At 45.3% G+C, this 69830-nt stretch overlaps 6 protein-coding genes and 1 pseudogene across 11 annotated transcripts; 4 read left to right on the top strand and 3 right to left on the bottom strand.

The window, feature by feature from the left end:
• Nucleotides 1-11519: 11519 nt before the first annotated feature.
• Nucleotides 11520-16271, top strand: LOC136550261 (uncharacterized). Of its 2 annotated transcripts, none has more exons than XM_066541769.1 (3): nt 11520-11725; nt 12995-13071; nt 13443-16271. In XM_066541769.1, the coding sequence occupies exon 3, from the start codon at nt 13517-13519 to the stop codon at nt 15854-15856; it is 2340 nt and encodes a 779-aa protein (XP_066397866.1). In that variant the 5' UTR covers nt 11520-11725; nt 12995-13071; nt 13443-13516; the 3' UTR covers nt 15857-16271. The 2 variants fall into 2 exon arrangements, with proteins under 2 accessions (XP_066397866.1, XP_066397874.1); XM_066541777.1 differs by having other exon boundaries at nt 13384-16271.
• Nucleotides 16272-16334: 63 nt separating this feature from the next.
• LOC136550273 (remorin-like) lies at nt 16335-19126 on the bottom strand. 4 transcript variants are annotated; one of them, XM_066541795.1, is made up of 6 exons: nt 18863-19126; nt 18490-18569; nt 17513-17758; nt 17078-17405; nt 16958-17006; nt 16335-16735 (listed from the first exon to the last, which is right to left on the bottom strand). In XM_066541795.1, exons 1-6 carry the CDS (start codon nt 18886-18888, stop codon nt 16544-16546), a joined length of 921 nt encoding a protein of 306 aa, XP_066397892.1. In that variant the 5' UTR covers nt 18889-19126; the 3' UTR covers nt 16335-16543. The 4 variants fall into 4 exon arrangements, with proteins under 4 accessions (XP_066397892.1, XP_066397883.1, XP_066397909.1 ...); XM_066541786.1 differs by having other exon boundaries at nt 16341-16735; nt 16925-17006; nt 18863-19111; XM_066541812.1 differs by having other exon boundaries at nt 16343-16735; nt 16925-17006; nt 18854-19108.
• Nucleotides 19127-20033: 907 nt separating this feature from the next.
• On the top strand, nt 20034-23024 carry LOC136504276 (pentatricopeptide repeat-containing protein At3g29290-like). The gene is made up of 2 exons (XM_066499146.1): nt 20034-21799; nt 22672-23024. The coding sequence occupies exons 1-2, from the start codon at nt 20219-20221 to the stop codon at nt 22834-22836; spliced, it is 1746 nt and encodes a 581-aa protein (XP_066355243.1). The 5' UTR covers nt 20034-20218; the 3' UTR covers nt 22837-23024.
• Nucleotides 23025-24549: 1525 nt separating this feature from the next.
• On the top strand, nt 24550-28917 carry LOC136550247 (heparanase-like protein 2). Of its 2 annotated transcripts, none has more exons than XM_066541758.1 (10): nt 24550-24886; nt 25197-25446; nt 25534-25570; nt 25729-25909; nt 26361-26509; nt 26686-26919; nt 27640-27829; nt 27930-28055; nt 28144-28243; nt 28481-28917. In XM_066541758.1, exons 2-10 carry the CDS (start codon nt 25216-25218, stop codon nt 28868-28870), a joined length of 1638 nt encoding a protein of 545 aa, XP_066397855.1. In that variant the 5' UTR covers nt 24550-24886; nt 25197-25215; the 3' UTR covers nt 28871-28917. The 2 variants fall into 2 exon arrangements, with proteins under 2 accessions (XP_066397855.1, XP_066397847.1); XM_066541750.1 differs by having other exon boundaries at nt 24551-24902.
• Nucleotides 28918-29609: 692 nt separating this feature from the next.
• LOC136550237 (probable galacturonosyltransferase 14) lies at nt 29610-35585 on the bottom strand. Its single transcript, XM_066541740.1, has 6 exons — nt 34927-35585; nt 33315-33373; nt 33050-33205; nt 31640-32227; nt 30818-31120; nt 29610-30461 (listed from the first exon to the last, which is right to left on the bottom strand). The coding sequence occupies exons 1-6, from the start codon at nt 35201-35203 to the stop codon at nt 30162-30164; spliced, it is 1683 nt and encodes a 560-aa protein (XP_066397837.1). The 5' UTR covers nt 35204-35585; the 3' UTR covers nt 29610-30161.
• Nucleotides 35586-39904: 4319 nt separating this feature from the next.
• Nucleotides 39905-46940, bottom strand: LOC136504268 (probable leucine-rich repeat receptor-like protein kinase At1g35710). Its single transcript, XM_066499134.1, has 11 exons — nt 46429-46940; nt 45316-45463; nt 44705-44776; nt 41756-41827; nt 41438-41509; nt 41208-41351; nt 40987-41067; nt 40825-40896; nt 40642-40713; nt 40467-40538; nt 39905-40365 (listed from the first exon to the last, which is right to left on the bottom strand). Exons 1-11 carry the CDS (start codon nt 46523-46525, stop codon nt 40275-40277), a joined length of 993 nt encoding a protein of 330 aa, XP_066355231.1. The 5' UTR covers nt 46526-46940; the 3' UTR covers nt 39905-40274.
• Nucleotides 42456-44684, top strand: LOC136510758 (G-type lectin S-receptor-like serine/threonine-protein kinase SD3-1; annotated as a pseudogene).
• Nucleotides 46941-69830: the final 22890 nt, after the last annotated feature.

Raw genomic sequence — 69830 nt, 5'->3', positions numbered from 1 at the left:
CCAGCAAATCTCCTCAAGATCATTCGTGCCTTAACCACGTACTATGCATGATCAAGATCAAAATAGAATAGCCGATAAAACGTGAACCATCGCTCAAAGTAAGAAATATCATGTTGTAATAAAGCAAACGATGGACTAAAAGGATATAAGGTCGATCTAGATCGATCTCAACCGGGCAGGTTGATGTTGCTACAAGCTAATAACGATAAACACATTAGCAATATCGACAACTTAATTAATCTACCCAAAGGTTGCCACTCTTAGGTAGAGCCGATAACTTGACCTTAATCTAATTCAAGCAGTGGAGGTCGACCGAATCGATGTAGCCATACTTGAACTAGACAAGAGTCGTCGATAACTAGCTTATACCAGAGTCGCAGTAGAGGTCGACCGGATCGATGCAGCCGTACGAATAGAAGTATAAGCCATGACGGTACTTATAGACAAGCCGAAGGTCGGCCGGACCGATGCAGCCCTGCTTGCTAAAGAATTCGCCGAGATCTACTCTACTCCTACTCCTCAGGGGTGGCCGGAGCCAAAAAAGTAAGTAACTTGTATTTAATTGATTGTGTGTCCTTTATAATAGCTAGGTCCAATATTTATACCCGAAACCTACGTATGAATCCTATTTAATCATGACTCATTACAATCTTTGGCATAAGAGAAAACATTCCTAATTTAAGATAATTTGGACCCTAATCTTTTCCTTTTTGTAGAGTCCAATATTTTTTTTCCTAACGCCAACTGCAGCTTTTATCGTTATCTGCTGGCGCTATCTAAAGAGAGCTAATTCTAGTACTGCATTCGAATCAGCTGATACCGACCTTTATGCAATCGATTCCTCGATGACACGATCTTGGGAGCTTTCGAGTTCCTACAATTCTTCTTCCCAAATTTTGGTGTAAATAGATAGCAAAAGATATTATGGTAAGAATACATGATCACTATGCCCCTGCCGACTTCATGGTTCTAGACATGGGTAAAGAAGAAGATGATACACCCATCATTCTTGGAAGACCGTTCCTCAACACCACCAACGCGATCATCTATGTTGGATCTGGACAAGTCCACTTTCAATTCCCTAAAGAAAAGGTACACTATTATTTTAATAGTTATGCTATTTATGAGCAGTACAAGAAGTCCCGCTCTAGGAGGAGACATCGATCATCCCGAAACCAGAAGAATCAATCTCCAAAGAATGAATGGGAGGAAGATAAGGAACCTGAAGGAGTTATAAAAGATGAACCCGCTCTACTAAAATCAAGTCCACAGACCAAGCAGGTGTGGAAGGAGAAGGTAACATGGTCACAAGAGGCGCAATCATCAGTCTCCATCTTCGGGACCAGATGATGCACCCAAAAAAGTGAAGGACTCTTCTCCAGCCAAGTCCTGTTCGAAGGACTTAAAAATCTAAACCCTGGTCATGAGGTAACATCGGTAGTTATCCATATTTACTTTTAGCATTGCATGAATTATTTTTCACTTTAGCATATTTACTTTTCTACATTAGCATTGCATTTAGAAAAGAAAAATAAAAAGTTTCATTATTGCATTATATCATTGCATCATAAAGCCTAAAACACCATGTGAATAAATCTACAGTGTGTAAAAGCCCATATGAATATTTACCGTGGTGGCATAAAAATAAAAAAACATGCATATATACTTCTTTCTGCATTATATAAAAAAATCCAAAAATATATTGATAGACATCCTGCTAGAACTTTCTCAATTAGGAAATATGTCTAACCTCCAAGGACAACAAATCTCCGAATGGTTGATTGTTAACCCCTTATCTTAATTCATGCCACGAGTTTTTGGTGTTCTTGTTGGAGTATTTTGCAGGATGATCAAGAGTAAAGCCAACCATCCAAAGTATATTTTCCCAAGCCGCTACTACAGCCGCTACATGAGGAAAACAACTTCTAGAAGGATGAGAGAGATTTTAAGAAAGACCATGACAACATCCAGCTTGGGGGAGGACCATCCCCCATGTATCTAGCTAAGTATTTCTTTCCTTTTTTGGTTTTACTATCTCTGAGTTTTCTATATATTTGCTAGAATCATAACAAGAAGCATAACAAACAAAAACAAAATAAAAAAATTATCTTAGCTATATATATAATAGTAAGGTGTGATCTTAAGAATAAAAAAATAAAATAAAAGTGTGTGTCTAGTTTTCTATTTTAAGAATTAAATAAAAGGACTCTAAGGATAATCTCTTGAGATGGAAATGATGACTAGTTACTCTGTCATGATTCCTTTTAAGTACCTAATTTTTAGTCTTGAATTCTCCTGAGTTTTGGATATGACTATTTTGATATAAGAATTTACTCTGAACTTGAAACTCATGGGTAGCATATGCTTGATCTAAGTCTAGGTAATTGACAAATATGATATAAGAAGGCCTGAGTTGCTGTTTATCTTGTTCCTAATGATTCTAGAGTTCTAGAGATTTATCTTTTGAAAAATATAAAAATACTACATGATGAGTTCGTTGTAGGACAAAGCTTGAATTCCTACCAGAGCCATATATGATACTTAGATTAGAAAAACTTTCACTCATATATGCTGCTTGTTTTGTATTGAGTTTAGTCAAGCTTTGTTGATGTCTTATGAGAGGTTTGTCATGCTCTTAAAATTAAGATCACATACACACCATCCAAATATGCACTACTCCTACACTGGGGGTAGGTGCAACAACATTTCATTTCATTTAGATCCACCTAAAAATGTTTTACTCCTACACTGGGAGTAAACACAAAAAATATTCTTCATAGATATCTACCAAATAAATGCTCCAAGTTCTTCTTGCTATCTCTCAAAAGTTTTTGTTGTGGAAAAGAAGCATGGGGCTATACAAAAGTTATTCATAAAAAAAGAAAGAGATAAGAAAAAATGGACAAATGTCTGAGATATTGAAAACAATGGGTACTCAGATGCCCGCCTAAAAAGAGAAGATGAATAAGATAGCCCCTATTTTCTTGCAAAGTTGTTTCCAAGTTTTAAAAGAGAGATATGCTTTTAAGGAGTATAGTAGAATTTGGTTGGCCACCATATTGTTCGGTATCAGTATTAGGGATACTCGAAGAGGGGATCTGAGGACCGTGGACGATGACTCGCCTAGATAATCAAGGACATGTTTTAGTCTCGACCGACCCTAAAGGGACGGTCTCTGTCTCACCCAACCCCTTGGGCACGAGCCTCATGTCACCCGACCCCAAGGGTATGGGCTCCGTCTTGCTTGACCCCTTGGGCACGAGCCCTGTGTCACCCTACCTCAAGGGTACGGGAGCCATCTCGCCCGACCCTAAGGGCATGGGCTTTGACTCACTCGACGGAGAACCATACCGCATCCAACCACTACGGGTCAGAAGGTACGACCCTAGGGTCAAACTTCTAACACCGGGCAAGAAGTAGGCACATCTCATCATGACCCATAGCCATGTTAGACCACGCCTGAGGGTTCACATAGCCAACAGTGATGGGTGCGTGGTCGCTATGCTGCCTACCCCCCGTACGGCCACTGACCAACACGTCGGTTCGCCACATCATCCACCAGGATGGGATGGGACACCACGACTAGCTGATGACGTCAAGGCATGACACTAGTGGTGAACAGGAGCCCGACGTTGAGTCATCCCTATCACCATCTACAACATCAGCGGGACCCACATGAAGGAGAAGAAGGACCTAGTAGCCTAGAGGCTTTCTTCTCCCTAGCTTTTCTCTTTCTTCCTCTCTGTAACCTATGCCTTCCCCTTCACCTATAAAAGGGGAAGTAGGATGCACCAAGAAGGGGCAAAGGCACGAGCACATGGAGAACGAGCACACAGCTGAACAAACTCTTAGCACTCTTCAATCCTTCCACTAGAGACTTGGGACCTTCTCTCTCTCACCTATTTGTAACCCCTACTATAAACTAGTGCCGGTAACACCAGCAGTAGCACACTAGACATAGGGATATTTCACCCGAACTAGTATAAATCCTTGTGTCCTCCAAGCACACTATCCGAGCTAGACATATAGATACAAATTTACTAGCTAGTGATCTAAAACACCGACACATATATATCTACCATATACATCCATACACATACATATCTTGATTTGATTGTATGACTCAACTCTCTTTGGATCCAAGGTTTGACTTTATAATATATGTATTGCAAGTATGCTCTTTTATGTTTTCTCCCTACCTATGAACCCTACATAAGCTTTAGATGTAGGAAGAGAAAGGCATGACACCACTATTGTCTTGGTGAGAATCCATAAATACCACATATATTGAGAGACTTAAGAGTTTCATACAATATAAAGCTCTGAGTTTTATTTTGAGAATCTATAAAAACTCTAGAGTAATGGTTGAACAAAGAACTTAAGACATAGTGCTTGACTTGATTGTTCTGTCTTTCAATTGCTTAAGATCGAAGTAAAGGCTGAGAAGCCCCATGGTTGAAGGTAATATGGGTAAGTTTGAAGTCAGATCGATTTATACTAATACCAGAGGAGAATTCTTGTTTGAATGCATGTGTACTTTTGAGGAGTTGTTTCAATGTTTTCAAAATCCTTAAACTCCATATTTAGTTATTAAGTTTAGTTTTGCTAAGGGACTAGCAAAAGGTAAGCTTGGAGGAGTTGTTGATGGTAGTTAACAACTAATATAAACCATCAATTAAGCATGTATAAGGGCATAAATATAATCACCAATGAAGGTTTAGGGATTTAAACTAATAAATTCCATAAGTTTTGGTGAATCTGTGTTTTCAGCAGGGTTTAATCAGAAATTCGCCAAGGCAGACCTTATTGTCAAAGGAAAATATAGAGTTCTATTGCGGTACCTATGTGGGAAGACTCTAGAAGGGTCCAGAAGGCATGTCATCGAAGCGAAGGGCTAGCCCCTAATAGGTAGGGCCACCTGACCTCTTGGTGGGGTCGCTCGACCCCTGTGGGCTCCACCTGTCAGCTAGCTTCGTATGTCGGTCTCCCACCGCCTTTGAGGATGCATCTAGGCCATTGCTTAAGTCATTTTGATCTAAGGGCTCACATTGGACCCTTAAGGCTATATAATCCAGCCCCTACCTTTCCCCTAGGCATAACCTAGTCATCAAGTCATTTGAGAAGACAGAAACCATAATCTCCTCATAGCACCTCCTCCTTCGTAGCATAGCTAGTTAGGATAGATATAGAGGGAGGCACGTAGGACTTCGCTTGGATTCTTGATCTTGTCAAGAGCGTGGTTCGGTATAAACTTTGTACCTCTCTCTCTCTTGTTTCTCTATTATTTTTATATGCTAGTTATAATTGTTATGATAATCTCAGTGTTCATCTTATTCATGTTCTTCATTAGGATGTTCAATGTCTACTTTGATTATATATTTAGTATAGCTAGTTTATCATTGTGTTTATGCATAAGTTCATATAGCGCTCACTCTGATATACATAGTGTGGGTGGTCGACATTGTGTAAGCATGGTGCTTATACGTTGTTTACCTATGGATACACTCTATATTCTGGGTCATATGGTAGATGCGGATGTGACACTCCTGTTGAGTCCTTTGTAGTTGTAACACCCTCGGTGTTAGGCCCTAAACAAATTACTAAACCATGTCATTAGCATCATGTTTACGTGAAAATACATGTGATGGAATGAATAGATGAAGTATTGCAACCTAAAATGATCAATAAAAATGCTAAACGAGAAGCTATTCCATAATTCACATGTATATCAAGTAGGGTTAAAAACCAATTTTTATTAAGCAAAAATACTATAGAACATGTGTGTGATACTTAAATAAAGTTTAGAATATGAACTTTGTAGATGACAATGAAATACTTGCTGTGAAAAAATAACATTGCTAGTCAACATTTCTAATAGCCTAGAAATGCAACTTGGAATCAAGTTCAGCTCAGATAGAATATTTTCAAGTTTATAAACAGCAACACAATGCAATGTTTGGTAATTTATTTTGTTAAATCGAGTTAGGAAGTGGTGTTGTGTTTTAGCTCGAGTTGGTAGCCTGATAAGCCCTCTTGAGCATGGTGAAGGTGGTTTGATTCCTAGAACAACCATTTAGTTTTTATAGACGCTTTAAAATTCATGAACAACACGTTCTTAGGCTGGTTTGCGGGGTGAGCGCGATCACCACGCCTGGCCACACGGCGTCACACACTGGTCATGCGTGCGCATGCGTTGCCGCATGTGGCTGGTCATGGCTACTCTGGTTTGGCTATGGCCTGGCCGCCACTGGCCTCTGGGGGCGTGGAGCCCCTCCTACTGCTTATGCAGCCAATCGGTACTGCTGTCGGCCCCACCCCACGCCGCGACACAGCGTTGTCGGTGCCATTGCCTCATCTTCACATCCATGCTTCTCTCTGCACCTCTGGGCCGCCGCTGTCCTAGTTCAAGGCCGCCATTGCCGTGCGCATGTGGCCGGGCTCGCCGTCGCCTTGACATTTATGGCGCTACGCCACACAGGCCATACCGGTCGTGGATGCGTGCGCTTGTTCATAGCGTCTGTGCACGTGCCTCCACTATCACACCGACCACATCTTGCCAAGGCAAGCCTGAGCTAAGCCCACCTACTGTGCCCTGTCTCTCTGTCTTTCTCCCTCTGCTGCCGCCATCAAGCTGTGCCATCAAATTAAGCATCGAACGATCACCTCCATTCAATTTAGTGTGTCCACGGCTTCATCATCAAGTCCCCTCACCACCTGACCCCACCAAGCCTTGAATCGTGCATGGCCAAGCTCTAATTTGGAACTTTCCCTACCGCCGTACTGTTAAGGCCGCTCTCGGCCATGGCTGAGGGTAGCTCTCCATCACTTCACCCCAAGCCAATTCCTGTGCACTAGATTCTCCTTCATCCCCTCTTCGCCCTGTGCACCATAACCGAACCTCTACCGTCCCCCATCATTACTGACACGATCGTGCCACCGCGGTGCGCTGTTGCATGGCTCGGCCGCACATGGCCAGCCCTTCTCCATCATCCTCTGCTCCAACCGTCACCTCGGCCTGGTCCATGGTAGCCTCCTGATGCTCTCGTGCTAACCAATTAGGTCTATAGATATCCCAGCTCGCTGAAATAGTGGCGCCGCCATCGCGGATGGCCGCGCGCCGCTGCAGTCTTCCCTAGCAAGTCATGTTAGCCCACACTGCCGCTTAGCGTAGCCGCTTGGGTTGGAGATGGTGATTGACCCGTTAGGAGGGTCGACGTAGGTCCTAGGTGGCTGGCGTGGCCGCACTGTGTCACCGTCGCCGCACCACTGGACGCTGAGTCACCGGGGGTGTGCGCGGAGGAATTTTAGGAAAGCCAGAGGGTTAAGTGAGAAGGTTTGAGAGAGGGAGAAATAGCGTTAGGACTTAGTTGTAATTTGAGAGAAGTACGAGGTCTATTTTGCAAAAGCACCAGCGCACGTGGGATTCCCCACCGCGGGTCATCTCACACGCGGACTAGCATTGCGTGGGCCATGGAAGTGGGCCACTGCGCGCGCGCTGTGTCGCACGGGCCGCGCGGGAGATTTAGTTTTGATTTTCCTAAGGAATTAGAAATAATTTTCTAATTTAATTTCTGAGCTGATCTTTGGTAATTAATATAAAATCATGTAAGTGTCCAAAAATTGTAAAATAAATTTTATTAGGTTCCTAAAATTGTGCTCTATCTGTTGGTGTATTTAGTTCATATTTATATGTGTTGACATTAGGAGCTATTAAATCATTTGTAAATGCTTAATAATATTAAGTTAATTATTGTAGGAATTTTTGTGGTAAATTGGTGACAGCTTTTGTACTAAAATTTTTATAGTAGCTTCATTGTATTATTATGTGCTCACTGTAATTTTTGTAGTATTAGAATAGACTAAGCATTAGGGTAGTTAAATGCTCTTTGTTTCAATATACATTAAATCATTAGTAGAAATAAAGATATATCCTTCATTTATAAAGCTAGGTGTTTGTTAGTTGAACCCAACACTTTGTTTGGTAAAGATGATAGTTAGCTTAATATCTTAGTCATTAGAGCTAGCTTAGTAGCTTAGTATGCGTATTCTTAGTTTAAGAGTTGTTGCCTAAATACTAAGTGTTGCATCATTATCGCATGCATGTAGAGAATAATTTGGTAGAAATCGTGACCACCAGCGATCACGAGTTCGAGAAGATCGTCAAGGAGTATGAGGAGATTCTCATGTAGGAGAAGGTCCCGGAGACGCCACTGACTGACTCAGCTAACATCGCGTCGGCCTAAGGCAAGCCCCGATACATAACCTCTATTTTATAATTCACCGTATATATATATGTGTTGTGCATTTATATTACAAGAATTTTATGAAAACCACATACATAGATATACCTATCCTAAGAGTCTTACTAGTGCAAGTTCGAGTAGATGTTATGCTTAGATCATCGGTAGCGTGAGTAACCTACCGTTTCTCATAATAGAGGATTATTATTACTCTCATAATAAAAAGATGAAAGAAAAAATGGAGACAGGGCAGGGATATGGTATGGGTATTGTTAGGTGTAACAGGTTGTGTCCTATGGCCAATGGAGCTTAACTTGGTTACACTGTTTTCCCTGTTCGTATCGATTAAGGACCGTCCGTTGCTGTGGATGGTAGTCAAGTCACAAATTTATTATTCTGAGCACATACTTGCTTATGGGAGTGAGAATGCTCGTTACGCTCTTATTGTGGGTTTCAGCTCTTCCCGGACCGACTGATTGGAGACGAGGAAAGATAGAGGTCTAAGCACCATACTGAGACCGGGTCTCAAGTGTGGGGGCTTGGAGTCTAAGTTTGGACGGGGACCTAGACCCCTCGACAATAGTGAAATGGGTTGGTCTCGTTTGTACCTGGGGTATAAGTGAGGCATGTGTTTCGGGGTACCTAGCTGGGATACATTAGTTCACGAATCGTCATTTTCGTGAGACAGTATAACTTGGCTATGGTACAGCACCATAGTAAGAGCTGAAAGATTAAAGATAGTGAAATAGTTCTGATTGCTTAACCCTTCCTTAAAAGTAGAACATGTGCTTACCTAGAATGGTTAGCTAATGAAGTAATCATGACTGGTAATAAAACTTGACTCTAAGGATGAACTATTAGTAATGCTTTCCACAAACAAAAAGAAAACAACAAACCCATATTGCCTATCATATCCTTGAGAGTCGGGATACTATTCTCACTAGTCGAGTAAGTCTTGCGAGTATATTGTGTACTCAGGGTTATTTTACCCCTGTTGTAGGTGTAGCTTGAGGAGTAGCTCTTGTGTGGAGGATTCTTCTAGTGGGCACATACGGATCCTTGTATCATTTCCGCTAGATGTTTATTTTCATTCCGCTATTCAATTATCACACTTTGAACTCTGGTATTATAATAAATAATTTCCAAGAACTTTTATTGTATGAAATGAACTAAGTATTGTAAGCTCGTACTTATTATTGGATTCTGGATGTAAAACGTGGATCGTTTCGAGTTCTCTCTTAGGGTGTGCTCGACGGAACTGACTGATGTAGCTCACTTTCGAGGTGCTTAGTATCTAGTGGAAGACGAACGCCTCTAGTATCTAGTGGAAGACGAACGCCTCCGAAAGCGTGTTATTTCAGACGGTTCTACCACAGTAGTCCACTCCCCGAATATAGGTGCAAGTAGGGTCCGATTACGAAGGTAGAACGAGCTCTGCCCTCAATCTTTCTTAGTAATATCCCTTAGGTGTAGATATGATGATGATCTTAGCTATGATTACTAGGTGTAATTGCACTAATCAAATGTATGCTTTGACTTGTAATTAAGAATGACTTAGAAATTATATCTCTAATATTTTATCTGACCATGCTAATTCTATAGAAAGGAGTGCTCTGAGTGATTTATCATTGTCATTACTTATCATTTATACATCTATTATCTTATGACTTATCCCTGTTGTGAGTAGAATATTGGCTATGTTTTATTTCTCCTTCAATAGTATAAGTTATCAATACATATCCATGCTAGACCTTTCTTGTGGTAAAAATATAAATAACGATACCTGAAATACTCTCGGATAAAATGCTACAATGATATATTATCTGTGCGCTTGCAGATACTTTGTATTCATATATTTATATATATTCTCTCTAGTCACTTGCATTAATAAGAATTGCTTAGTGCAATTCTAGTAATACTATGTAGTACCAACACATATCTCTAGCATCATCACTAGGGATGACAACCTAGTAAAGCTAGGAGGTATAGGTTTATGATAGGTGGCTAAGTACTTAAAACAAATGACACGTTAATAAACACCAACAGAGCACCAGTCGTCGCTCGCCGTCCGATTTGGAGCGCCCATGACGCCCGTGCCCTAGCGCGCCCCATGTGGCTCCTCCATCCCTTCCCTCCAGCGGCGATGGCGACGGCGGTGGCGGCCGAGCTCGCGGAGATGACGGCGGCAGAGGTAGGCATCCTCCTCCTCATGTGCACGCCGTCTTCTTCTACAGTTCCGGTGCGGTGGCTAGGGTTCCGGCGAGCTCTCTCCCTCTTTCTTCTCCAACTCCGGCGGTATAGAAGGGCCCGGGCGGGGGGAGGTAGCTTGGCCAAGCGGTGGGGATGGTGGCCGGACGACTTAGGGGAGCTGGCGGTAGCAGGGGCGGTCGAGCCAAGTCGGGGAGGGGGAGGCTCGCCGGAGTCGAAGAAGATGGTGGAGGGCGAGTTCGCCGGAGCTAGAGAAGATGGCGGTGGTGTGGAGAGGGGAAGAGCCGACGAACCCTAGGGGCTACGGTGGGGCGGTGGCCGACGGCGAGAATGAGGACAAGCCGGAACGGCGGCGGGCAGCTGGAGGAGGAAAATGAATAGTGCAAAAAAAACAGGTGTGGGGCAGGGGCCAAAACACCTGATTGGCGGAAAATTGCCAAGGCAAATGCATCTAGGTCACCGGAGAGCCGCAACACATCCGCCTCCTTCTCCACTCCGACGGGTGCCGGAGCGTCGTTGGACTCGCTGCACATCCTCATCCTCCTCATCTACATCGAGTGTTGGAGGCGCCAGTGTCTCCCTGTTCCCATCCGCATGGCTGGCGCCCGGCAGTAGCAACTCCTCCACTCCACTCTGCCGGCAGCAGTGCTGGTGCCCAGTGCCTCCTCCTCAACGGGGACGGCTAGTTGCGGTGCTGGCATCTCCACTCGAATGGCCGACTGCGGGCTGCAACAGCCAACACTGACATCTCCACTGTCGTTAGGAAGATTGACAACAAAAAAAAAAGAGAGAAAAGAAAAAAAAAGGGCAGTATAGTCATTTGATTTTTTTTATTTATAATGTAAAGCTATTTTATCAAATATGATAATCAAAGCTGCTAGTAAAGCTAAAACACACCACACACACACAAATAACTGAAGCTGAGCTGTGAAAAAAAAGGCCTAAGCCGCAAGTCTGCACGGCAACATCCAGGCGTTACGAAACGAAGAATTTAACGCTGCCAAGACGCGGAAAGCCGAAACAAAAGAAACGGCCACCGCCGCACCCTTCGGTTTACGCCTTCTTCTTTGTTGCGCGCACGACTGCCCCTCCCCCTCCTCTCCCCCCTCCAGAGAAGAGAAGGTGGCGCTGCCGGCCAGCTGCCTACCTGCCCAGCGAACCGCGTCGCCTCCGTCACCGCTGTCCGCTACCTCTCCTCAACCGCGTCGCTGCTTCGTTTGCCTCTGCGGCCGCGAGGGCGGCAGGCTCCGCCGTGGGCCTCTGCCTTCCTCTAAAAGGTATGACCTCTGGTCTTGCTCGCTCCGGTCCGGTAGGCTTTGTGTGATCGCTTTTGATTCGCCTGGTTTCCCTGCGTTCCGCGATGTGGTTTGGTTGCTGGGGGTTCACTAGGACGCCGCTTCGGGTTGTTCTGTGTCTGTTCTTTGTTTGAAAAGAGTAAATTTGACTAAGAAAGATGAAGTTTTGATGTCAAATAATCTCGTCGCCATATATATTTTCATTTCAGTTTGTTTTCCTAGCAATTGCGCTGGCTGCTGGCACGATGCATAGGTCTTTCAGTCTTTGGTTAAATTTCTGTAACTTAACAACGATTCTGCTTGGTGTAATACGCGTTGAAAATTGGATTTGGTCTTTCTGAATTCGGTTCCTCCGGTTAGTGATTTCTTTTCCAAGGACGACAATTTCTTTTCAAGGACGACAAATTGCCATTGAAAGTGTGCCACATTTTAAGATTAATGCCGCTGGTCCCCTTGTTCGGGTGTTTTTCTTTTACGTATTTTCCGTGGGGACTTTGGTTGGTACTATCTCGCGCTTTTACTCATCATTCAAGTCCTTGCAATCTCGAGCTGGAAAGACAATGCTGGAGCAGTGTGGTCTAGACTCTAGACAGCTTGGCTAGGAAAAAATAGCTTTTCTTTAATGATAGGTTAATTGGATGACGTATTTGTGGAGGAGTGGGATCTTCGATATGATCTCTGCCCAATTCTGTTCGTGTTTGTACAGGTGGATTACCGTATATTTAGTTCAAACAGTTTTTTAGACCGATCTCTTCCTCTATTTTCATCTTGACTAGTAGTGGAGTGGCCAAATCTGCTCTTTCGTAGGACAACGATCCAAGTTACGATAAGATACATAATTCTTGAATTGGGCATCTTTTGTCGCTTGTGGCTCTTGTATTGTCCAATACGTATTTGGATTTGTTATAGTAATCAAGTATGACAGGGACAGTAATCAAGTATGACAGGGGCAGCTTGATTTAGAAATCCTAGTTTAGACACAGATAGTTGAATTCTTATTTGGTGTTCTGTCACATTCTGGCTGCTCCATTGCTTCTATCGAGAGGAACCTATCAGATCTTTATGTTCATCCCCTCCTCTATCTCCTCTTTCTATAGAAATTCTGTAAATATGGTTGGTGGTGGGCACTTTATTGGTTAAGCAAACTGGTCATGATGTGCACTTTATTTTTTAATATTGAATTTATGTGTGATGTGACTGATGACTAAGAAATATTGCTGTCTTGATGACTTTGTTTCCTTTCAAATCCAGGCCAATTTCTCAACATGGAATTTGAAAGCACTCTTTAACAATTGCTTATTGAACAGCACGGTACCTGGTTTTAGGAGGTATGCTTCTGATGATGTGCAAATATTTTTTTTCTAATTTATTGAATTAGGTTTATTTTTTTCTTAATTTTCATTCAAGGACTTCAGCTCTGCAGAAGTAAAGTATCATTTCAACTTGGCAGAAGTAGACTATTAAGGCAACTAAGATTTATTTTTGTTTGGTTGAATAGTTAGTTTTGTGGTGTGAATCCTCCACTTACTATTCAGTAATCTATTGAAGCATTAGCGACCTATTGATCTCGCTCAAGTTTGAGTGATTGTCAAAGATGGTTGGAACCAGTATAAATTCATCTTTTATTTTATTTTTTGTAGATTCTTAGTGTGTGGCTGTGCAAAGGTCTCGAAATAACAAATGCCCTTTGTTGCAACAGCTTAAAACCTATCGAGTTCAGAAGGAAGAAAATTCATCTGACACCAGCACCATCTCAGCTACTGAAAGACTTCAATGTCCAAAGATTTGGAAAAAGGTTCACCTAGTGGCACCACACCTACGACTTCAGTTTCATCTCTAGAGTCAAAAAAGCATGAGAAGACTGTACCAAATTATCTCAGAGCTACTAGAGGCTCGTGCCATGATTTTTGCAAGTATGGACACAAAAATCCTTCAGAAGAGGAGCCGGGTTTTTCTGGAGGAAGAAGAAAGAAACTTCCTGCTCATCTGAATAATTTGACACTACACAGATCAGCTATCTTGGATAGGTCCAAGGATGTCAAAAATAGGAGTGTATCACTAGCCAAGTCGAGCATATCTCTGGGTGAAGCTGAACGTTTTGCACCCAAGAAAGCATCAGCAAATCGAAAAGGTGTTACATCCAGTGAGCATATGGTTCCCAGGACAGCTACACCATCTCAACATAAATCTCTGAACTCTGATGGAAGAAAGATGCATTCAATTGTTGCACAGAAGGCTCCAACAAATCTAAGGCGTTCAAATGGAGTTCCAAAAATTGATAAAAAAGAAACAACGCCGGCCAAGGGGGCTATATTTCCTGCCAAATCAAAGTTTCCAGAGAAGACCTTGCTGGAGAAATCTAGAAATGTGGATAGAGTCACAATGGCTAATCAATCATGGCACAAGAGGCCAGCTTCTTCTACCACTAAGCTCAACATAGTTAAACAGGGGCCTCTTGCATCTCAGGCTTCTAGCAAGCATCTACTTTTAAAACATAAAAATACTCAGGAGGGACCTGTTGCAGCAAATATTACTAGAATGCATGCTAAATCTGGACAAAGTCCTAAAAGGTCAAGCAATTCAAATATAAATGGGAAGGAAGGCTCAGATATGCCCAGATCACCCCTCTCTTTGGAACCCAAGCTGACTGCTTCTGTGGAAGTACAAATAGATGATCCACAAATTGCAGGGTATTATATCGATTCAACATTGGCTGAACTCTCTTCAGCTATTACAGAATACGTAGACAATTCTCAACCAGCACCAGAAGAAACAAGTAAATCCATTTCAGAGGACGATGGGATGGGAATAACTGAAAAGAGCAAAGTATTAGTAGGTGAAGCCCTCCTGGAAAGCACCATTGCCCTTGAGCTGCAGCAATCATTATTAGATGAAAAGGAATTCAGTGCTATCCTAGGTGAATCTGATCTAGAACATAAACTACCAGAGCATAATATTGTTCATAATCAAGCTTCAAAGGATTATGACAGCCAAATAGATTATGCAACTCTTTGTCAATTACCAGAACAAGTAACAACTGTGGAAAATGCAGATGTGTATGACTTTATATCAACTCAAAGTAATTCAAAAATTGAGGATGATCAAGTTCAAGTTGAAGTCAATGCGTCTGTGGAGTCTCTGATCTCTGAAGGTAAGGAAGAAATGGAACTTCATGGAGATTTTGAAAGATCTCCAGGGCTACTGGTGGTTGACAAAAAACATAATGAGGAGCCTGAGTCTTGTCTTGATCTTTCTTCTGGAAATGCAGCAGAGAATGATACGGCTGGTGAAGTTTTTGACAGTAGGATGAACAACAGTGCTTCTCACTGCCAATCAATTTCAGAAACTTCATCAGATGGTGGACTTCTTGAAGAGCCTAAGTCCATGCTAATTGAACCAAGTGTTTTTGCTGGTGATGAGTTAGCAAGTATCAGTAATGAAAATACCTCTGAACAGGGCGGACTGAAATCAAGGATATTTATTACTCATCAGTCACCAGAAGAACTATCGGATAATGAATTTTATGAAGAGTATGATTTTGAATTAAGTGAATCAGATGAATCTGGTACAGAGGATGAGGAGACAACAATCAACAAAAATAGGGATGAATCTCTGAAGTCTGGTGGCCAAAGATCAAGAAGAACCTCAGCACTTGAATTGGATGATGCTAGTCTCACACCTTATAAATTGAAGTTTAAGAGGGGTAAAATTGTAGAACTCCCACCAGACATCATTGGCCCAAGGAGACTGAAATTTAGAAGAAAGTCTGCAAATGAAGCTTCAAATCGTGAAAGCCAACCAGCTAGAAGGATTTACAGAAGGAACAGCACCAGTAATGCTGTTCCTACTGATGTGGAATCTCCTGGTGTGAAACTGCGACATCAAGATGCACAGGAGAAGAAAGATGCACAAGGATTGTTCAATAATGTAATTGAAGAAACTGCAAGCAAGCTAGTTGAGTCCAGGAAAAGCAAGGTAAAAGCTTTAGTTGGTGCTTTTGAAACAGTGATTTCTCTCCAGGATGGCAAACCCACATCATCCACAGCACAAGCTGGTAATTCACAAGATTCAATTCCTGATGATGAGGGAAATGGACCTGAGGAAACTGGATAGAATTTGCAGGCCTCTGAAAGGTTTCAATCTTTGCACTCGTGTTTGGGTCTCCTCTTTTATTTGGTTCCAGAGTCGGATCTGATTGGAAGGATTTTGTTCAGTTTATACAACAAATTTTCTCCTGTAGAACGACGACAGTTGCGGAAAAAGGTTTACAGTCAGTATATAGTAATGTGTTCAACGGAAGGAGTGCTTTGAAGTCTACTTCACTGTAAATCAAATGAGACACTGTAAAACCAATTGTGCTTTTGTTCGGCTTGGGTTTCCTAAATGCAATATTCAAAGAGTTGGTTTTGCTGCACCTACCTCTGATTTGGTTTTCACCGTGGTGGTAGTATTGTTTGTATATCAAACACTCTGCTATGAGAATCCTAAATTCTGTTCTTTCTGATGAATATATGTACTCATTTCTCATTGTTCTTGGGGCAGTTCCTACTCCATGCTTCATCTTCAATGTTGATGCATGGCTTTTTTTATTTCTTAACTCCACATCCTTTAAATATGTTGATGTTGCTTTCAGTGGAATGCGTCAATATGTTGCGTGTTGGATACAACTCTACACTCATAACTTGTCAAAGCCAAATACATATATAGTACAATACAGCACGTCACTATTGTGTGCCTTTTCCAACTGTTCAAATCACACGTCTTTCATTTGGTTCCAAATTTCAGCGTATTAAACTATTCTCAAAAGCAAGCACATGTGTGGGAAGGCTTTCCTGTGGATCGTATCTTGCGCGCCTTCTCTTTGATCTTATTCTCATCGTTGTATTTTCGTTCCTCTGCCATTGACCTTGCTCCTCCAGCAATTTTGCTGATCCTTGTCATCTCCTGGTTGTATTCTTCTAGTGCTTTTGCTCTCTTTCTGTCCAGCTCAGTCTGCAAGTTAAGAAGCTCAGCTCAGGTCTCCTCAAACAATGTGGTTTAATCAATTATTTATCATGATGAATTCCTAGCATTATCATTTTTTGGGTTTGGGGCTTGTACCACAGATGCTTTCGACGAAGGAAATATTGAATTAATAGTGCAGTGTTCTTTAAACTATGAATGAACTAACAAAATTAAAACCTCTTTCTTTTCTTTTTGGCGTCTCGCCTTCACCTTCTTCTCAGTTTCCCATTCAGCTATGGTCTCCATCATCTTTTCATACCTAAATTTGAAGTCCATATCAGCATAACTTCAATCAAATGACCTTCAGAATCTAAAATAAATCATACTCACTCCTCTTTAACTCTTGCAAGCTTTGCCTTCTCCCATTCATCAGCCTTAGATCCCGTGCCGCCAATAGCAGTTACTCCTGCTGCGTCTTCTCCATTCCATCTAGAATGATATGATGTGGCTGGCCTGACGGCCGAGGGCGCTTTCTGAACAGCCTGTTCTTGCTCAAACTTCTTGCTTCCTTTCCTGTCTGCTGACTTGCTGGAGGATCCTGAACCCTTCTTCACACTCAGAGAAGTTTCAAGTATCTTGGGTGCCACCTTGTGATCTGCAGGCATATCCTCAGGCATTCCAGGTGCTGGTTTCAGTGGCCTCCTCACCGATACGTTAACTAAGGATATTTCATTCAGCATTGTCACAAAGAGATTTGCAGGCTATATAGTACAGGTAGCAAAAGAATGGGAGTAACCGAGTAAGGTAGAACAATTTTTACACTACCTGGACCGTCATCGTCGTGTTCTAGAGGCTCTTTGCCGCTAAACCATCTTGCGATTTTGTTGCCTCCAGCAGGTTTTTTGGTGCTTTCACCTCTCTTGACTGGCGACAGGGCTGGGGGCACCTCCTCAATGGGGACAGACTTCTTCTGAGTTGCAAGCTTCTCTTCACTGGCAGCGATTGCAAATGCTGCCGCTGCAATTGTGGCTGCGAATGCAGCATCATATTCTCCACTGCTGTTCATTTCCGCTGGACGTCACAAACCAATTTGTCAGATTGTTTTCCCGAAACTGCCGGTAGGATTCTGACCATCTTGTATTGATAAATTTTGTTAGATATTGTCGTTTCAGTTGGATGGTTTTGTTTCTTTCAAGAAAATGAATCGTTTCAATAACAGTTTTTTTTTTAAAAAAAAAACACTGTCAGAAAATGGGGAAAACTTAGTTGCATTCTACACATCCATGTGAAGAGTGTTTTTTCCTTCTAATTCAGAACTTCTGGATTTTTTAATGCTCCACGATTTACCTTCTAATTTTTATAACGCTGATCATAACGAGATAGCACTATGATCTTATCAGTCTCAAAAACAACAATAGAAGTAAAAAAAAAATTGGATAGTGCTTGACATAATTACAAGTTTACAACTGCTACCTTCTGTAAAATAAAATTATAACATTTTTGGTCCATCAAGGTACCTTCAAAACCGAAATAATCTGTGTGCTTTTTTTTAGAGTTCCAGGGAGAACACTCCCCTGTCCGTCAAATTTAGTGTTTGCGTTTAACAACACCCAGCATTAAGCATTTAAAAGCTCAGTAACACTAGAGTTTCTGCAACCAGACTCCTATCAGCCATTGCCCAAACTACAACTCAACACAGAGTGATCAGAAAACAAACAATAGCACGAGTTGTGGTGTGCAACTCCGTGCTTTTCATGTTTGTGAAAACCAAATCATCGCGTATTGATTGATCAGTTAGTTACCTCTTCCAATAGGCGTGCTTTCTATGGCTGAAGTCTGGCGTCCACCTCTACCTCCCTTTCCTACTCCAGAAAACCGAACCCTGCAAAATAACTGTGAAATCTGAATCTGATCGGACCTGATGATCACAAGAATGCAAGGCCCTTCCCATTCTAAATCCCCAAAACGCGCCACCTGAACTTTCCGCTCTTTATTAGCCAAAATAACCGTTTTCACCTCAACTTTTTAAGGAGGGAGATTTAAGAGCCACCAGGCCCAAGGTACAATATGAGATAAATAAAAAAAGAGAAAACAATCCGAAGCCAGCCAAACAGATGAAAGATCAAACCCTTCAGCAGATCGAGGTCCGGGTCCTGCTGCGTGCACCTGTTTTACCTCAGCTTCTTCGAGTCGCCGTCCATGGCGCGCAACGTATTTGTAGAGAAGCCCCAATGGCAGGTTCCAAGGCACAAGAAGTCGCAGCTTCAGTGACAAGCGAGAGCCTCGTATTTAAAACTGCTTGCTTGCATTGCATATAGAGGCGGTGAACCAAAGGCAGGAGAGTGCAAGCAAAACTGTTGTCTTGGAGGCAGACAATAGGAGTGGAAATGGGAATGGGATCGCTTTACCCCTATGTAAGCCTTCAAGAATCCAGCGCGTGATATTCTTCCCTCCGTTGTACCGCCTCCGGTGCTGGCTCAATTCTCAAGACAGCTAGCTGATGCCTGATGGAGTGTGCCTAATTCCTTTGTGACATTCAGAGGATAACTTTTGTCGGCACGAATCGGCATCTTCGAGGGGGCTACGTTTGGTAACTATTCGAGGTTCCTGTACTATGAACATAGCTAGCAAGGAATCATTCCAGCTTTGCTCATCAGTTACAGATGTCAGTGCAATGTTCGAAGTTCAAAGTACTCGTTCGCTGGAATTTCAGATTCACTGCCCTCTGTCCTCTTGGGCTAATGAAGGAACAACGGTGTGCTTTATCAGTTATCACATATTAGTGCTGAATCTGTCCTGTGATGGTGGCAGCCTCTGGTAGGTGGCCTTTTGAAATTAAAGAAGCCACTTTATGCCATCTTAGTGCCCTGGAAAGAGGATGGGTTTATCTTTGTTCCTAACACAAGAGATACTGATTTACTACTCCAAGATTTTGTTCTCGCAGAAGTAACTAGCAGGTCAAATAGATGAGACAGATAATAGTGGCAATGTAAGCCCACAACGCATCGGTTATTTTTGTCGTTTCAGTGCTCACAGATCGTCACTCAGAATCAGGCGTCATTTACAGCCGAGGATCCATAGTTCATATTGCCAAGCCACAAGGCTGACATGGTTGTATCACCGATCAGTCTTACACTACGTCGAAATGCTACACTAACCTTTTTTTACCCGAAAAAAATAAATTATTAAACCCATCAAAACTGGGTTGAAACTACTGGGCCGATTTGGAGTCTGGACGGACTAGGATTTTCGTTGGGCTAAACCAAATATTCAGGCCCGCTAATAAGAAGGCCCATTTATTTAATACATCCGCCCTAATCCCCTCATCCACACACCACACTGCTCCTCTCCCACTGCCTGCCTCCTCTCTACTCACGGTTACTCCCCACCTCTCCAATCCATCTGGGAGTGTAATTTTCCACCCAATTCCGTCGATTCTCCGTTTTTTGGATTGGTTCCTCTCCCAGATTAGCGAAGAGAGCCTCCGCGTGTTGATGAAATATCTGGATTTCGTTACCATTCGCGGCGGCCATGGCTACAGTTTGGAGCGGCTGCAGCACGAGCTACGGCTCCTTCGGCCAAGAGCTGCCCCCGCGCGGCAAGGGATGCGGTGGTGATGGCACAAAATTCCGTCCGCGAAGCGGAGGCCAGATCAGTGGCGACGCCCGCCTGGCACAAGGTCTAAGCGCCGCCATGGTTACGGTCGGAGCTTGCGTTTGTAGGGCGGCTCCATGCTTACTTGATTCGGAGGTCGACGGGAAGGAGGACGTCGGCGTTGGGTTTTGGGCCGTCGATGGTGAACGGCACGCTGATGGCCATGATGGTGGCAAGAGGCGCGGGCCGCGTCGGCGTCCGACGAGGCCGACCGTTTTTCAGGAGGAGGTGGGCGCAAGAAGTGCTCCACCGGCGATGGCGTCGGAGCCGGACAGGAAATCTGAGCATGGGGCGTCGAGGCTGCACTTCTTGGAGGAGAGGGACGAGGCGACGCTGTCCAGAAGGTTGATAAAGCTCAGCCAAAACAACAAGGTCAGGAGTGCCACTGAGCTGTTTGATTCAATGCGCGCATCTGGGCTGCAGCCAAGCGCACGTGCCTGCAACTCCCTGTTAGCTTGCTATGTGCGGAGAAGTTCATTGGCGGATGCAATGAGGTTGTTTGAGTTCATGAAGGGGAAAGGAATGGCAACAGGGCAAACGTATACCTTGATACTCAAGGCTGTTGCGAGCAATCAGGGTTATGTTTCTGCATTGGAAATGTTCAATAAGATTGAGGAGGAGGAAGATTCAAAGAAAATCATTGATGTGATTGTTTATAATATAATGATATCTGTGTGTGGAAGAGCAAAAGAATGGATGCTTGTGGAGAGACTATGGAGAAGGCTAGAGGAGAATTCTTTGAGTGGGACTTTGCTGACATATGATTTGTTAGTCAGCATATTCGTGCAATGTGGACAGTCTGAGTTAGCAATTGTCGCATATCAGGAAATGCTCCAGAGCGGACTAGATCCGAGCGAGGATATAATGAAGGCTATCATTGCTTCCTGCACTAAAGAAGGGAAGTGGGAGTTTGCACTGTCCACATTTAGTAGAATGCTGAGTGCTGGCATGAAACCCAGTTTAATTTTGTTCAATTCAATTATCAACTCACTAGGGAAGGCTGGTCAAGATGAACTCGCCTTTAGGATGTACCGTCTTCTGAAAAAATCAGGCCTTAAGCCTGATCAATATACATGGAGTGCACTGTTGTCGGGATTATACAGGTATGGGCGATGCTGGGACTGCCTAGAGCTTTTCCAAGGAATCAAAGCCAAGCATCCGACGCTCTTAAATGATCATCTCTACAACATTGCTTTGATGTCTTGCGAAAAGCTTGGTCAATGGGAACATGGTTTGCAGCTGTTGTGGATGATGGAAAAAAGTGGACTGAAAATATCAGTGGTATCTTACAATCATGTGATAGGTGCTTGTGAGGTTGCTAGCGAGCCAAAAGTTGCTCTTAAAGTGTACCAGCGCATGATTAATCAAAGGTGTTTGCCAGACACATTCACACATTTATCTGTTATACGAGCTTCCATCTGGGGATCTCTTTGGACTGAAGTGGAGGATATATTAGAGGTAATACTTCCTTTTGTCATTATTTTATCTATGTTCAAGTCTTGAATTCCCATTTGCTTAGATGTGGGTTTTTGTACTGCTCTCGTACCAAAGGATTGGACGGGTGGCACTCTGACTTTGGTTCTTCAATGCTACGTTTATTGTTGCTTAATTATTTAGCAATCTTCTATGGTTAGTACCAACACTATGGCTGGACACGAAGATGAAAATCCCTCTTAGACATGGTTTCTTTTCCAGTTTTTCTTGGTCATTCGAATGGCTTCTTGTGCACAACTGCACCTGAATTTGAACAAATGCCTTCTTGTGCATAACTGCACCTGAATTTGAAGAATTAGCAATGTGTAGCTTCCATTAGATTTCTGTTCTTGACACTAGTGATATTCATTTCGAACCACATGGTTAATTTTGTGATCCAGTTATTTGGTGTATGCATTCTTTAGCCTCAAAAACAATGTTCATATGGTTCCATTTATCTATATTTGGGGAGGAAAAGAGAAGATTTACAGAAAATTGCTCATTGTTCTGACCCTATCCATTATTTGAACATCAAGGACAATGGCTGTCTAAACTAGTGAGCATTAAGAACGCTGGAGCAACATCGTATTAGTATAAAGTATGGATTATATTATGGATGTTGGGCCTGCAGAACATTATGGATGTTAAACTACTGAGCATTAAGAACGCTACAAAGTATCAGCACGCGGTGCATTATGGTTTATGGATGCTGAACTTGCAGAACATCATACTATACTAGTTTACTGAATCATTCCGTCGAACCTGGTTGCAGTCTTGGTGCTTTCAAATCCAGGTTTCATGTTTCATTCATTCATGAATGCCCTAGTGATCTAATAAATTTTTTGAACTGCCTGCAGGAGGTGGCTCCAGACTCTTCGATCTACAATGCGGTCATCCATGGGCTGTGTTTGCGAGGCAAGATCGGGCTGGCCAACAGGGTGTACGCCAAGATGCGGAGCATTGGGCTCGTACCGGATGGCAAGACGAGGGCGTTCATGCTTCAGCACATTGCTACGGACTAGGACTAGCCCCATGAAACACAGCCCTATGAAATGCGCGAACGCGCTTGTATACAGGATCAAAGGTGGTAGAGCATAATTGTTGAGCTGGACACTGTATAGGCACTCAACATTTCAACTTGTCCGCAAAGGATATTGTATAGGTACCACGACAATGGGTCGAGCGGAAGCTGGCAGTGCCGGTGCACAGATTCTGCATATGTTTCTCCTCACTGACATCCTGCTGCCCCTTGCCAACGATGACGGGGTCCCGTTCCACCGTGGATGCCGCCGGCGCCGGTGCCCGGCGGCTGGCGGCCAAGATGAACCGTGCGGACTTGGGGTCGACGGGCTTGGCTTTTCTGTAGCGGCTGGTGCGCGCTCGTGGAACCACTGATACTTAGGAATTGCGCGCGTCTGCTGGAGTGCTGGTCCTCCGGTGGTTCACCTCGGTCTTTCGCGGATTTTGCTCAGGCTCGTACAGTTGTCTTCAGATGGTTTGTACGGCGCCTTCCCCAGAGGGTGGGTGTACGGCCTTGGCGCCTTGCACGAGCTTCGCTTGAAGTTTCCTTGAAAGGAGCATAGTGGACAGACACACATCCAAACTAGCCACGATGCCGAGGTTTTAAAGTCCGGATCGGAGGTATTGCCAGAAAAAGTAAGAAATAGCTGATGGTCTATACAAACCGAACCTGAGTTCCGGTAGTTGATTTGTTTCCTCCAAACTTAAACATTTATTTAGTGCTTGTTTAGTTCCCAAAGTGTTACAGTAGCCATCCCATCGAATCTTGCGATACGTGTATGGAGTATTAAATGTAGACGAAAAAAAAAACTGATTGCACAGTTTGATTGGAAATTGTGAGACGAACGTTTGAGCCTAATTAGTCCATGATTGAACACTAAGTACCAAATAAAAACGAAAGTGCTACAGTAGTCAAGTTCTCAAAATTCGTTAACTAAACGCCTTATATTTATACCTAACGTTACCTTGGTGCACGCGGCGGCAAGCTGGATTCTTGGACTGAAGCTGAAGCAACAGGAAGGCACCCTCAACTGCTTTCTGACGCACGCACCTGGGTCGTGGTTACCTACGAGCCAACGGATTCAGGTTTGCACAACGATCATGGTGGAGCAAAACCACCTTGTACGGCGACAGGATAAACAAGTCATTGAGCCGGGACACGAGACAACCAACCATCAAATCCCGTTCGCTGGTTTGAATTTTGGCTGAAACTGGCTGAAAAATACTGTTCCGGCTGAATTATTGTGAGAGAAAAACACTGTTCCGGCTAAAAAAACAAGTCAAATTTAAGACAAGCGAACAGGGCAGTAAGCAACCTCTAGTCTACAGTGAACACACAAACCCCCAATGGGCAGTGGTCACAGTGTCACTGTCGGGCTGCTCTCACGTTCACCTAATTTCCACCTATTCCCACAAGTACAGCCAGACATCTATCTCTGTTTTCTGCAGAGCGGGTTGTGCATCTGCATCACTCGCACTAAAATTCTCATTCTCAAACTTCACAGCTACTGCTCCTCCTACATGATGCCGTCCAGCCAGTTTCAGCGTATGAGTTTCTTGGCGACGAAATCGTTGGCATCGAGACGAAACGAACCAACGGACGGACCGGACCACCTGAAGCTGAATCGAACAAATCACCGCTCGGTTACAGAGATTTTTTTTTTCGGAAAACGGCTACAGAGCCCGAGCCGGTAGGTATACTCTCCCGTGCTGCCGTCACGTGGCCACGTTGCTCCGCATCCGCGATTCGACGAGGCAACCAGCCGCTTTGCGGTGTTCTACTGCCGCGTAGCAGCGGCAGAGGCACCGACGGCATCCCAAAAGGCAGCCGACGTCTGGGGTCGGTTGGAGCCCCCGGGGATCGGTGGCCTGAGCTCCCAGTATACGCCTCCGGAGTCCGGATCCGCGGAGCCGACGGGCGAAGCTCCCGGGCTCTACTCTCCAGTACGCGGCTCGGTCGGGACCGGGAGCGAGGACTGGCGTCCTGCGTCGGCGGGATCGGCGTGCGAGGGGAGCGCTGAAACCTGCGCTTCCTTCTCCGGCGGGTGCCAGGTCCTGCTCGGGAGAGGTGAACTCTCCGCTTCCTTCTCCGGTTCAACAATGGCGTCTTTTCTTGGCATATGCATGTTGCTCGTGTGCTGTTGCTGTTCTGAATCGTTGGCCTGGTTTGCATTCATTTCCAAGAATATATGTGGTGTTCGGTTGCTGAATTCGAAGAGTTCCGGACGAACTTCGAGCTGCAAATTTAATTCCTCTCTCTTTTCGCTCCTACTAGTCGTAATGTTCCAAGAATTTGTTCCAGCGGAAATAGTGTGCTGAAGGAGATCATGACACACGTCTGGGTTGTGATTTTGCCTTCTAGGTAAGGTAGGAAACCAAACATGGAGCTGAGGCTGAGGCTGCTGCTGCTGCTGCTGCTTGCGCTCATCTGTCTGCATGCTCCCCGTTGGGCTTCGGCTCAGCAGCCGGAGGAGGCGACGGTTATAGTTAAAGGCTCCAGTAGGATTGCTGCCACGGATGACAACTACGTCTGTGCTACAATTGATTGGTGGCCTCCGGAGAAGTGCAACTACAATCAGTGTCCATGGGGCCAGGCGTCAATTCTTAATCTGGTATGTGCTTTATAGTTGTTTTTCTTCTCTTGTTATTGGTGGGCTACACAATGCTGTTTGGACTAACTTTTCATGCTGTCCATTCAGGATTTGGATCACCCATTTCTTGCTGAAGCCATTCAAGGTAGGCCCTTTGAGTTACATTCAGTGGTTGCCGGTTTCATATTTTTCATCCCTCGTGACTTTATACAAGGACCTAGTAGGCTGGTAGATTGTTGGCTAATTTGTTCCATGTCTCAGACAGTCTTTTTTTTTAATAAAAATTGTTAATTGTATCTGCAGCATTTGACCATTTGAGGATTAGGCTGGGAGGCTCCTTGCAAGACCGAGTTGTTTATGATGTGGGAACAGAAAGTCCATGCTCCCCATTCACAAATGTATCCAATGGCTTGTTTGGTTTCTCAGCTGGTTGCCTCGGTATGGATAGGTGGGACAAACTGAATGATCTATTTCAGAGAACAGGGTGAGACTTCTAATTTTAAGCTTTGTTGTTACCGCTACTGTGAGAACTTAAATTAGCCAGCATAACTTTTGCAGATGTTAACACGTTTCAACTCACATATTCCAAAACTTGTTATAGGACATGTCCAATTATGTGTTTTGGGTTTTGACAGTCTATGATTTTGTTGGTTCAGATGGTTATTGAGAAAAATAACTAAAAGCTATCCATTTCTACATATCTTTAGGAATACAGATTGTTAGCACATATGTAGGATGTGATAAGTTCAACCTCTCAATGTAACTGCATGTGCATCACATGTTTGTACACAGGCATCTGCATATAAATTGAATTTTCAGTCTTTTTTATATGGATTGGAAAAATGTTTCAACTCCCACTTGTCTGTTTATCTTATATATGAGGTTTCTGCATGCTAAGTGCAAGTAACTAATGGGTGAGCAACATCTATGTGCAGAGCAATTGTCACATTTGGTGTGAATGCACTCTATGGGAGGTATAATGTCCGGCGTTCCATCTGGGCAGGCAAATGGAACTCCACAAATGCATATGATTTTATAAAATACACAATCTCAAAGGGATACCCAGTTAGCTCTTGGGAATTTGGTAATACTATCTTTTCGCTACTGAAACATTCTGTGTCACTCCTTATATTCCAAGATAGAAGTTCTCCAAGTTTATGATGCATGAAATAAGGGGTGTCCCTCTCAAAAAAAAATGAAATAAGGGGTCAGCCAGTTTGTTTGAAAACTACATTTTTACACAGGCTCTTGTTTTGTCAGGCAATGAGCTGAGTGGGCATGGAATCGGAGCGAAAGTTGATGCTAAACTTTACGGAAAGGATGTAATTGAATTTAAATCCATCCTTCGGCAATTGTATAAGGCACCACTGTCCCAGCCACTCCTGTTAGCCCCGGGAGGGTTCTTTGATCAACAGTGGTATTCTCAGCTACTTGAGACTTCAGGTCATGGTGTTGTTAATGCCCTATCTCACCATGTATACAATCTTGGTGGAGGTATGTGATTTATTGTTTTGACTGTAATCTCGTCCGAGTAATCCTGTTTCATTGTTTCAAAACGATTGCACCTACTAAAATTCCATGATGATACAAATGCTTACGTAGGTACAACTACTCTAAGCTTATCCTCAAGGAATCTGAATAAATGGCTGAACAGTTGTAGTCTGAACTGTACCTTCTAATAGTCCATTATGATACAAATGCTTTCTTAGTCTGAACTCTCACCTCCCTGTTCGCTTGAACTTATCAGCCCGGCTTATCAGCGATGGTACAATGTTTTTTTTCTCACAACAAATCAGCATCAGCCGGCTTATCAGCCGTAGAAACCATCAGCCGTTTAAAATTTCGATCCTTCTAAATAAGTAAGTGCACCATAATTTGATTTGATGCCAAAGGACAAGTTATTTGACGGTTCTGTTATTTCAAAGGTACATTGTTTTAATTTGATTGCTTCTTTTTTTATATAAATTAATGTAAAGAGTGAAGGAATCATGCATATCAGATAAAATGTATAAACTACCCTTTCAAAATTTTCTCTTAAATAGCAAGGCCTTTCTTAGGAGATGTAGTATTAATCACTTTTATCGAGTCAGAATATATATATATATATATATATATATGCTTCTATGTTAACCAGGCATATCCATTTTATCATTAGCAATGCCAATTTATGTAATCAATACACAACATGCATCAACAATGACACTTCATTATCAGGGAATGATGTTCATCTTATAAGGAAGATCTTAGACCCAAAGTACTTAGATCGTGCTGAAGATACTTACAGAGACATGCAACTTACCATCCAAAGGCATGGAACATGGGCTTCTGCTTGGGTCAGTGAAAGTGGCGGTGTATTCAACAATGGTGGTCTACTGGTGTCAAATACATTCATCAACAGCATCTGGTCAGTTCTCTTTTTTTTCATGCGTGACATGAGTAACTCTGATGCTGGGGTCGAGTATGTTGTGTGAGTTTGTGATGGACTTCTCTTTTTATGAATGCAGGTATCTAGATCAGCTTGGGATGGCATCTCAGTACAACACAAAAGTGTTCTGCAGGCAGACTCTCATCGGTGGCAACTATGGACTGCTTGACACAGAAACTTTTCTGCCAAATCCTGATTACTACAGGCAAGGCTAGAGTTATGAAATTCTATAAAATGAATTATATCGGTGATTATAGACCGTGATTTGATATATATTTTGACCACTTTATCAGTGCTCTACTATGGCATCGGCTTATGGGCAATGGAGTTCTTTCAGTTGATATCAATGCACCACGTCAAATACGTGCTTATGCTCATTGTAGGAAACAACAGGTATGGGCTTGCACCCTCCCTTTTGTAAATCGGCTGTTTCTTTTTCAACAGAATTACCAGGGCAGTTAGGAAGATTTAATCTTATGTTACTAAATTTTGATTGATATGATAATTTTGTGGATTAGTGAACCATGTGTCTACAAATGACCACTCTGTTGGCTGAGAACACGATCAAGAGAGAGATTGAATTATGTTTGTTAGATTACCCATTCTGAACATGATTGCTTCAAAATGCAGCAAGGCATCACGCTTCTGTTGATCAACCTAAGCAATACTACTGGATACAACGTCACTCTCCTGAATGACATCAACGTCAGCCTCGGTAAAAGACCTGACTTTGAGAAGCGCAGTTCTTTCACACACAGGCTCAAGAAAGCAGTCTCATGGCTGGCAAGGAAACCACCAAGCAACACCAAGAGGAGGGAGGAGTACCATCTGACCGCCAAGGACGGTGATCTCCAGAGCAAGACGATGCTGCTCAACGGGGTCCCGTTAGAACTTGGAGATGCTGGCAGCATTCCAGCTATGGATCCGGTGCTCGTTGCCGTTGATTCGCCGGTACACCTAGCACCAACATCCATCGCCTTCGTAGTTCTACCCAAGTTTGAGGCCAAGGCTTGTTCTTGACACATGAGCTCTTGAAATAAATATTTTTGCTGCAGTATGCCTTGAAATGTTCCATCGGCCTATTTTGTGAAAGAAATCATATGACGTGGGGATAAAAACGGCAAAGCATTGTTGTGTGAGGAGGAAGCCACACTGTGAATTGTGATACTGAGACCTCAAGCCACAGCCGATAAACTGGCGTGGGTTAAAGCCCATAGAGTCCGTTTCAGTGCTGGGCTTCCATTTCGACTAGCCTGCTCAGGACCTCAGATTCTCTCTCTCGCATTTGCACTGCCCAAACGCCTTCTGACTACAGTAATCCCCACGAAAAAAAACTTAAGGCTCTGTATGATTTGATTCCAGAGATAGACACGGCACAGACACCGGCTGCACCACAAGTGCGGCGCTTGTTTTGAGCGCCAGAGGTTGGCTTGCCCGAAGTTTGGTCGCGAAGCAAACGGCTGTCTGAGCAATGGAGCACCCAGAAGTTGCGGCTAGGCAACCTGCGTACGCCATCCAAACAAACCTGGTGACCGCAATACTTGGTTAAATTTAGTCAAGGGGCCAAACGCTTTTGTTTAAAACAGAGGAAGTTTACAAGCTGCCGACAAGCAACATTGTGGCGTTCCGATATAAAAGAAACACTGAAACAGCGTTGCGTTCCTTGTTCCAGCCCTGTCTCTCGATAGGCTCAACCATGGAAGTGACGTAAACTTTGTTCAGTGAATCTGGATCTCTATTTCTCACAGTTCAGCGCAAATACTCTTCAAAGAATTATCTGCACATCTTTAGTATGTCAACAATTGTAACAATATCCTGTAGGTTACTCCACAAACAATGGCATCTCTACTACAATCATCTCCAACCTACCAAAGCAATCACAAAACTACCAGGACAAAATTTCAATGACAAGTATAAAAAGAATTAAATGGATGGATGGAAAGCATATAAACTTGCCACCTCATAATATCCGCCTCCTTTCTTCGTCTTGATCAACCAAACATTGAATCTTCTAGCCTTCTGAGTTATTCTGTGACAAAGGATCAGTCCCAGAGTTCCTTTTGCGCAGTTACAGTATGGAAAAGAAGGATGCACTAGTATGATACAGATTGTAAGAATTGTGTTCCCCTATGATACAGATGAAAACTCCTGAGGTATTTGAATGCCAGTTTTCGCAGGGGATGGTCAGTTGTATTGAATGCTGGTTGCTTTCTTGATTAACCAGTATATTTATCCAGCAGCAATCAGCCTCTCCAGCCAACAAACGAATCATAAACTGTACTCCCTCGCTGTGTCCAGCATTTGCTGCAAGTCACTCCTTGACACGCTGAGGCTCCAAAATATGGCAGTTTCTAACAAAGTCGTTGGAGTAGTTTACATGCTTTGTCCAAAATGGTTGAAGGTTCTTAAAAGCAATGTCTAGCCATGGCTTGCACTGGCCATTGTAATGTATCACTGCAGCCCTCCTGACACTCTCAATATCTGTCTTGTCTTGGTATCCTAAGCCAAGCAGGTGCCATGATGGGTCTATGCCATGCACATGACCCCTAAATGCTATAAGGGCGGGTGGTAAAGTACCAAATTTCCAGAGTGTAAGACCAGATTTTAGATTCTGCAAAAGAGATTTAAATTAATGTGAAGACAAATAATGGTAACCAACAACTCTTATCATGTTTTAGGTAGTAGTTAACTATGGTTTTTTTTAATTATTTATAATTTTCTATGCCTGGAAGAATATATAAGCGCATGGTGACCAAAGCCAGGTAGCAGAAAAGGAAAATCACTTTTTACATTTACACAAGAATGTTGAATCAAGGTTTCTTTTTAAGATTTTGGAACACTGTACATAGTACAGAGTCTGCATGCAAAAATACCAGAATGATTTCAGTTCAGAAACATAGTCAATGAACTATGAAACATAGAGTAAGACTGGGAAATGGATATCCTTGTCGGTGTAAAATGCATTACCTCCTTCAACCAGAAATGATATGTATCCCTGATGTTTGTCTTCCTCCAAGCTGCCAGATCAAATATATTCATACCATATGCCCAAGCACATTCATCTGGGTCAAGACTCCGAGCTATCACGGGATGCGAGAAGTTGAAATACGTCCTGAAACGCTTAGACATCACCCAGCTGTCTTCCCCTCTGCATGTTTCCACAGCTCCATTCACCTTCCCTTCAAGATTGATCGCCCAAAGGGGTGACAAGTCACGCTGAACAACAATGTCATCATCGAGGAAGACCACCTTGTTGAGGTTGGGAAAGAGCTGGATGAAGAAAAGTGAATGGATCAGGTTATAAAGATGTACAAAGTCTACATTACAAATTTCACAATCTTTGCTACAGAATATAAGTATAAGCTAGCTTTGAAGCTGTATTGTATGGTAAGTGCAACTCAATTATTACTAGAATTGGGAAAAGGGTAATGGAAACTAAAAAGAAGTGGCGGAATATAACAGCTCAGCGCATTAGCAGCAAGCAAAAGTGCACAATCAACACGTGATAAGGATCCTGACAAAAAAGAATCACGTTTGAATATCTTCATTTGAATCGGATATAGAAAGAGAACTAAACCTCTGTTCTATGAAAGAAAGCATGCGGTGTGACGTTTTCCAAGCTCACTTAATCAGGAGCCTTGGAGACAATCACCTAAACAACCTAATGCCCTACCATAAAGATATGCTAGAAAGCATGGCGATGGAATCTGGTGGACACATCAATATGAAATGCTTAAATAAACCGGTAAAAAAAGGAAGTGCAACAGATAAAAGCCAATGGCAAGGCACCTCAGGCAAATAAATGCGGAGATGGTTCAGCAGGGATATGTATTTGGGGCTCCGAGCCTGCAACTTTGAAGCAAGCACCCTAGGATTGTCACTTGCGCTGGAAACTGTACCATGATCTCCATGATAGTGATTTCTAACTCCACGATGGTTTTCTATAGCCTCTAGTACCGGGACATTTTCTCTTGTCAGCCAGTCAAACTGGTGAACACCTTTTACTTCAACTATTGCAGGAGATATGGAATTAAGAGCAAACCATGAATGCATCCCAGGATATGTTTTCTTATCAGTAATAACATGGAAGACTACTTTCTCGGGCACTGAGGAAGATCGTACAGTGGAGCTGACAACAACTGAAGCAGCAAGAATGTTATCACTGGCTAGAATATAATGTTGGAAGGAATTATCAGAAAGCAAAGGTAATAGTTCTGGTGGCGGTAACTGTTTCCGTGCATGAGCATTTGAGGAGTATTCATCAGTAAGGCGCAGAGACAAGCAATGGATTCCTTTGGGAATAGCAGTTGCAGCATAATGTTTATACAGCTGTTCTGCCAACCTTGACCTCTTTACCTCCTTATCCATGCTTTCCATCTGCAATATAAGTAATAAGAATAAATGTTATAAACCACAATAGTGCTCTAAAGCACCTAATCAGGAGCTAAGGCCAAAGGTCAATATTTTATTAAGCAGTGTACAACAAAGCAGCAATACACAATTACACAGAGATGGGAACCGAATGCTGAAAAGGATGACCAATTACATATCCAGGAGCAATACACAATTGTACGTTAGCTCCCAGAAAATGTATAGATTCACTTACACAATTGTGAAATACTTCTGCAACTCTAGTTTTTTTAGTGATCATGCCCTGTATTTCTTTTCCACCCAAGAAAAGTCTCATTTCCATTAACAGCATAACGGAAATACAGAGTTTTTGGAAGATGATAGAAAGACAACAGAAGGTTTAAGACCTACACCCAGGCAAAACTAGACGGATGCCTGAAACTCTGACTCAGAGCTAAGGCACCAGAAACAGAACGCGATATAACTCCAGCGGCAAAGACATAACAGGAATGCCAAAGACGAGGCAGAATTTAGAGAGTACATGCTAACTCCAGATGCCAAAAAGCATCAATAATTGCATATTGTCACAGAATAGGCTGCCATTCTCATGTACATGCCATTCTTGTTCATAATCAATGGATTTTTGTTATGTTTAATTAGTAGAAAATGTGATATGGATTATTTGAGTGCCCAAAATCAATATGTATGTCCATATCGAATTGGGGTCTTCCAAATACACATCACAAAAACCAATTCAGTTTTGCTTTAAAAGGTTGCTCATGCAGCACTATAACTTTCAAAAATTCCAATGCAACAGTGTGAATCAAAAAAGGCAAGTTAGTTCCGTACCGTAGCTTTCAACCTAACGGCAAATGTTCTAGCATCATAATGGTTATCCTTCATCTCCAAAAGAAAATCCCTGAATGATTCTGGTAACTTTTCATTGGATGGGAATTCCTCATTGTTAACTTGATCAAAAATTCTATACAGATCTTGCACCAGCCTCTGTTAATATTGAGTAAGAAGCGGTAAATAAATTGTTGTCTCTATGAAAAAGGGTAAACAAAGAGTCATGAGTTGCTCAAAGAAAAGTACAAGGAGTTTAGTAACTCACTGTAGAATCACCCCCCTGCCTACCAAGGAAACTAGGCCCTATTCGCCTCCCCAAGCAATCTGTAAAACAGGATTACAAAGGTTACAAAACACACAAACTATGAGATGTAATACAAAATGTCAGTTCCGTGCAAAGAAATAAGCTAACCGTGATAAAGCACCCATGCAACCCGGGGGTTCTACAGTAAAAAAGCAAAAGTACTACCCCCAATCCCAAATGTAGGTCATTCTAGGATTCTATTGGTCAGACTTATATTTTACTTGGCCCATCAATGTATGATGAAAAGTTACATAGATTCACAAAGCATGGTTGACGTTACTAGATTGTAGATTCATCATGGAAAATACTTATATTTATCTTTTACAGTTTAGAATCTGCATAGCTTTTTTATTAAAAAAAAACAAGTGAAAGAACATTAAGACTGTGCCATTGTCCTAAACTTACATTTGGAGTTAGAGGGAGTAAATAATACTAATTCCATACCAGAAGACCTTGAAGCATGAGCAAAACCAATTATCTCATTGTATCAGCAGCTTACAGAAGAACATGACCCAAGTAGAGAGCTTATGACAACCAAACTTTACACACAGAAATCAAGAACGATCTGCCAAATATTTCACAAACCCATGATACCTATTTGTCTTTGCAGGGGCTATCAAGTCACATTTCATACCATCAATCAATGCTGATTGCCTGAACCTCAAGTGCCCAGCCCCAAATTATTTTGCTTAGGCTATTAGGACAAATATCCCTACTCCCTAGGGTATGGCAAATGAGGTACTTATTAAAGTACCAAAACTGAAGTTCCAGTATTTTGCACAAATCTAGGAACGGCTTCAGCATAACTTCTTATGACTGGTACACAGGGAAGTGGAGCACGTTTATCTAAAAGTAATCAGCTGGCCAGGTGCAGAAGTGGAGCACTTTTGCCTACAATTAATCATTTAGCCAGGCACATCAAGGGCTTAGTTATATCCCTATAGCTTATATATCCATCCTTGATGCCCAAACAATCAGCTACCTAAGATTTTAGAGTCCAGATGAACAGGTACCCAGTTCAGAGTTGAAACATCTGATCGGTATATAGGGAAGGACTGATAGTATTTTTCAAGGATCATAGTATGGTTTTTGCTACAGTCTTGCAAGACTCAGCTCAAAACTACAATAAAAAAGCTCTTCCAAAGCTAACACTGCAGCTGATAGGAGTAAATCCAGTCCCTTAATCCTAACCAAAGTGATGGCTTGAAAAACTACATTTCGACCAATGCAAGGAAATTATATGCCTAAAATCCACAAATCTACTCACCTGGAAACTGAATCATAAACCCAAATCGTCAACTCTATCTATTTCAGTTCAAATCAGCACATCAAACAAATAAGATCGCCCACGCCTGAGACCTTGAATCTGAAGCTCGTACGCGAACAAATCACACGTTCTCGGAGAAGCATTCGTACATTACCACATTCCCACCGACACCGCGAAATCCTATGCCAAGAGCGCTGAGATCCAAGGTTTACCTCCCCAAACGCACCAAATCAACAACCCAACCCGAAGAAACCAAACCCAGAAAGAAAGAAAAAAACGCCAAGAGATCGCAGCCGTCCATCTTACCGACGGAGGAGCACTTGCTTCCGCCTGCCTCGAGCGCGGGGACGGCGGCGAGGATGAAGGCGAAGGGCAGGAGGCAGCCGAGCGCCACGACGACAGGGAACGCGACCGCGCGCCAGTACCATCCCCCTCCCCCTCCCCCACCGCGCCGGGCGGCCCCGTGCGGCGGCGGCGGCGGCGGGGGCGGCTGCGGCGCGACGCGCACCTTCATGGAGTCGACGACGCCATTGCTGCTGGAGATGGTGATGCTGCGCATGCTCGGCGAGATCCGCAGCTGCATCCTCCCCCTCCCCCTCCCCCGCCGACGGGAGCTCCGAGTCCGGCGGCCTAGGGTTCCGGCGACGGCGGCGGCGAGGCGGTGGCATTGGGCAGAGACATGCTAATCGCACGGATGATACTAATAGGAAATAGCAATGCGCGTCGCCGCGTGCGATGCAAATACCGGGCGGCGCGGGGGCCTATCGGCGAATCCCCAGGGGATTTTGGGGGCGAGGGATTGGGGATTTGATTTCTCTTCCGGGAGCCGGGCGGCTAGGCGATGGCCGGCTATGGGGCTATGCTCTGCTCCCGTCTCGCTTGCTTCCCCCCTTCCCTCCTCCCACTCTCCCTCTCTCTCTTCCGTCCCGGAGGAGAAACAAGAGAGAGACAACAGCGGAGCATTTTGTTTGGTTGCTCCCACTGTCTTTCTCTTTCTTTCTTTCTTTCTTTTTTCGTTTCTACTCACTCTGTTTCAAAAAATACAATTCTAGATTTGAATTGAGTCAGACTTACTTAAGTTTAACTAAATTTATAAAAATATTATTAACATCTATAACTTCGAATAGATATACTAAAAATATACTTTTACAATTAGTTTTAATAATTCAATATCATAAATGTCAGTGACTTTTTTGTATAGATCTAGTTAGATTTAAAATTATTTGACTTCTTAACAAATGGATTTTGTTAGACTAGAGTATATTACTAGTATATATAAACACTCTTTCGGTTTTTTGCTTTAATTCATGATCCTTTTTATCAATCCTCTCACAATTTATAGTTAGATTTTTTTTATTATTCTCTTTTTGAGGTTGCTGAGTATCAAGATGTTTGGCATATTGTATGTAAATAACGAGGTATTGGTGATCGCATTAGATGTTATCCTTACTCGTCTTACTAAATACACACTGCATGTATAATAATAGGTTAAAAGTTTTACATTGGTGTATTGTGTCATAGTATTAGTGAAGGCAACATTATACTATTGCAACAACAAGTGAAACAGCTCATAATCGTGTTGACTCAACCTTTTGGAGGCTGGACGTTTTGTAGCACTAGGCCGAGAAGAAACCAACGGTTGAGTGACCCAACTTGAGTCCTGTAGAAAGAGAGGAACGCCAACGGAGACAGTGTGAGCAGGTGGAACTAAGCAATCGAAGCTTGGAAGCTGTCAAATTGACTCACCTGACAGCGATCCCTCATCGACCACTGAAGGAAAGAAACGTCCATATGTATATATTGCGCGGCCATTAGTATCCGAGTAATGGCCGATTTTAAATTAATGAATAAATCGTACAGAAACTCCCCATCACTGCGAAAAAAATGCGATGGTTGTTGTTGAGAGAAAGAAACGGAAACGAAAACGAAAACGAAAACACGTTGAGCATCTTTCGCACCGACAGATTACGCTCCAGCTGCGCCCGGGAAGAGCTCAAGTTGACCTCCAGCAAGCTCGCACCGGTCGAGGCTGCCAATCGTCATCACCGATGTTTAGGGAACTTGTTACCTAAGATTTGTGCCGGTCAGTCTATATATTTTACCCGGCAGATTTAACCAGTTGCTGCTAGTGTGCTGCAGAAGCATTTCGTTTTCTCAATGATCCTTTTTCTTGTGTTATAATTTGTACTTTTTAACTTATTTTTTTTAGTTGAATCAGTATTTTTCTCTAACGATAAATCAGCAGAAATAATATTTTAATTTATTTTTTTAGCTAAATGAATGGGGCCAATATATAGGAGTAAATAAAATCATGGGAAACGATCGGGTTTGATTACGAGTAATTGCCGTGCATGCCTCGTCCGGTCGTCCCTCTGCCCACAGCTGTTACGCAGTGCAGGTGCCTAGTGCCCACCCATGCATACAAGATGGTCCATGCTTGATGCCTCCTGTGATTCTGTGAAGAAGTGACGCCTACATGACTGCACGTCTATGTCTATTCTACATTTCTACTAGTGGTTGTGGCACACAAATACGGGAAAAGAACAAATAAAAAAGAATGGAGCAGATATTTTCATCTCGTTTTAGAAAAATAGCACTTGCGAGATATTACTGCTAATTGCAGGTAGAGGTAGGGTTGATGGGTGCAGACTACGGAGTGCATGTTCCTCCATTTCCTAGCACCCAGATCTGGCCGCTCCTCGCACCGGCGGGCTAGCCACGTGCTCACGGCTTAAAATACAGCGCCGTTTGGCTTATTTTTATTGCCGCTAATGGCACCCCAAGGCACGCCAGTTGCTGCATTCTGCCTCTTTCTGGCTTCTAGACTCGTGCCCGCTCTATAAGTTCCGTGCTGATTAAATCCAGGGCGCTAAAGTTTAAAGTTTAGGTATGTTACATTGGGTATCATATGTGGATGTTATATTAGAGTGTTCGGACAATAATAATAAAATAATTTACGCAAGTCCTCAGTAATCCGTAAGATAAATTTATTAAGCCTAATTAATCCATTATTAGCATATGTTACTGGAGCAACACGTTATCAAATCATGAACTAATTAGGCTTAAAAAATTTGTCTCGCAAAGTAGTTGTAATCTGTGCAATTAGTTATTTTTTAATCTATATTTAAATTTTCATATATGTGTCCAAACTTACTTTGTGATAGAGATTAAACTTTAGGGAAAGAAGCCTTCATCGTGAATGAAAACATTCAAATGGCTAGGCTAGTCTATCCGGTTAATATAAATATATAAATGTGGTCTCTACCCTAATACCTGCAGGCTGCAGGTAGTGGATGAGCTCCCGCGGGTCCCGGCAATGTTGAGCAGAGCAGATCTGTGCTAGGGACTTGGGTTGGGTCCCTTGTTTTCACTTTTCAGTGAACTTTTTAGTTCTTTTGGGGAGGGCCGAGGGGGAAAAACAAAGCTGTGGATCAATCAAACGGAGTGCTTTTAGCAATGACATGGACTGAATTCAATATGCCTCCTTGTCGGGGAGGCCGGCCGTTTGGTTCGGTGGTGGTGGTTTTGGTGGCCTCGGGTTGGTACCTGGTCTTGCCACCACCACCAACTGATGACTGACGAAGTCACGAGTGACGAGGAGAAGCAGCCAAGCAGGGGCAGTAGAGCTGAAGATAGGCAAAGAATTATGGTATCTGTTCATAAAAAAGACACTTTGATTGTCTCCTGCTTCGTACTACAGCACTAGATTATTTTGTAATCGCAGCTAGTATATTACCCAAACAGCTCCACGATCGATCGATCGATCGAGCCCTACCAAACCTCCTCATCCCTCGATTTTTCTCGTGTGGACCCAGAGCAATATCCAAACGGCTGGGTTATCTTGATCGCCGGATTGACGGGCGACGGCTGTGGGGATCAGGCTCGCTCGCATCTCCCAGCGCCGGACTGGCCGTGTCCAGGCTTTGGTTGGTTGTGCCTCGCTGCTGGTGTTTGGTGACAAAACAACGAGGCCAGAGTGCACCACAAGCCTGTGCACTGTAGCATGGCATTGGCTTACGGTTTTGTTCATATTTTTTAAGCTAGGCTTAGGTCTTTGCACATCAAGCGATTGCCCCCTGTGTGCTTGACAATTATGCCATTGCCCAAACAAAGATGCCTGTCCTCCATGTGCCTTGGGCAGCTCCAAGCCTGCCTGACTCACAACTCTCGATCCGGCAAAAAAATGTTAGCACCGGATTTGCGAGGGAGTCGGAGGACTGGACCATTTGGGCAGATAGCGACTCTTCAGTTCTGCCACAACCATAGAATGGGGCATTTGGTATATTTCGAGTTCGGAAAGCAATAAGAGAAATTGGTACAACGGTTCGTCGCCGTCAGGCAGCTAGGGCGTAGGCCTCTTTCCCAACGCCGCAAATTGGGGTCGAACTCTGTCTAATATAACAACCTAGCTTACAGTACACTAAAGAGGGTCTGAGCTTCTATATAAATCTTTATTGACCTCCTAAAGCGTCAGAAGGCATGTTCTACCGAATATTTTTCTACCTTAATACTAAGACGCGCAAATCTTTTGTGTGATCGAGAGAAAAAAAGTTAAAATTGAAATTGTGCAGGATGAAAGCACAATCTGCCATATGGTGTATTCAGCTTCAGAATTTGGATAAAATACTACATGGAGGTCAAGACATTTGCAACTGTGGCGACATCATCAATTCGGACATGGATTCTGAGATGCATCCAATTTCTTGGAATGCAATAATCATGATACAACAGTGGGAGTTCAGAAGGGAACAGAATACCGAAAAGGCAGCATGGACCACTAACAACGAAGGTAATATTGTTAAAGTTATAAATGGTGTAGAAACGCATGTGACCTGGACAGTATTCTTTGCTGCAACAATCATCCAATCAAACTGCCCAGCATATGAACAATTGGATCTTCTGAGCCCAAGTTTGTAGAAGACATGGTGCTATGTGCGCCACAAAACGCCCTAGTTTCTGTTTCTTTAGCAAAAAAAGGCTCTAGTTCCTTTCAGTTATTACTTATTTTCCTCGACCGCATGCACTGCCTTGACTTCTCCTGAGTCCACCCAATATTTGTTCATAAATGGAGAACATGTCTGGAATGCAGTTATTCTGCCTGATCTTTGTTTTTTTTGGCAGATCCAGCCTGAGGCTGAAACGATCGTAATTATTACTGCGGGCTAGTTTGGTGTGAGAGAAAAATACTGTTCTGGCTGGAAATTTACAATCGTTTAACAGGTCGCTGGTATTAGCAGATTCTCTTCCCCACATGCCAACGCTTTCAAGTGTTGGTGGCACCAAATTTGCTTCCAAAAAAGGCCAGACCATGCCCAGCGTGTAACAAAAAATATCATTGGCCACTGGTTGTACCAGGACTGTCGGTGCCATGCGATGTGCTGGCGTTACATCTGACGAGCATCTCCATCATACAGCAAAGATACAGGGTAAACAATACCTCCTGTACACTCATCTAATAATGTCGGCAGTGTGACAGTGGCCTCTACTATCCACTGTTTTTTTCTCTTTTTTGCAAGAGGCTTTTTTCAAATGTAAATTTGTCACTGAACAGTGCAGTGACAAACAAAAGCTACATATATGCCCTAAAAACAATCGTGGTATGGGCAGTAGTCTACTGCAGGACGCCAAGACCTCAGGTCCCCCAAACGAGCTTGCTAAACTAAAATGTCAGCATCAGGCAATTCCAGCACCTTGTGTGTTCCTTTTGATCTGGTTCCTGGTCTGAAGTGATTTCCTTCGATGTACCTGCAGCAAGGGCATATATGTACTTCAATAAATGTAAAGTAGAAGTAAAATGAAAATCTTTCTGAAAATAATATATAATTGAGATTCTGAAGCCAACTTACAGCTCCTTCAGAAATGGATGCCTGTATAACCCTTCGGGTATCCTCCCAATGAAGTTGTTATTGTCCAAGTACCTGCCACAAAACATTGTAATATAAGAACATCAGAACCAAAAGAACACTAAATGACCCTTCCTCCCATATAGAATTCAGACAAGGTTTAAGCACTGAGACTCACAAATAGATCAGCCTTGGAATGTGAACTAGCTTGGGCGATATTGATCCGATCATCTTATTATTGGACAAGTGCCTGAAGAAGGTATAAGGATGATCAGACGATCCAGTATTCCTTATTTTTCAAGGGAAAAATATGATGACAGGTCTTAATGCAATAAAATCTTCGGCTTCAGAGAAGACTTACAAAATCTCAAGGTTTGTCAAATTTGCAATCTGATCTGGCAGCACACCAGTCAATTCATTGTTGTTAAGGTATCTGACAGACAAAACTCAGCAATCAGCAAAGACAGCACTCACCATTCACGAGAGAAGGATGAATTTGGTAGCATGTTATATTTTCACATACAGATTTCTCAGGGAAGGGAAGCCATTCCCGTTGCCGATAAAATCCCTGAGAGTGCCTGTCAGGTGGTTGTTGCCAACGTCACTGCAAAAGGAGAATTTATTATTTGCCACAAGTCCACGGCATCTCACAAACCAGGATGGTTATAATTGAGGTAGTAAATATGACTTGGTTTTCGTTCTAAAGGTGAACAAGAAATAGAAGGAATCAAGTAGGATGTTTACAGGTGACGTAGGTTCTTTAGAGTTCCAAGTTCAGGGGGAATTCGCCCAGTGAAGCGGTTCTCATGAAGATACAGATAACGAAGTTCTGGCAGGTTTGCAAGCTCCACTGGAATCTCGCCTTTGAAGTTATTGAAGCTCAAATACCTAAAAATTCCCAATAACACTTAGAGAAATCAAAAGTGAACATTTATCTATCCACATAACTAAGTACATTCTAAAAATGAACTTACAAGTGTGTCAGTTTCTTCAGTTCACCAATTTCAGGTGGAAGCACATCTTGAAGCTTATTCCACCTCAGGTTCCTAAGTTTACAAGAACACTTGCTTAGATGATGAGCAACTATACTCAAATTAGCCATGGACTCAAAGTGCAAGAAAGTAGCATTGGTGAAGCATTGATTCAAGGGTTATCATTATCCGAGGACATTGGAGTATTGCAGAGAATAAAGAGACTTATGTTCAATGTCGCAAGAACTGAAATGCTCTAAAGTGCAAACATCTTGACCTGAAAGCATATACTCAGTATGCACAAAGATAATCCATACTTACAATATCCTGAGATGTTTCAACCGTCCAATCTGCGGGGGAATTGGCCCTGTCAACTTGTTATTGTGGAGATCCCTATTAATTGGATAATTAAGTTACATACTGGTCATAGTCATAAAGTTGTTCTACTGCAGCCCTTCACAAGGTCATTCAATAATAAGACCGCCGTCAATTAGTGATATTTTTTTGACAGAAAATAAAAGTGCAACTCAGAGAAATAAACAAAACAGAAGCTGGCATAGTTAAGTTATTAAGTGATGATAGTTTAGGGGTAAATCTAGCTTTCCCTTGCGGCAAATGATCTCTCCAAACTCAGGGACATAGCGCAGCAGACATGGAACTTCAATGCTTCTTTTTACAATAAAGTATAAAGAGTAAAATGCACCGGAGGTCTATTAACTTTCGTGGGGGTGTCATTTAGGTCCATCAACTTTGAAACTGTATTTTTGGGTCCATGAACTTTTAAAATGGTTCACTGCAGGTCCATACCCATTTATTTAACCTTAAATCCAAAGTACATTTGCAGAAAACCCCCTACCTTTCTTTATCTTCTACGCCCTGTCGCAGTCGCACGCGGTGCGCCGTGCCGACACCGCGAATCCCGCTGCGCGCCCGCCACCGCCACCGCGCGGTGCTCCTACATGCTCTGCCTCCGCTATAAAACGCGTCACATCGCCACAATTATCCTCACGTCAAACTCCTGACCAACCCCTCCCGCCCGATCTGCGACGCATCCCTCCCGCACCACGTCACGTACGCGGACGGCTCCGTGGCGCGCGCGGCGCTGCTGTGGCTCAACCCTGCCGGCTAGGGGCCCTCTTACGCCTTCGGCTTCTTCTGCACCAACCACCAGGCGCCGCCCTGCACCGAGTTCCTCCTCGGCGTGGCCGTCGTCTATTGCAACAGCGGCGGGCTCATGACCTCCGTGGTGGCGGGCATCCCGCAGGTGGTATGGTCCGCCAACCGTGGCTAGCCCGTCGGGGAGGGCGCGTCCGCGGAGCTCACGGCCGCGGGCAACCTCGTGCTCCGCTCCGCCCCTGGTGGCGCCGTCGTGTGATCCGCGGGCACCGCGGGGCGGTCCGTGGCCGCGATGGTCGTCGCCCGCGACGGCAACCTGGTGCTCCTCGACGCGCAGAACGCCACGGTGTGGCAGTCGTTCGACCACCCCACTGACGCGCTGCTCGTCGAGCAGTCGCTGCGCCAGGGCACGTGCCTCGTCGCCAACTCCTCCGCCGCTGACTGGTCCGTGAGCCTGCTCTACCTAACCGTCGCCGACGACAGCCTCAGCGCCTACGTCGACACCAAGCCGCCGCAGCGGTACTACCACCTGGGATTCAACAAGGCCACTGGCGCCTACGCGACGTACGCCAATGGCGGCCTCGCGGTGTTCGATCCACGGCGGCGCCTGCTGCTTCCACGCCGCTGGCAACCATCCAGCTCCCCGCCGTTGGGGCCAGGACGGTGCAGTACATGCGGCTGTAGCACGACGGGCACCTCCGGGTATACGAGTGGAATCCCACGGGGTGGGCGCCAGTGTTCGACGTCCCGCGCCTCTTCCCGGACGACTGCGCGTTCCCGACGGTGTGCGGCGCGTATGGCGTGTGCACGGACATGCAGTGCAGCTGCCCCGACGCGGCCAACTTCCGCGCAGTGGACTTCCGGAGGCCCAACCGCGGCTGCGTCCCGACGACGCCGAGGATGAGCCATGGCGCAGCTCACGTCCGGCCGCAACGGCGACCGCGCCGAATGCAGGAACGTGGTGTGGTTCCCCATCCAGGGCATGGGCAACCGGATGCTCCGCATCGTCTCCACCTTCAACGGACAGCTACCTGCACATGCTCGTATTTGAGCAGGTCCGGCGGGTCCGCCGACGCGTACTGTCGGCTGCCGAACGCGCCCTGCAGGTGCGCGGGGAACGCCGCCCAGCGCTTGCTCTGTAGCCCGCGGAACCTGCCGCCGTCGCGGCCGCCGGAGGGCGGGTCGGGGTTCTTGACCTGCACGAGGAACGACGCCTCCGGCTCCACGTTCATCGCCTCCTACGGTTCCCTGGCGCTGCGGGTGGGGAGCTCCAGCTTGTACACGAGGTGGGTGAGCTGCAGCTCCCGCCGGTGGCTCCCGCGCAGGAGCTGCCGTCGCCCACAGCCGCGCCGCCAGCGGCGGCTGCTGCGATGGTCATTGACGTGGAGGAGACATAGGAGGAGAGGATCATTAGAGAGGAGACCGACGAGCTGATGCGCATCGGCAGCGTGAAGCGTGCGCTGCGCTCCAAGTCTGGCCGCGCACTCGCACGGTTCCCGCGCCGCACTCCACAGGGCACTCGCTCGCAGTCGCAGCGTTTGCCACCACCGGCACCGGCACCGGCGCCGACACCGAGAGGTTCACGCTGCGTCTGCCCGACCACGTGCTCCAGGACCAGCGCACCACAAGCCTAGTCGCGTTCCGCTCCAGCCGCGGCGGCAGCACGCGTCGTGGCGTCAGCGTTAGGACTGGGGCCGGCGGCGGCGAATTTGCGGGTTGTGTTTTTTCGGGTGCGTTGAGCAGGAAGGGTGAGCGCGTAGAAGATAAAGAAAGATAGGGGGGGTTCTGCAAATGTACTTTGGATTTAAGGTTAAATAAATTGGTATGCACCTGCAGTGAATCATTTGAAAAGTTCATGAACCCAAAAATACAGTTTCAAAGTTGATGGACCTAAATGACATCCCCACGAAAGTTAATGGACCTCCGGTGCATTTTACTCAAGTATAAATCTATCAGATACCTTCCTGTGTGGTCTTAGTATCTTACCACTGAATGGTTATCTTAAAACCAACAGACACTTAACAACAGGTATATGAAGAACATGAACCCAATCAGTTTATACCAAATAATCATGAAACATAAACAACCATGTCCTCCTAGATGCTAATATCGAACATATTAATAAAACGGGACTGACAAGGAAAAGGTTCTTACAATCTTCTTAGATCCAACAGGTTAGTTACTGCTGTTGGGAAAGGACCAACTATTGATACAGCATAAACTTCCCTGAAATAAGATACACAATATGGCATTCAGGCATGTATGTGTAAAAATGATTGACGATGCATGAAGCTTCAGACAAGCAGTAAACATGATCTTGCAATTCATAGAGTTGAAATCCATAACCAGAACACTTGTATTGGTCATAGATGCTAAATTGCAAAGTATCTTATTTATTTCCAACCATGAAAAAAATATCCATGCAGTAGGAAAGTAGGTAATGCTGCCTTGTTCTAACAACAGTTTCCTTTTTCTTTTGGGTAGCTTTAACAAAAGCCATGACAAATGGCTGCAATATGGAGATATGTGTGTAGCCAAATAGTTTTTTGACAATATTTGCAAGGTCAGGAGCCGTTTCAATTTTCTAGGTGATAAAGGGCCTCCTATGTTGGAGCAAAAAAAAACGACCTTTGAGGCCTCAAGTCTTACACTTTTTTTATCTCAGGAAAGAAACTTTCCAACCATAAAATAGCTTCCAAATGCTCATGCATGCCAGGAGCCCACAAGACAAGGTACAATCAAGAAAATGACAGAATGGTGCTTACAGCTCTGTCACAACTCTGTAATCCCCTTGCTGAGAACATGTCACACCAGACCAGGGGGGTAGATCACCATGCCCACAAGGATCATCGCCGACCCATGAGTATACAACTCTCCAGCCTAGTGAAGATTTGATCTCATTCAATGCTTTCACTGCATAAAAATAGATTTTAGTTCCAGCGCTTAAGCACCGAGCACCTACTGAACAGTTTATAAACATTGCTAACTGTGAGCAATGCCTCCGAGCACAACTACTCTCCTCAGTCCTCGAGCAATCAGGAACCATAACACTCATCGGTGGCACTAGGAAATGACACACTATTTTTTTTGAACGAAAAAATGGCACACTACATAGTGCATGTTTTTTTGTCTCGAAAGATCCGTTACCGGCTTTCATTGATAAGAGGAGAGCAATTTACAAGGCTGTGCAGGCGCAAGCCACGCCCACTTTTGTGCGCGGTTTCACAATTAAGTGAAGACCACGCCACCCCTACAGTACTAGAGATCGATTTGATTTACATGAATCTTACAACAACTAAAAGAGCATCATCTATGCTAACAGCCCATTTGGCGCAATTTGTGATGGCTGCGCCGGCATTTGTAGAATCATTTCCAGGCCCTTATTACATAGTGCATGTTAACTGTCATGATTTTATGAACATTACTTCAGTTACAACTCAATCACAAAGTCTCAACAGTCACCCCTTTGTATTGTTGGGCCCAAATTCTGCGGAGAGTATATGCTATTATATATACAAACTAAAATTACCACATATGAAACCAATTTACATCTTAATTGAGATACTAATAAATAGATCCCACAGTGTTGCGCCAGAGATTATGCAAGAACATTATATATCACGCGTCTTCAGAAATGCACAGCCGAGCCCGTGACTGCAAGGGAGGCCAATGCTACCCGTGCGGCCGTACCAGTAGAACAGACGCCCAATTCAGCGCCACTGAGCAGGGAAACGCATGGCTCCGGATGGAAGGTTGGGTTCAGATCTCCAATGACGCGCACAAAAGAATCGATCTTTCATCTAAAACGCCGACTCGCAGTAAGCAGCCAGGAGTTCGCGGACGGGATCGAGGGTGTGGGAGAAGGAACAGTCACGTACCGTCTCTCTTCACCGTCTTGCCGAGCGCCGGGCCAGCCAGGAGGAAGAGGAGGAGCAGGTGGAGAGATAAAGCGCGGGCGAACGACGCCGCGGCCATGGATGAGGGGGGACGGTGCGCTAGTAGTGGCGCAGCGAGAGGCTGGGCACCATAAGAGACGAGAAGGGGAGTGCCGGAAGGGGAAGGTGGCGCCGCACCGGGATGGGGTAGTGGCGTAGTGGGACCGTGGGAGGCTCGGAGTGGCCGAGTGGGAGTCGGCGGGTAGGCACTCACGGTCACGGAGTCACCCTGTCAGTCTGTCACAGGGGCGCTCGGGGTCGCGGATTTCACTTGCGGCGTCGCCGGTGGGTTGGGCAGGTCCGGTACTCCGGTCGTTGCGTCGGGTCGGAGCGCACCGCGGCGCGGCCGTGCTCGCCGACCGGATCTCCGCCTTCTCCGGTACCAGCGACGTGGATTGCCGCCGAACGGCGCCGGACCGTGGCGGAAATTCACACGATCGCTTCGCACGAGGAAGCGTTCGATCTGCAGCTGATAGTTTAAAATTCACCGCAACGCGAACGCGGCATCTATAAAAGATCACCGGAATGAAAGTGCGGAGTAGCACTAGAGCAATTAGAAATGGGGACAGTATTATTGAATACGGTTCTGTGTAGTGATGGTGAACGTAGGACATACGTATAATCACCGTTTTTTTTTCGAAATTACGTATAATTACGTTGGAGTACAATCTCGTTTGAGGGGCAGAAAATGAATAGCTACGGTAAATTTAGGAGGTCAGGGGAAAAGGCAAAAAGTATTTTGACCTTCCTCAACTATAACTATTTACAAAGTTTGATTTTCCTTCCCTTATATAAAAATGTTTTTTAATTACACAGTACAATGCAGACGCCTACAACACGCACGTATACTCACTGTCGCGTATAGATATTAGAGATACCCAAAGCAAGAAAGTTAGCACCCACGCTGACTTTCCCGGATAGCTCGAGACGTATTAAAAGGTCTCGTCTAACCTCAAGGCCGCGGGCTCTGTCTCGCCCGACCCAAGGACGCGGGTTCCATCTCGTCCAAGGCCGTGGGCTTCGTCTTGCCCGACCTCGAGGCCGCGGGCTCCGTCTCGCCCGACTCCTTGGGTACAGGCTCTAGGGATGAAAGCGGGAACGGGAAATTCCCGTACCGACCGACACCGAATACCGGAATTCCTGACCGGATATCATTTTCTCGGGAAAAAACGGATTCGGGAAGAAATCCGAAAAAATTCGGCGAATCCGGTATCAAAATCGGTTAGAGTGATTTCCCGACCGAATTAGCGGATCCCGTATTTGTCCGCGAAACCTCCCACGGGAAATTCCCGTTTTTCCCATGGAGCAACAAGGTTTGGCCCAGGAAGAGAGGAGGCAAGGAGCATGCGGCCCATCATTCCATGCTTGGCCCTAGAATTTACGCATGGAGCACAGGAGCAGCAAGGTTTGGCCCTTTGTTCATTTTTCTTTTCCATTTTCTTTTTTTGGTAGTTCTATAGTTTTCTTTGCATAAATATTCTGATAAGCTCATTGTTTGCTATTGTTTGCATATGGATTATGCATGGTTGCTATTGTTGCATCGAGCTCACTGTTTCCAGTGGCTACATATATCGATGTTTTCGTTTTGTGTTGCCGCTTCCCGATCGTAATTGACGCGTTCCCGTTCGAAATATTCCGTTCTCGATATCCCGTAATACCGGATTCATTTTCCCGTCCGGCCTTCCCGTTCCCGTTCTCGGCCAAAAAATACAGGAGTGGGAATGGTTAAGACATTTTCCCGACCATTCCCGACCGTTTTCATCCCTAGCAGGCTCTGTCTCGCCCGACCACAAGGACGCGGTTTTCATCTCTCCCAAGGTCGCGGGCTCCGTCTCGCCCGACTCCTTAGGTGTGGGCTCCGTCTCGCCTGATCCCAAGGACGCGGTTTTAGTCTCACCCAAGGTTGCGGACTCTGTCTCACCTGACCTCGAGGACGTAGGTTTTGTCTCGTCCGACGGGGACCCATACCGCCGCCAACCACGCTAGGTCCAAGCATATGGGCCTAGGTCAAAACTCTGACGTCAGGGAAGAGGCTGACATGCCTCGATGTAACCCGTGGCCATAACGGGCCATACCTGAATATTCACATCAAGAACGGTGTTGGGAGTGCCGGTGCTGTTCTGCCTAGTTCTCGTACGGACGCTGACAGGCGTGTCAGTTCACCACGACGTCCACCGGGACAGAGTGGAACACCATGATCGGCAGATGACGCTTGCACATGGTGCTAGTGATGAATAGGGCCACGACATGGAGCCGTCCCTGTTGACATCTATAGGATCGACGACACCCGCATGAAGGAGAAGAAGGACCCGACAGCCGTGGAAGCCTTCTTTTCTCTCTGGTTCTTCTCCTTTTCCTCCTCTATAACACGTGCTTTCCCTTCGCCCATAAAAGAGGAAGTTGGGCGCCCCATGAAATGGAAGATTGAGACACAAGAGCACGACACGAGCACATGGCTGAGCGATAAGCGAGCTCTCAGCACCCGTTCACTCCTTCCACCAGAGACTTCGAATCCTCTCCCTCTCTTGTTTGTTTGTATCCCCTATTGCAAACCAAGTGTCAGTAACATGAGCAACAACGAACTGGATGTATGGATGTTTCACCCGAACCAGTATAAATCCTTGTGTCCTCCGAGCACACCATCCTAGCCAGACGCGCAAATACAAATTTATTCATCGGTGGTCCAAAAACACCGATAATTGGCGCGCCAGGTAGGGGCTTTTTCTGCGTCTCAACGTCCATATCAGGCCTTGGATGGCTAGTCACGACGTCAGCTGGGTCCCGAGCGCGCATGTATGCTTCAGGAACTTGGACTTCATCATTACAACGGAGGGAGAGTTGGCGTAGGTTCCCGGCGTAGTCCAACCTCTCCACTCCACCGGCCTCAACGCGATCGCCGAGGCGCTTGAGGAGCTACAGCTGCACCCACAGGAAGATCATGCTCCCAAGAGCGACCAGCTCCTCGGCTTCGATTATGGGAGGCTAGAGTGCTAGCCTGGTGCCTTCCTAGGACCTCGACCATCCTGGGAGGACCTGCGCCGCCTCACCTTCTCATTCACTAATGTCATGATGCAGCTTGCCGGAGGAGAGCTACTCTCCCCAAAATACCTCATCCGGAGCTCCTCGACAATGCTCTCGTTCGGTCTACGCAACGCCGCAGAGACCGTTGGCCACCTTATGGCGTAGCGCACGCCCCCATCCCCTACGAATGACGAGTTCGTGGGAATGACCGAATACGTCATAGAATCTTTCCACGACCTTCTCGTGGGAGAATCAGAGTTGCCCTCCAACTCTAACTCTAGCTAGGGGAGCCATCACCCCTCACGATAATGTTTCATGGCAAGTACCCCTGAGGGATACATCGAAAGCATCCATGAGGGAGTGGCTACCTGTGGCAGAACCGCCTAATCTAATGCCTCCTAGAAGTGCTTGTCTTCTATTAGACACTAAGCACCTAGGGGAGAACACTAAATTACTCGGTTTCATCGGGCACACCCCAGGGGAGAACCTGAAAATCCACATTTTTGCCATCAGGATCACAAATGAGATAATAAAGCTTACATCATTCTTAACCATTTCTTACATCACTTTTAATACAACATCAGAGTATAATATTTAATGTTATAATAGCAGAATGTAATCATCTTAACAAAGCTATGAACAATTTAATTGAACAGCGGAATATAAACATGTGAACAGAGTTACAGCAGAAATAAACATCTATTAATGATGTGATAAAGTATTGATATATAAACTACGACAACAGATTATGAAACTTTCATTTATAAAAACATTTGGTGAGAGTTATAAAAAACAACTACGAACACAGCGTAAAGGAATCCTCGCTGAGCCCACCAGGAGGAATCCACACACAAAAGTCAGCTTTAGCATCCACCTGTCACCTGCAATAGGGGGAATAAAACCCTGAGTACTCAATTGTACTCAGTAAGACTTACCCGATAGGAGAAAAGAAAAGACTCTAAGGATATGCAAGGCTATTTGGCTTGTGGGTTTATTATATTGCAGGAAGCATTATTAAGCGTGCGTCCTTATATTTGATTTTTATTAATAGCCGCATTGATTCATTAACTAACCATTCTATGTAAGCACCTATGCTACTTTCAAGCAGGTGGTAAGCAATCAAATTTCCTTTTTTCATTCCATCTTTTGTCTTTTAGTTCTTACTACGGTGCTAGGCATAAGACAAGCCATACCGACTCGACGGCGATTCACGAACCAATGTGCCCAGCTAGGTGCCCCGAAAACACACGCTCCGCTTATACCCATGGCACAAGCAGGACCAACACATCACCCTCCTATCCTGGGGTCTTAGGTCTCCGTCCAAACTGGGACTCGAAGCCCATGCCCCTGACTCCCGGACTCAGTGCGGTGCAAGGACCTTCTCCACCAAAAAAATAACCCTGACAGTCGGTCTAGAAAGAGCCGGAACCCATGACAAGAGAGCAACAAGTCTTCTAAGCGCCCATACCCAAGTATGTGCTCAAGACAATAGATCTGTGACTTGCCTCGATGGCTTATACAACGACCGGTCCTTAACTGACACAAACAGGGAAAGCAGTGTAACCAAGCCATGCCCCACGTCCACGGCGACACAACCTCTTACACCCACCAATACCCAAACCATATCCCTGCCCGGTCACCATTTTTTCTTTCCACCATTTATATATTTCAAGTGATAATAATACAGTAATATATTTCCCTATATCTCGCGAGTGACAACCATCACTCGACTTCTACCGAGTTCTATAGCATAGCATTCTACACACGATCCTGTCATACTAGTAAGACTCATAGGATAAAGATATATATATATATATATGCAAGTGGGTTTCATTCAACTCCTTAAACTTAATGCACAACTATAATTTAAACTACAAAAAGTAGGGGTTATGCACTGGGGCTTGCCTGGGTAAGATATATATTAAAAACTTAGTATCTACATCTTCAGATCATCTATCATCAACTAAATAGAAAGCCCATTGCATCATTTCCTAGAGAGAATACCAACACCATCTTCGGATTTCCAATCATCCTTGAATTGATCCGTTGATCCATCATCGTACCTATATGATATGCAATGCGATGCAATGTAAGAAGTAATTAATCAACTGCAATTGTGATTCGTACAATACGATTTACGCCTCTCAAGTTAACGAGCTAGTTCTAACGACAACCGTACTTATCTACGTACCTATGTTGTCGAATAAGACATTATTTCCCAACAAATATTTAGTTATACAAACCCAAGTTGTTTCTTTGTTTCATTCTATCGATTTAATCATTATTCAAAATAGGACATCATTATCTATTTAGTAAACTAATTATTCTGGAGCTACAAAATTACAGTGAGTACCTAATATTGCTAGAAGCCTACTGTACAAATTTTAGATTCAACAATATTACGATTTATCATGAAAATTCCTACAAGTTTATCTTTACATAATATTAAGTACCTTAAATTAATTATATAGCTTCCAAGAATATTATCAAACTATGTGAATAAAATATACTAACAGGTAGATCATGATTTTAGAGACTCAATAAAACTAGTTTCACCATTTTTGAACACCTACACAATTTTATATTGATTTTACAAGTTTATTTCCAAAACTTAATTAGAAATGTTATAGAACGAAAGGGCCAGTGGCATCTTAAGCGGCCCAGCAGCCCAGAAGGGCGGAGCGGCACGCGGTGGAGCGGGCCAGGCGCGGCAGGTGATCTTCGGTGGCCTAGCGTGGCGTGTGCGGTCAGCGGTAAACTGGCCAGTGCGGTGTAGGCGATGGCCCAGTCAAGCTGGCCCACACGGGGTGTGGGGTCCTGCCCAAAACTAGCCTAGTGGCCAACTCGGCTAGGTCTAGCGTCTAGGCAGCCAGGCGCGATGGCCATAGGCCAGCCCAGCGCGTGGCGCAAGTGGCCCAACAAGGCGCATGGCAACCAGGCCTAGGACAGGCGGCGCGGACGGCCCAATGGTGGCGGCATCATTTTGCTAAGAGGCCCTTGTAATTTCCTTAAATCAGCCCGCAAGACATGAAAACTATTTAACGGGAGTCACTGAACTTGCATTGAGGACTTGAAAGGTCCTTGTGTGATTTTGGTAATTGAGTGACAACCTAGGTGGACTAATTGTATTTATGTGAGATACACATGTGATTAGTCCACATGTATATATTGTGTGAGCAACATATGCCATGAAGGTGAAAATGGCTTGGAGATGTTGTAAAGCTCACACATGTGATGATGAAGGAGCTCATTACACATGAGACATGACATTGAGTCATGTGATCAAGGTGGAGAAGATTAAGACAAGACTTGGCTTAATAGACCAGTTGCAAGCATGAAGGACAAGTCGAAGGCTTTGGAGCGATGGACCCGCGTGGCGGTGAAGCTTGAGCAAGACTTGCACCGATGGACGAAAGGCAACGATGAAAAGCAGTGAAGTCAAGATCGATGAACCAATATGATCACGTGATGATATGAAGTGGATCATATCATTGTGATCATGTTGTGCATGTGTTGCATCGACATTAGAGAGATGGAATGGAATGCGCAAGGCAAAGGTATAACCTAGGGCATTTCATTTCACCAGTCATAGGTGTGTAGAGAAGTTGATGACCGGGTTTAGGATAGATGGCCATACTATCAAGAGGGGCAAACTTGTTTGTATATCGGTCATCTAAGTGCCACTCGAGTGATCTAACTTTGCATCGATGCTAGGATTGAGTGGCATGGCAGCTGAGTGGCTAATCCTTTGGAAAATATTTGTGAAAATGCTAACACACATACACATGGTGGTGTATACTTGGTGGTGTTGGCACATTTACAAAGGAGATGAAGTTAGAGTTGATGTGGATCAACTCAGTGAAGGAACAGAGGCAAAGGTTTGTACTCCATCGGTGGAGTGTCCAACGGTGCCACCGGCGCCCTATATAGAAAAGACAGGGTCTGACATAGTGGACCGAACGCTAGTCATGAGGTGACTGGACGCTGAGGTCCTACGTTCGGTCAGTGACTGCAGAGAGCATGTAGGCATCGGTCTTCGACCGGACGCTAGCTTTGAAAGTTACCGGACACTGGCATAGTGCGTCTGGTCAGGCTGATGTACGGTGATGTAGGCGATGAAGAAAAGTTGGAGAAGGATCGAACGCTGATGCTGCGTCTGCTCGTGACCGACTGGACGTGTCTGGTCGTGATTGGTACCTTATTAGAAACGACCAGACGTTCGGGTTGCTACGTTCGGTCAGTTTGAGCAGCTACGTTCGGTCATCACTTGATCGTTGAGATCAAGCGACTGAGGTTGAATGGAGGCAATACGTGGTGAGCATCTGTTGACCGGACGCTGAGGTCCAGCGCCCAATCGATATGACCAACACGTCCGGTCAACCCAAAAAATGCCCAGTGAAGGGGGTAACGGCTAGTTTAGCCTGTGGGGCTATAAATAGAAGGGGGGTCTCGGCCATGGCTAGTGCTGAGCACCTCAGGAGAGTTTGTGTCCATGCTTGAGAGTGCTTGAGAGCCCTCCATCTCACATATTTTTTATAGTGATCATCCGATTGTGTGAGAGAGCGATTCTAGTGCAATTGCATCGTGAGGTTGCTTCGAGTGGCACTAGGTGATTGAGTTGCAAGCCAGTGGTGCTTGTTACTCTTGGAGGTTGCCACCTCCTAGATAGCTTGGTGGTGGTCTCCGTCAAAGCCCATAAGAAGCTTGTGTGGTGCTCTAGAGAAGAGCTTTGTGAGGGGCATTGTGCTTGTCCCGTGGGAGCCACGAAGAGCAACTCTAGTAAAGTGTGTCATTAAGCTACCATCACTTTTGAGGTAGGTTCTTGCGGTGCCCGACGTACGGGCTTGGCAGGTGATGCCAGTTAGCCGCCCGAACCACCAAGTGAACGGTCGACACAACGTGGACTAGCGTGTTGGTAAGCACGTGAACCTCGAGGGAAAAATCACCGTGTCAACCTTGTTCTTCCCGTTGGTTTGCAATCCCCTTTTCACAAGCTTGTATTTATATTTCATATACAGTGTGCTTGTGTAGTTGCTCTTGTAATTAGTTAGCTTGTGTAGCTTACTAGTTACCTTCTTGCTTGTGTAGCATAGAAGTAGCTCCCTTGCGTGGCTAATTTGGTTTGTGTAACCTTGTTAGTCACATTACTTAGTTTATGTAGCTAAGTAATTGTGCTCTCTAATTTGGCATTGGTTGCCTTGTTATTGAGTATTGCTAGTGAGCTTAGGTGGCTTTGTGCCTTTGCTTACTTGCTTGTGTAGGCGCTCCCTTGTTGCTTGAAGTACTAGTGGCATAGGTTTATGTGACTTTGCTTCTAGAATTGGTTAGGTGAGCTCTAGCTAGCCCGACACCTTTGTTACTTAATTAGTATCTTTGGAAGGTGCTAAAGAACATAAATAAAGGGGTGTAGTCTTGGCTAGACCAATAGTTTTAATTTCGCACTTGTTTCGGTTAGCCGACGTGATTAATTTTAGAAAGAACTATTCACTCTCCTTCTAGTCTGCTATCTCGACCTCATAGGACCCTAGAAAGATTCTATCCTTACCTATCTCCCCTTTTCCTCTTCACAAAAACAGAGCACGACAGAGAGGAGTCATCATCGGCGGCCGATACGGCGCTGGAGCCACACGGCGGTGGCTAGGGACCGGCCGCGAGGTGCGCAGAACCGGCCCGCATCCAAGGGCGCCCACGATGCTAGATGAGGTGGCCCACAACAATGGGGCAACGTGTGGTGGTGGCACGGCAACGACGCAGTGGGGCATGGTGGTCGGCGAGGCAAACTCCGGCACCGAGCGGGCATGGTGTGCTCGCGCGCGGGGTGAGCGGCGCGGTGCGCGCGCAAGGGATGCAGGGCGACGATGAGCGAGAGGAGATGCGCGATCGTGACTGGACATGACATGGGGCGGTGCGGACCGGGTGGAGCTCCACGCGGCTTTGGTGAACGGAAGGCGAACGATGGTGATGCGGCGAGGTCACAACAGCGGAGGGAAACAGCACGGGAAACGCGGGCAGCGCTCCAGGCGCATCGGTGGCTCCGGCACCAAATACATCGGGGGTGCGGCATGGGACTCGGGCTCAGTGACTGTGGGGCATGGCGGGCGGCCATGACGCGCCTGATGGTGGCGTGCGCTCGCACACGCGGTGGCGGCAGTGGAAACGGCCATGGTGGCATGGAGGAGTGAGGTGAGGTGCTACGGGAGGGGCAGCGCTGTGGGCTCCTAGAGGCACGGGAGGGAGGAGCAAGGGAGAGGAAGCGTAGGGGGCACCGGTGACTATAGGCATGGGGAAAGGAGGGGCAGCGCTATGGCTCGATGCGCCATGGAACCGTAGGACCAACGTGGGACCGGGGCACGCGTGCTCAGGCGTGGAGCCGGCAACGGCGCCACAATGGGGTAGCACGCACAAGCAGAGGAGAGGGCCAAGAGCGCGAGCGAGTGGGGGAGGAAGAAGGATGGCTCTACACAAGGCGCGTCGGTGGGGAAAGCACATGAGCGAACTCATCGATTAAGGTGGAGCGGACCAATCGATAGCGACCACGAGCACGTGGCTCAGCAGGCGAACAAACAAGGAAGGACTACGTGATGCATCACATCAAAGCAAGCAGCCAGCACAGCCAAGCCACCAGGCCCATGTGCACGAGGTCGCGAGGAAGCAACGTCCAGTACGGCAGCAGTAGGAGGCAGACGAGCGGAGAAAAGAAAGAGCGAGGAGCTGTCGATCAACTTGTACAGTCAATCGCTACTAGTATCGCTGAGTACGTTTGCCCTTTCTTCTAATTCTTTGTTTTAGAGTTTTCATCGTAACGTATATATACCTATATATATATATATATATATATCTAACAGTTTACTAGTTTAAATAATTTGCAACGTCTAGGCACAGAAAAAATTTCAACAAGCTCAAATTTAAATTTGATTCAAAAGCTATATATGTATATCGTTATATTTATTAATGGATTTTATTTTATTTATAAAAGTTGCTTTTCATGCTTAATCTAATAGAACAAACCGTTCACTATCGATTGACCAGAATTGTCGTTCGACATTCTTGAATATCTTTACACGCTGAGTAATTTAACTTGGGCATTTATTTGAGTCCACAAAATTAAGTCATACAGGATTCACTCATCACGTCGAGTACGCTTTAAATAAAAAATCCAAGAAACCGGTTTCGAAAATTTTACTTAGGCCTAAATCACGGTGCTAAACAAACTCATAATACTAGGGGTGTTACAACCAAACCCCCCTTAAAAAGAATCTCATCTCGAGATTCAAATCAAGAACCAGAAGGGAAAACGTGATTACATTTCATAGATCAGGGATTACACAAAATATTACATGACTTTGAATACTAAACCATATGGGAATCTAGAGATACATGGTTAAGAGCAACCTAATACAACCGAGACTTAATCCAGAAGTCAAGATAGACGTGGACAATGGAGAAATAACAAGATAATAATTATCCAAAACATGGCGTAGCACCATATGATCTAGAAACAGGCTCCCAGAATTCAAACATCGCGAACCCTAAGACCAACTAACCAAAGGGAATTTGAACTTCTTCGACAAAACCAGATCCTTCTTCTCCACAAATTACACCATCACCTTAGACTGATGAACCTAATTTCTCGACTGATGACTGGAGCTCGTAGCTCTACTCCGAATGCGAGGGGATGGGATGAAGAAGAAAAAGAGCAAGGACCAAGGGCATCTTATATAGGTGAACAGAGGTGGGGTGCAACACACTAGAAGTGGAGATAGCATGGATAGAATACACAGGCGGTTCATGCTATGAAGATAAGATCGGACATGGTGTGCTTCCTATGTGAGTGGGCAGAAGATAAGCTAGAGGAGAGGGGGTCCACTCGTTGAGGCAGGCGTATAGGTGACCATGTTTCCAAGAGAAAAGAGAAAGAGGAAGGGGGTCCGGTATGAGGATGAGGAGTGAGAGTCGAGAACCGACCGAATGTTGGAAAAAGGAGAAACGCACAGTGCACAAAGATGGCGTGTACGGCATGATGCCATGGCCACATGAGAACGGGGAGGTAAGGACCCGATACAGACAGCGTTTGCAAGGCACACAGCAAAACGACCCAGCATGCATAGCACGGTCAACTAAACACAGAGCTTGGGACATGACATTCACTCAAACTTTTACAATTACTCCCGACTATCCAAGACTAACTTCCCTTACTACTCTTGTTTTTCTTTCCTTTACTCAACCACATTCGTCTTTCATGTAGACTGAGACCATGTCATACTTTCTTCCTTCAAAACCACCTCCTCTTGTTTACTTTGAAAGAACACTATGTCATCAACCCGTTGTGGATTTCCTGTTTAAACACCTGAACATTTTCAAGGAGAATATTTGTAGCAAAAGTTGTGTGGCAGTGTAACTTGGTAAAGATGCTTGGTCAACAACCTCAATACTAGCACATGCTGAGCAGCGTCACATGTGGCAGCTGTTCCACAGAGAGCCCTCGGTTTTGTTGTGGCACCATAGGCTTTTAACCAGGCAACTATTACCAACTTATACACCATGAAGACGGTGGGGTCATAGACCGCTAAATAAGGAGAGTATTGCAATGAAAAAATTCAAACAACAAGGGTTCCCTTTACGACAAGGGACAAGGAATTCAAATCCAACGACAGATTTGATTTAAAGAGATTCAAGTGTTCTGTTGGAACAACCACAATTAGTCAATATAGTGTCCAATATTATCCAATCACGACTGATCTACAAGCATCTGAATGTCAACATCTCTTGTAACCCGCTTAATATCGTCCATGAAACTCTTAAGCACATCTAACAAACTTAAGGTAGATGAACACAATAAACATAGCAAAATAAATACAATGCATGTTCCAATGCTCTTATATGGGTACAACGTACAAGCATTCAGGCTCCCATTCATGACACAGCTTTCACCTATGGTTGGATGATCTCAACAACTATGAATGAAATCAACGACAAGAGTACAATACTAGAGGGCAGCAATGAAAAACACTGCTACTACGAGTACAGCATCCCAAGGCAACTAATCTACATCTTCTCATGGCGATGGCTAAGTTTGAGGAATCAAGGGCTTGACTTCTGACACTTTCGAGGGTGGTGGTGCTGGCGGTGCCATAACACCAGTTCTTCTTTCTAGCAGGTGGATAGGCATCCCTTCCAAGATGGGAGCATCCTACCTTTCAGCAGCTAGTATCCTCCGCTTGGCCCTGGTGACAAGATAGGCCTCCCACAGCTGATGGACATGTCGATCTTTAGCCTCCTTTAGAGCTTCCGACATGGTAGTCTCCCAACTCTCAGCAGCTGCAACACTAGCATGTGCTTCGGCAAGTTGCACCTAGAGCATCTAGTTGAAGATCTCGGCTTCCTTAGCATGCCGAAGGCACGCCCTCAGCTCCAAGGCTTGTTGATCATATTGCTCATCTAGAGCAAGTAGTTATGTGGTCAAGTGCACCATGGTTGGACTGTCCTCTTGCGCATCTTGCCCTTGCAAAGCCTCCATGCAAGCCCTCTATGCCCGCCGATTCCTGTCCAAAGGTGGAAAGAACCGCATGGGGGTATGGGCAATGGGCTCCTCATAGATCTGGTAGAGGTACCACAAGGCTTTATGGGCCACAACCTAATAGGTGTCGATGAAGCTAAACTTGGTTGTGGTCACACTCTAGGCTTCAGTGAGGTCGGGGAACTCTTCACTCTTCCCAATGTAGATGGTAACCTCACACGGCTCAGTGCCATGCTCCTCATACTCATGGCCCTCATACTCAGGACGATCTTTGACTCTGAGCTTTTGTAGGGTGGCATGTAGGATTCTGGGAAAGCCCTCAACGTTTAGGCAGTAACTACTAACCTAGGCTCCTGCCACTTCTGGTGGTGGGGGTGAGGAAGGCTGAGCGAAAAGCTGGCTCAAAGGAAAAGTTATGCGAGCTAAAGTGCACCGAGTGGTGGTACTAATGGCTAAGTCAGGCTCTGCTTATAAAGGCAGAGCATTTAGTGGTCCTGGCGCGGTCCACCAGGGTTCCCGTGCGAGATCACTACGATGAATCGACCAAATTCCACGTGTTCGAGGCGAGCGACGTGCGATGCCATTACTGACTAGTACGACTATAGGGCAAGGGTCTGACAAGAGAGTAGAAAAAGGTACGGGGAGACGCGGGTCACGACGGGCGTGAACCATGGGCAAACATGGAGCACGAAGCCATAGTGCAGATCTAACTCTAGAATAGGGATGCGTCAATTATGCACAATACGACATGCGTGACACCTATGGATGCTGTATTTGCAAGTAATATGAGCGCTACAATGCACAAACGGGATATGCATGAATGCATGTCCTATATGTGCTTTCACCATTGCCAACATATAGGGCAACCATTCTCAGATTTTTGGCACAACGTTCCCTCCCTGTAACTAGTCGATACTATCGAACAATGCTCGAGTCAGTGTACCTATAGAAACATGATTAATCCTATCTAAGTCAGCAGAGTGCCTTCAAGCCTGGATACATAACCATAGTAATAGGGCTACTTATATAACTTCGCATAAAGACATCCTAATTTTTGAAAAGAATTTGTTGTGAAATTTTAGTTTAGAAAAGGTTTTTGAAGCCTTATTTCCTCATTTGCGCTCTCATATCACCTGTGGTAGAACCACCCAATCTAATGCCTCCCAGGAGTGCTTGTCTTCTATTAGACACTAAGCACCTAGGGGAGAACACTAAATTACTCGGTTCCGTCGGGCACACCCCAGGGGAGAACGTAAAAATCAACATTTTTGCCATCAGGATCACAAATGAGAGAATAAAGCTTACATCATTCTTAACCATTTCTTACATCACTTTGAATACAACATCAGAGTATAATATTTAATGTTATAACAATGGAATGTAATCATCTTAACAAGCTATGAACAATTTAATTGAACAGCGAAATATAAACATATGAACAGAGTTATAGTGGAAATAAACATCTATTAATGACATGATGAAGTATTGATATATAAACTACGACAACAGATTATGAAACTTTCATTTATAAAAGCATTTGGTGAGAGTTATAAATAACAACTACGATCGCAGCGTAAAGGAATCCTCGCTGAGCCCACTAGGAGGAATCCACACACAAGAGTCAGCTTTAGCATCCACCTATCATCTACAACAGGTGGAATAAAACCCTGAGTACTCAATTGTACTCAACAGGACTTACCCGATAGGAGGAAAGAAAAGACTCCAAGGATATGCAAGGCTATTTGGCTTGTGGGTTTATTGCATTCGCAGGAAGCATTACTAAGCGTGCGTCCTTATATTCAATTTTTATTAATAGCTGCATTGGTTCATTAACTAACCATTCTATGTAAGCACATGTGCTACTTTCAAGCAGGTGGTAAGCAATCAAATTTCCTTTTTCCATTCCATCTTTCATCTTTCAATTCTTACTACGGTGCTAGGCATAAGACAAGCCGTACCGACTCGATGGCGATTCATGGCGGTTCTTACTACCAGTTGGGTGCCTCGAAAACACAAGCCACGGTTGTACCCAAGGCACAAGCAGGACCAACCCATCACCCTCCTATCGTGGGGTCCTAGGTCTTTGTCCAAACTAGGACTCCAAGCCCCCATCCCTGAGTCTCGGACTTAGTGCGGTGCAAGGACCTCCTCCACCAAAAAAATAACCCTGACAGTCGGTCCGAAAAGAGCCAGAACCCACGACAAGAGAGCTACAAGTCTTCCAAGCGCCCATACCCAAGTATGTGCTCGGGACAATAGATTTGTGACTTGCCTCGATGGCTTATGCAACGATCGGTCCTTAACCAACACAGACAGGGAAAGTAGTATAACCAAGCCATGCCCCGCGTCTATGGTGACACAACCTCTTACACCCACCAATACCCAAACCATATCCCTACCCGGTCACCATTTTCCCTTTCCACCATTTATATATTCCAAATGATAATAATACAATAATATATTTCCCTATATCTCACCAGTGACAGCCATCACTCAACTTCTACCGGAGTCATGTAGCATAGCATTCTACACGATTCTGTCATACTAGTAAGACTCATAGGATAAAGATATATATATATATATATATATATATATATATATATATATATATGCAAGTGGGCTTCATTCAACTCCTTAAACTTAATGCACAACTATAATTTAAACTACATAAAGTTGGGGTTATGCATAGGGGCTTGCCTGGGTAAGATATATATTAAAAACTTAGTATCTGCATCTTCAAATCATCCACCATCAACTGAATAGAAAGCCCATTGCATCATCTCCTAGAGAGAATACCATTACACCATCTTTGGATTTCCAATCATCCTTCAATTGATTCATTGATCCATCATCGTACCTATACGATATGTAATGCGGTGCAATGCAAGAAGTAATTAATCAACTGCAACCATGATTCGTACAATACGATTTATGCCTCTCAAGTTAATGAGCTAGTTTTAACGACAACCGTACTTATCTACGTATCTATGTTGTCGAATAAGATGTTATTTCCCAACAAATATTTTAGTTATATAAACCCAAGTTGTTTCTTTATTTCATTCTATCGATTTAATCATTATTTGAAATATGGCATCATTATCTATTTAGCAAACTAACTATTCTGGTGCTACAAAAATTACAGTGAGTACCTAATATTGCTAAAAGCCTACTGTACAAATTTCAGATTCAACAATATTACCGATTTATCATGGAAATTCCTACAAGTTTATCTTTTCATAATATTAAGTACCTTAAATTAATTATATAGCTTCCAAGAATATTATCAAACTATGTGAACAAAATATACTAACAGGTAGATCATGATTTTAGAGACTCAACAAAACTAGTTTCACCATTTTTGGACACCTGCACAATTTTATATTGATTTTATAAGTTAATTTCTAAAACTTAATTAGAAAATGTTTATAGAACGAAAGGGCCAGCGACATCTAAGCGGCCCAGCAGCCCAAAAGGGCGGAGCGTGTGCGATGGAGCAACCCAGGCGCGACAGTGACCGACCAACCCAGCGGGGCGGCGGTCAGTGGTAAACCGGCCAACGCGGCGTAGGTGGTGGCCTAGTCAATCCGGCCCACGCGGGGGTGGGGGTCCTGCCCAAACTGGCCCACTAGCCAGCTCAGCTAAGTCCAACGGCCAAGCAGCCCAAGCGCGGAGGCCGTAGGCCAGCCCAGCGCGCGAGCGTGAGCGACCCAACAAGGCACGCGGCACTAGGCCTAGGACAGGTGGCGCGGATGGCCTAGCAGTGGTGGCATCATTTTGCTGAGAGGCCCTTGTACTTTCCTTAAATTAGCTCGTAGGACATGAAAACTGTTTATGGGAGTCACTAAACTTGCATCGAGGACCCTAGAAAGATTCTATCCTTACCTATCTCACCTTTTCCTCTTCACAAAAACAGAGCACGACAGAGAGGAGTCATCACCGACGACCGATACGGCGCTGGAGCTGCACGACGGTGGCTAGGGACAGGCCATGGGGTGCGCGGAACCGGCCCGCATCCAAGGGTGCCCACGATGCTGGATGAGGTGGCCCACAACAGCGGGGCGATGTGCGGTGGCGGCGTGGCAACGACACAGTGGGGCACGGTGGCCGGCGAGGCAACTCCGGCACTAGGCGGGCATAGCGTGCTCACGCACGGGATGAGGGGCGCAGCGCACGCGTGAGGGATGTAGGGCAACGACGCGCGCGAGGAGATGCGTGGCCATGACTAGACACGGCGTGGGGTGGTGTGGACCGGGTAGAGCTCCACGCGACTATGGTGAATGGAAGGTGAACAACGGTGATGCGGCAAGGCTACAGCAGTGGAGGGAAACAGCGTGGGCAACACGGGCGGCTCTCTAGGCGCATCGATGGCTCCGACACCAAAAATGGCGAGACGTGGTGCGGGACTCAGGCTTAGCAACTGTGGGGCATGGCGGGGGGCGTGACATGCCCGATGGTGGCATGTGGGTCATGGCCAGGGCGTGTGCTCACGCGTGTGGTTGTGGTGGTGGAAACGGCCACGGCGGCATGGAGAAGCGAGGCGAGCTGCTGTGGGAGGGGCAGCGCTATGGGTGCATGGGAGGGAGAGCAAGGGAGAGGAAGAGCAGGGGGCGCCGATGACTGTGAGCATAGGGAAAGGAGGGGCGGCACTATGGCTCGGCGCGCCGAGGAACCACAGGATCAACGCGGGACCAGGGCACGTGCGCTCAGGTGTGGAGCCGGTAATGGCGCCACAGCGGGACAACATGCGAAAGTAGAGGAGAGGGCCGAGAGCTCGAGCGAGTGGGGAGGGAAGAAGGATGGCTCTACACAAGGCGCGTCGGTGGGGAAAGCACACGAGCAAACTTATTGATTATAGGCAGAGCAGACTAATCGACAGCGACCACGAGCACGTGGCTCAGTAGGCAAACAAACAAGGAAGGACTATGTGATGCATCACATTGAAGCAAGCAGTCAGTGTAGCCAGACCGGTAGGCCCACGTGCGTGAGGTCGCAAGGAAGCAATGTCTAGTAAGGCAGCAGTAGCAGGCAGACAAGTGAAGAAAAGAAAGAGCGAGGAGCAGTCGCTCAACTTGTATGGTCAATCGCTACTAGTATCGTTGAGTACGTTTGCCCTTTCTTCTAATTCTTTGTTTTAGAGTTATCATCGTAACGTACATATACCTATATATATCTAACAGTTTACTAATTTAGATAATTTGCAACGTCTAGGCACAGGAAAATTTCAACAAGCTCAAATTTATATTTGAGTCAAAAGCTATATATATGTATATCATTCTATTTATTAATGGATTTTATTTTATTTATAAAAGTTACTTTTCATGCTTAATCTAATAGAACAAACCGTTCGCTATCGATTGACCAGAATTATCGTTCGACATTCCTGAATATCTTTACAAACTGAGTAATTTAACTTGGGCGTTTATTTGAGTCCATAAAATTAAGTCATACAAGATTCACTCATCATGTCGAGTACGCTTTAAATCAAAAATCCAAGAAACTTGTTTCAAAAATTTTACTTAGGCCTAAATCGTAGTGCTAAACAAGCTCGTAACACTAGGGGTGTTACACTACCCCAATAGATGACCTCGATGATGAGGTCAAGGGGGATGCAAGGCCCCCACCTTGCCTGTGGGTAGAGTAGCTAAGGGCACGGCACTAGGAGCTTGAAGAAGCACGACTCTAGCTCGAGCAGGAACACGTGGAGCTCAATCGAGAGATCGAGCATCACGAAGACGGTGGGCGTGCGCGTGTCGTGTCTCATGATGTGAACTAGAGGATCATTAAGGATGATGAAGCCCTCCCACACTTCACCCGGGCAAGCCAGAACATCGCTGCCGTGATGGCCTTGCTCCGAGGGCTTCTAGAGCCCACAATACCAGAGGATCATTAGGCCCATCATGAGATTCGCATGCTACTCGAGCATGTGGTGGCATAGTAGGCCTAGAGCTCGCTGTCCCAATGACATGAGCTCGATGCCAGCCAGCGTGCGCCCTCAGAGCGACCCGATAGGGACGTGTCAGTCCACTAGGCCTATTGAGGCGATAGGCTGCATGCCATAGTTCTGGTGCATGATCGGCCTCCACCATGGTGTGTGCAACACCCTGGATGCCCGCAGGCATGCCCACAGTTATGAGAGGGAGGAGGCTAGTCATGGCAACCACCCTCATCATGGCGGACGCTACGATAGTGGCGAGGACCGAAGCTCGAGCCTTGACCTGCTGGGACCTCAGGCCTTTGGCTGACACATCCTTAACGCCATCTTCCCACCACGATACCGACCACTAACCAACATCCCAAAATACTCTAGGGAAACAAACCCTAGGCTTTGGCTCGAGGATTATCGGCTTGCTTGCCAAGCTGGTGGAGCAAATAGTGATAATTTCGTTATCCGCAATCTTCCATTGTTCCTGGCCGATTTGGCACGAACGTGGTTGGAACACCTTCTACCTAATCGAGTCCAAAGTTTGGTGGACCTAAAAGAGATCTTTGTGGGAAACTTCTAGAGCACATATGTACATCCTGGGAACCCATGGGATCTCAAAATTGTCGATAGAAGTCTAACATCATAGGAGCTTTCCTGTTTGGGACCACCTGCGAGTCCCTGGTTCACAAGCTAGGACGTAAGGGCCCATGAACCACCAAGGAGCTCCTTGACATTGCCACCAGCCATGCCTCAGGTGAGGAGGTAGTCGGGGTAATTTTTGACTGCCCCAAGGGCAAGGCAAAGCAGGGTGAGAACACCGGTGAAGGCGCCTCCAATCGTCCAAACAAGAAGAAGAATAAGCTGCAGTGTGAGGGCTCGCTTGTGGCCACTACTGACCACAAGGGGGGTTGAAAGCCCATCGAGGGTTCTCTAGACCACTTCAAGAAGCTGCTTGAAGGGCCATGCCCAAACTATGCTTTCCCCATCAAGCACCTATACAAGGACTGCAACCTCATGAAGCGGTTCTTATCTAGAGGCTCCAACAAGGGGAGCATAGGAAGGAGCCCAAGCTAGCTGCAGACAACGCCGAGGGGAAGGATGGTGGATTTCCAATGCTAGATGGCTGCATCATGATCTTCGGAGGGTCAGCAGCCTATCACTCCAAGCACCTCCAGAAGCTTGCGTGGCGTGAGGTATATACGGCCGAGCCGACCATGCCTTCCTTCCTCCAATGGTTGGAGTCCACCATAACCTTTGATTGGACCAACCACCTAAAAAGCATCCTACAGCCAAGAAGATACCCACTCATGGTTGACCAGATCATTGACACAAAGCGGCTCACCAAGGTACTGATGGATGGAGGCAACGGCCTCAATATCATGTACGTTGAAATGCTCGACGCCATGGGCATCGACCGATCATGCATCTAGCTGATCGGGGCACCTTTCCATAGCATCATGCCTAGAAAGCAGGTCGTGCCACTTGGGTAGATCAATCTACCCATCACCTTTGGGAATCTGACTAATTATTGGACGAAGACCCTTACCTTCAAGGTGGTCGGGTTCCACGAGACCTACCACACCATCCTAGGACATCCATGCTATGCAAAGTTCAGGGCCATCCCCAACTACACCTATCTAAAGTTGAAGATGCTAGGTCCATGTGGGGTCATCACCATCGGCACCTCCTTCTAGCGTGCCTATGAGTGTGAGGTTTAGTGCTGTGAACACGCCACAGTAATTGTCACCTCTAAAGAGCATGTGGCCATCAGGGAGGAGGTCATCGAAGAAGTGCCCTACCCCAAGCAGACAGCTAGGTCTTTCAAGCCTATAAAGGGCACCAAGAAGGTCCTCATAGACCCTAGCAGCTCTAAGGGCAAAGTGGTGCGTATTGGCACCATGCTTTCCTCCAAATAGGAAAGTGTGCTCACCGACTTCCTCTGCGCCAATAGAGACATCTTTGTGTGGAAACCCTCGAACATGCTAGGCATTCCAAGAAAAGTAGCTGAGTATGCCTTGAAGATCAAGCCAGGCTCCAAGCCAGTGAAGCAGCGCCTGTGTCGCTTTGATGAGGAGAAACGCAGGGCCATCGGCAAGGAGATTGCTAAGCTTTTGGCAGCCAAGTTCATCAAGGAAGTATACCACCCCGAGTGGTTAGCCAATCCCATTCTTGTATGACAAAGAGTGGGAAATGGAGAATGTGTGTTGACTACATAGGTCACAACAAAGCATGTCCAAAGGATCTGTTTCCTTTGTCATGCATAGACCAAGTAGTCGACTTGACCTCAGGGTGTGAAACCCTTTGCTTCCTTGATGCATACTCTAGGTACCATCAAATTGCGATGAAAGAGTCTGACCAGCTCATGACATCTTTCATCACCCTGTTTGGATCGTTCTGCTACATCATAATGCCGTTCGGTCTGAAAAACGTGGGGCTATATATTAGCATTGTATGCTCAAGTGTTTTGGGGACGTCATTGGGCAAACCATTGAGTCCTATGTGGACGACATCGTGGTCAAGTCCAAATGGGCTGACCAGGTCGTAGCCGATCTAGAACAGACCTTCATGAAACTCTGAGCAAATGGCATCAAACTCAACCCTGAGAAATGTGTTTTTGAGGTCCCGAGGGATATGCTACTAGGTTTTATCGTCTTCGAGAGCGGCATCGAAGCTAACCCAGAAAATATCTCAGCCATCATGAGGATTTGCCTAATTTAGAACATAAAGGGGGTATAGCGAGTTATAGGGTGCCTTGCAGCCCTCAGCCATTTCATCTCATGCCTCGGTGAATGAGGTCTCCCCCTATATTGGCTTCTAAAGAAAGCTGTCCATTTCAAGTGGACGCCTGAGGCCCATGAGACGCTTGACAAGGTCAAACAGCTCCTAACAAAGGCCTTGATCCTAGTCATCCCAACTGATAGGGAACCAGTTCTGCTCTACATTGTGGCCACCACACAAGTGGTCAGCATCACCCTAGTGGTAGAGCAAGAAGAAGAGGGACACACTCTCAAAGTGATGGATGATATACTTCAATGGATCGCTGATGAAGAAAGGTGTCGGTGTGGGGCTAGTCTTCGTTTTGCCCCTCGGGGTATGCATGAGGTACATGGTTCACATCCATTTCCTCTCTTCCAACAATGTGGTTGAATATGAGGCACTCATCAATGGCCTACACATTGCATCGAGTTGGGTATCTGACGGATTAACGTATGTGGTGACTACCAGCTGGTCATTGACCAAGTCATGAAGGAATCAAGCTACCACAATGCCAAGATGGCTATGTATTGCCAAGAAGTCCACTAGCTGGAGGACAAGTTCAACTGTCTCAAGCTCAATCACATCCCAAGGCGTCTCAATGAGGCGATCGACGCACTAGCAAAAATGGTGCTCGGTCGAGAGCTGGTGCCGATAGGCGTCTTCGCCAGCGATTGGTATAAGCCCTTGGTCTGCTATGAGGAACTAGAACAAGCTGGTGATGGGCCGCCTACCCTGGGCTCAGGGCCAACTAGTCATCGTCTCCATCCGACCCCAAAGTCATGGAGCTTGACGAGGATCCAGCGATAGAGCCTGACCCTCTGGCTGACTAGAGGATGCATTACCTCGACTATCTCCTCCATGAGGCACTGCCAACAGACAAAATAGAGGCTTGTAGCTCATGTGTTGTGCCAAGTCCTTTGTTCTTATTGAGAGTGAGATCTACAGGCAAAGCCACACCAAGATCCTACAGTGCTGCATCCCCATCGAACAAGAGAAGCGATTACTGAGTGATTTCCACGGTGGGGTCTGTGGTCACCATGCCACGCCTAGAACCTTGGTCAGAAACACATTTCGACAAGGCTTGTACTAACTGACTGTAGTAGCTGATGTCAAATAGATTGTGCGCACCTATGAAGGGTGTCACTACTATGTTCGGTAGACCCACCTGCCAACCAAGCACTCCAAACAATCCCCATCATGTGGTGGTTCATGGTCTGGAGGCTCGATCTGGTCAGACCTCTCAAGAGGGCACCCTAGGGCTATATGCACTTGCTTATCACCATAGACAAGTTTATAAAGTGGATAGAGGCTCGACTGATCTCCACAATCAAGTCTGAGCAAGCCGTGTTGTTCTTCCTTGACATCACCCATCGCTTTGGAGTCCCAAACTCCATTATCACGGACAACAACACATAGTTCACCATGAAAAAGTTCCTCTAATTCTATGCTGAATACCACATTCGCGTTGATTGGGCCACCGTGGCACACCCCCACATGAATGGGCAGGTCGAGCGCGAAAACAACATGGTCCTACATGGCCTTAAGCCCAGGATCTTTAATTGGTTGAACAAGTTTGGTAGATGATGGGTCGCGGAGCTTCTTGCGATGCTCTAGAGCCTATGGACGACCCCCAGCTGGGCCACCAGCTACAAGCCATTCTTCATGATCTATGGTTTTGAGGCTATCCTCTCGACCGACCTCGATTATGGAGCATCGAGGGTCAAGGCGTACGACGAATAGGGAGCCAAGGCGTCCCTCAAGGATGTCATGGACCAGCTAGATGAAGCGCATGATGTTGCCCTCCTTTGCTCAGCCAAATACCAGGAAGTGTTGCGCTAGTACCACAACCATTGAGTTCAAGGTTAGGCCTTCAACATCAGGGACCTAGTGCTCCACCTCGTCTAGAGCAATAGGAACTGCTACAAACTCTCTCCACTGTGGGAGGGACCATATGTTATTGCGGAGGTGCTCTGACCGGACACCTATAGGCTCAAGACCATCGACGGTGAAGTCTTCATCAACGCCTGTAACATCGAACAGCTACATCGCTTTTACCCTTAATTTACGCACGTTTTCTCTTATCAGTTTCACTATCGACCCCTTGATCTTTAGTGACTCCTGACCCCA

This window comes from Miscanthus floridulus, chromosome 1 (assembly GCF_019320115.1).
Source record: "Miscanthus floridulus cultivar M001 chromosome 1, ASM1932011v1, whole genome shotgun sequence".
In the NCBI taxonomy this organism is placed as follows: Eukaryota; Viridiplantae; Streptophyta; class Magnoliopsida; order Poales; family Poaceae; genus Miscanthus; species Miscanthus floridulus.
Note: the sequence above shows the minus strand (reverse complement) of the source record. Positions and strands in the feature narration are given on the sequence as shown.

Bases quoted from the DNA above. Each gene is read 5' to 3' on its own strand.
- LOC136550273 (XM_066541786.1), bottom strand. From the start codon at position 18,888: ATGGACGGCGACTCGAAGAAGCTGAG. The intron at 17,007-17,077 runs GTGAGTATGATT...CTTCAAATTTAG, and splicing joins CTTGCAAGAGTTAAAGAGGA to GTATGAAAAGATGATGGAGA. The intron at 16,736-16,924 runs GTTTTAATTTTG...CTTAACTTGCAG, and splicing joins GCCAAAAAGAAAAGAAAGAG to ACTGAGCTGGACAGAAAGAG.
- LOC136504268 (XM_066499134.1), bottom strand. From the start codon at position 46,525: ATGGCCGCGGCGTCGTTCGCCCGCGCTTTATCTCTCCACCTGCTCCTC. The intron at 40,897-40,986 runs GTATGTGAAAAT...TTTGTCTGTCAG, and splicing joins TTCCCTTCCCTGAGAAATCT to ATACCTTAACAACAATGAAT. The intron at 40,714-40,824 runs GTAAGTCTTCTC...TACCTTCTTCAG, and splicing joins TTGACAAACCTTGAGATTTT to GCACTTGTCCAATAATAAGA.
- LOC136550261 (XM_066541769.1), top strand. From the start codon at position 13,517: ATGTCCAAAGATTTGGAAAAAGGTTCACCTAGTGGCACCACACCTACG.
- LOC136504276 (XM_066499146.1), top strand. From the start codon at position 20,219: ATGGCTACAGTTTGGAGCGGCTGCAGCACGAGCTACGGCTCCTTCGGC. The intron at 21,800-22,671 runs GTAATACTTCCT...AACTGCCTGCAG, and splicing joins AAGTGGAGGATATATTAGAG to GAGGTGGCTCCAGACTCTTC.
- LOC136550237 (XM_066541740.1), bottom strand. From the start codon at position 35,203: ATGCAGCTGCGGATCTCGCCGAGCATGCGCAGCATCACCATCTCCAGC. The intron at 33,374-34,926 runs GTAAGATGGACG...CCTGTTTTACAG, and splicing joins AAGCAAGTGCTCCTCCGTCG to ATTGCTTGGGGAGGCGAATA. The intron at 33,206-33,314 runs GTGAGTTACTAA...CAATATTAACAG, and splicing joins GGCAGGGGGGTGATTCTACA to AGGCTGGTGCAAGATCTGTA.
- LOC136550247 (XM_066541758.1), top strand. From the start codon at position 25,216: ATGGAGCTGAGGCTGAGGCTGCTGCTGCTGCTGCTGCTTGCGCTCATC. The intron at 25,447-25,533 runs GTATGTGCTTTA...CTGTCCATTCAG, and splicing joins AGGCGTCAATTCTTAATCTG to GATTTGGATCACCCATTTCT. The intron at 28,244-28,480 runs GTATGGGCTTGC...TTCAAAATGCAG, and splicing joins CTCATTGTAGGAAACAACAG to CAAGGCATCACGCTTCTGTT.